Raw genomic sequence first — 72,089 nt, 5'->3', positions numbered from 1 at the left:
CTTTCTTTCTTTTTTTAAATTACACCCAAGCTGTATTTTGTAAATTGTAGCCCATAGGGCAGACAGTCGCACACAAGTTCCCATACAGTCACAGTGGCAGGCATTAGAATAGCAGCAGATAATGGCCCATTGTGGAAAACAGGAGAGGTGTGAGATAAAGATTTATAATTTTTTGTGGGGGTATGGGGGCAAATGGGATGACACAGAGGCAAAGCAACACAAATTCACTAAGGGTGTGTTGTAATGTGGGCAGACCCTGGCATGCTCACTTGGCACACTGGCCTGCCAAGTTGTAGGATTTACCTCGAAGCCTGAGGGTTTCAACATGAAAAGACTTTATCGGCTAGAGAGGGCCCTGTGGAATGCTCCAGAGAGGCTGGCATGGTTGTGGCAATGGAGAGGAGGAATTGCAGGATGAATGGGTGGGGGGGGGGGGGATAAGAGAGGAAGACAAAGAGAAAGGATGAGTGGTCCAAGAACCACAGCCAAATCGCTGAAACAGAAAGTGAAGGAAAGAATGGGAGGATCAGAACAATGATGTAAAACCATGGTGTGGAACAACTGCCTCTGGCAGTGGCGGCTGCAATGCAGTCACACTTGTGGAGAGGCAGCACACACACACATACACAAGGTTTCACAAAAGGAATAAGCCCACTGTGTCCTAGATGAATGCATTATTATTTCACCCCGTGTTTGTGAACGTCTTTCACTTACAGCTTCAAATTTGTCCCTTAATTTTAAACCCACGGCTGAGTGCGTGAATGCGGCGTGGGTGAGGTGTACACAGAGAAGGGGCGTGCGGATGATCCTGGCCGCCTCATCAGCGTGGGGCTGCAGGTGTACGTCTGCTCGCTGGAGAAGAGCTCATCTGCTGTACCAGGAGCACATGGTCAAGTGGTCAGCAAATTGAAAACGGAAAATTGCTGCCACTTGTTCTGGCCATTGAAATGTGTGTGTCAGTAGAAGTGGCTGGGTCACAATAGATGGGCCGTTTTTTTTTTTTTTTGGTTATTGAGAAATTTTCCCCCTTTATGTTACCAGCTTTCAAAACAGGTATAAACAAATATATTATGAAATCTGCTTCGTAACAACTGAAATATCTTAAAGATTTGAGTGAATAAAAAAAAAACTATGCAGGTTTAAATTGTATCTTAATCCAGTTTTCTGTTATACAAGATAAATATGTCAGCTATTTACTGACCTTTCCTAATAGCCAAAAAAACATTCATTTATGTCATGACATCCACGGAAAGACTTTCCTCATTATATTCAGATAATTTAAACCCAGTTTAAATCATACATTTTTTGTGGATACTTTTTCTGAATACTTTGATGAATACAATATAATATATATATTTGAAATATTTAAATATAAAAAAAAATTAACATTAGTGTTTTTCTGTGATTTTCGGTCAATTTAATGCATCCTACATTCATTTTAAATCTTACTCCAAACTTCTAAACAGTAATGTATCGCTGGTTAAAAAAAACAAAATCAAAAAACATTAAAAAATAAAGAAAAATAAAGCAGCATAGAACCATAAAGCAAATTGAAAACAGTTATTTATATAATAATATAGTATTTTTTCTGTGTTATTGGATGGAATAAATACAGCCTTGGTGAGCATTGAAGAATTCTTTCAAAATCATTTAAAATCTTAATTATTCTAAAAAAAAAATTCTCACTCGCGCTCTGTCTTTCTCTTTTTCTTTCTCGTTCTCTTTCTCTCTTTGTGTGTGTGTGTGTGTGTGTGTGTCTGAGAGTAATATATAATGTGGCATATATTACTGATCATTGGTCAACACTATTAACCATTACCATGCTTTTTAAATTCTGCATAGACAAATACAAAATCAGATACTTTATAAAGCACCGCATGTGAAAAAAAAGAAAGAAAAAAATATATACTTCAGTCTGAACTGCAGTGGTAATAGTGTGTGAAGCATATAGCACACTCATTTAACCTCCATACCTTTAATCACCAACATTTTCCAATTCATTTCCTTACCCTCTCACCCAAGCCACGCACAGCATGATAAACACTGAATATTTACTTAGACATGCAGCTAAAGCATATTAATATCACTTCCATCGGGAAAGGATGGAGATGTTCATATTCATGGTTTGTGCTACAATTTATGCATTTATGCATAGGCAAAAATGTTAGGCGTAATTCAAGCCATTTGAATTACAAATTATTTTGTCTGGATTTATGTCAACATTGATTTAATCCTTCAAATGTGGCAGCTCATAAGACTAAATTGTTATTATTGATGATAATAACAATAAAGAATTATGTAATTATGAAATGTATGTAATATTATTGCTATAATAATTAAAATAAAATATTATTTTATATGATTTTATTCTCATAAACTTTGTGTCTGTTTAATAAAATACTGTAAGGTTTTGAGAAGATGGGCGTGACTAGATAAGAAGTAAGAGGCATATGGAGAGTCAGGTCTTATGTCAGCATTTTGTTACAGGAACGGAAGGTGCCCCTCTCCACGGGGTGGCAATACAGTGATCCGTCTCTGACACTCCTGCTGTGAAACACACACCTCTCTCTATACCCCTTGACCAAATGTAGGACACAACAACACCATCTCTGAACCGAGGGCACTGATACTGCTGTTTGTTTCCATAATGCTATGATTGAAAATTGACATAAAACTTACAAAATTGAATGTTGCGGTTTTGTTTTATTGATTTTTTTTTGTAGAATTTTTTAGAAGTTTAATGATTTTGAAAGATTTTTTAAAAAATTAAGAAAACGTTTAAGATTCTGCACTATTTCTTGGTCACTAATGATATGTAATTAAAGCTAGGGTAGGCAATGTTTTGCACAAACATGTTTTGTTTTATTGGTTGAAAGTCTTTTCACAGACAGAGCTATTAATAATTAAAGTGTAATTATTTATCTTTAATTATTATCTTCTGTGAAAGTCTCTTGACCATAAAATGCTAATCCAATCATTGCATTTGGTCTGAATGCTAACAGGATGTCCTACCTTAGGGTGGCCATATGTGCCGTTCATACGGGACACGTCCCGGCCAGGATTTTAATATTGCCTAAAACATCGAGAGCAGTTTGACCAATAACATGCAATACAATTTTTGTAGTTCTGCTAGACGAAGTTAACTGCATACTGTTGATCCTGTGAACTTTTATTTCACAATATTCTCAATTCTGGAAAAAAAAAATTCTTCCCAGAATCTGTCAGAATTTTTAGATATGTATGAGAAAAAAAAGTCTAAACTGTGAGGTGTTAAATGGATCTTTAGCACATAAAATGTGAAAAATGAAGATTAAAAATGTGACTTAAAAAACAACGCCTAGAAATCCACCAGAAAAGGTATCTCTTGACTTCCTTCACTGTTTCAGTTTCATTTTAATTGAACAAGACTTTTCATTTTCATATCAGATAGTGTTCCATTTTTCTGTTTGTATTGCAGGTATTATAATTCTTCACAAATCTCAGAAATAGTCAAATCGACCAAATCGTCTGTTTTAATACAGACCATGAAGAAGAACTTCGAACAATATTATGTCTCACCCTGCTGTCCCTGTTTTCCTTCTTGCTGTCTTTGTCTTTAAGCACCTGCCATAAATAAGAATGAATTAAAAATGAGTACCATGCAGAATGAGACCCATTGATCTCACCGTACGGAGCCTGCACTTGCCTGTTTCCTTGATTGTCACACTTAGTGTGAATTATGTGGAACATGTGTTGAATTTATAAGATAACGGGCTGGAACCAGATTGCTCGCAACGCCATTATAAGTGAGTGTGATAGCCAGTTTGACTGACGGAATGAATGTTGCCCCCCTTCCATTTCTGTCTTGTGCTTTTGGCGGGATTGTGAGAATGAGATTATAGGAAATTTTAACATAAAGAGTTCATGCATACATTTTGTAAACATTTTATGCATACAAGAATAAATATATATATATATATATATATATATATATATATATATATATATATATATATATATATATATATATATATATATACACACACACACACACACACACACACACAGTGGTGGTCAGAATTGTAAAACCACCGGACAGATTTTAAAATATTGACCTTTTTTGCCTCCAAAACATGATTTAATTTCATAATGTTCATGAAACATGCAGATGATTGCTCTGAGCACAACAAATATCAGATGAAGTGAGTTTTACTTTTTTTTTTAATCCACTTTCAATTTTAATATTTGGTATGTCCACCTTTTGCAGCAATTACAGTAGCACATCTCACTGGCATAGTGTCAATATGTATCCTGAGAACTTCAACACTAATGTTATCCCATGCCTTGTACAACTCAAGCCTAAGGCTTTCCTTTGAATGTATGGTAGATCAGACCAGTTTATTTTCCAACTAGCCCCAAATTTGCTAGATGGTGTTGAGGTCTGGACTTCGAGGGGACCAATCCATCATTTTCAGTGTTCCAGCAGATTCATTCCATCGCAGGTAGTTCTGGAAATAGTTATTTTTATGAGTATTGTAATGGCCAGTTTGCCAAAAACAACTGAAAGTTCTTAAATATGCTAATAATGTGTGTGTGTGTGTGTGTGTGTATGTGTATATATATATATATATATATATATATGTAATTCACTTGAATGGACCTTTTTGCATAGGAAATTAGTTATTAATGGATGACTTTGAATAGCACGTTTCTACCAGGCCTGAAGAATATTGCTTTTGCATAATGCTGGATCCACACCACTAGGTGTCAGTGTACTGATCTGACAGTGAATAAACATATAAACAAAATACTGAGTGCATTAACTTTTGCCATTTCTTTGTGAACCATTTTAACCCCTTAATGAATCTGTTTGCTTCATGAGTACTGCAAAGTAAGTTCCCATAATATAGTTTTTTTTAGAATTGTCGATCTTTGTGGAGACATTTGATGTGTCAACAAAAATACCTGTTCACACATTTGCATAAATTGCTTAAAAAGGACTCTATTTCAGGCAGTAACGGTGGGCGTTTGGGAACAACATCTCTAAATGAAGCACGCAGCTATGGCGTGGAAAATGAGCAACGAATCTCCAGTGAGAAGTGAATGAGCTGTGTGTTTATGGTGCAAGTTTCATTGTGTTCTTCTCATTTATAGCATCTAAATATCTGAGAGAGAAAAACGGGATCTTCTCGGTCAAAGCTGATACGTGTTTGTAAGTTCACACTTCATTTGCATTTTACACATGACTGGCAGCGTTTTGTACGTGTTTGTGTTAGAAAGTTGCTTTGTGATACGAGAGCTTCAGCACACAGCTCTTTTGTCTAGTTTGAAGGTGGAATCATACATTTGTATTTGAATGTCTCCACGCCCTCTTTGCCTCCCCACCCGCTACTCCCCAAAAACACTATTACTGACTCAATCTTCCTATGGGAAAACAAACTTTATAAAATTCTCCATAACCCACCAAGCGGAACCTATTTTCCTCCCGATGCAATTAACTGCACCAACATTTACAATAATATGATTACAGCCACTTTAGAAAAAGTCAGAGAGGGTGGGAGAACGAATATTAGGTATCAGCAAGGGGTTGATCGTGATGGTCGTATTTTCAGGAGACTTGCATTTTCTTTGAGCAAATAAAGAGCCACTAAATTCTCCTTAGGCAGTAAAACCCAATGCAGTGGAACCACGATAACAAACACACCAGCCACTTTTCCTCTCTCACCAGTTTTTTCTTTTTTTTTCGTTGCTCTCGATCCAGGTTCTTCACTCTTCCTACCTCCCTCAATTAATTAAGCCTTTCACGGGCATGTAATTAGGAACATTACCAAGTCATAAAATTGCCACCAGCCTCTAAATTATGTGCAAGCCCACAGCAATTTGTTAGTAATTCCTTTCTTGAAGACATTGACACCGTGGGGTCCAAAACGTCTTTAGGTGTGCTCCTCAAGTATAGGTATATTATTAACTTAAAAAGGCAATGGCAATGTCAAGATCCTTATTCTGTATTATAGATAAGGAAAAGGCTCCAGCGGGTTAACGTTATTTTGGGTTTGTTTTAGTTGGCTTATCTAAGAAGTATATGGATCCAAGGAAAAATGTCATTACATTATCTCTAAATGGCATTTTAAGACGTTTTTAGCAGTCATCAAGTTCATCACAGTAGTGGAGATGGGGATTTGAACAAAATCTAAAGTAATTTTTTATCTGTACAGTGACTCTTCCAATTTCATGTCTCTGGTAAACAAACCTTTCCAATGAGGCTTGAGAACCGGAGGACAATGAGCAGCCCCATTGTGCCTGTGCTCATAAAGGATTACAGAGAGAAAAAAAAGTGACAAATCCAAGACTCATTCTTCGTCTGATGATCCCGCTTCCACCACATTGGACATAGACACTGAGGCAAGTGGGGGTCGAGTCGGGAGAAAAGGAACACTATTGAGTTTGTGTGAGCTGCACATGGCATGAAAAGGTTAAAGGCATCAGTAGAGTAAAGCGCTGTGGTGATTGTAACACAAGAACCTAATCATAGGCTCTATCAGCTGAGCCATCCCTGACCCTGTCATAACCATATTCCATTGTTTCTGTTTATGGGCCAGCAGTTGGAAGCAAGCGTAGAAAGAAACCCAAAGGCTGGCAATATTGATTCCTGTCCCCTCATATTGAAACCAGACATTGATTTTCTTTCTTTTTTTAAATAGGAAAAAGTGCATTGTTCAAATGAAAGAGATTTCTTTTGGGATTTGGCAGGAGAGGAGCTGAAATGAGCATCCTTTGGAACATAGTCTCTTGCGGATTTGGTACAGGAGCTGGTAATTGAATCCAGCAAATGGGCTCGTGGATTTGGTGTGAGAGTTTTTGGCCGGAGAAAGGGAAATACGCTTGCCTCTGACAAAGAGGATTTATTCTCGTTCCTTCCATCATATTTAGCCTTAATAGCTCTGATTTTTTTTTTCACTCAGTACTGTATTACTCAAGAATGATGAAGTAAATGATAGGACTCTGTAATAGTTATGACATCACAGTGTGTGTTACTCCGATCATGGTGGCTGCCTCCCATCACTGTCTCTTGATTAGCCCGCCGACGTTCGCCAGCATCTATTTCACATTCAGGGGGCGTTTGCGTGTCTCCCACTCAATTTGCAATTAAGACAAAATTTTGACCACTGAAGCCTGAAGGCAGGTGGGTGTCCTCAAAGCATGTTGCTTAGCAACTGTCATATAGCAGGGTCCGGCACCTGTGCAGCAGGGGGCAGCGTGGAGAAGAAGCGGGGGACGGGGTAAAGCCTCCAGCATGGATGTGTCTGAAAGGCTGAGATATAGGAGTCGGACTTAGGGTGCACAGGGGTGGGGGTGGAAGCTTATCTTAACCAGCCATGGTTCAGTGGTAGCAGACAGACAGAGCCCACGGCTGGAGCCTCGCCCCTCCTCTAGGCGGCTCGGGTTGGGGCCAAAGGGGACTATAGCCTGAGCCCCGACACGAGTCCGACACTGTTATTCCCCCGATCTCCTGGGAGCTGTATCAGTGTGAATGTGCAGTGTGCAGGGAAGGGGACAAGGGGCACTGATGCTATCGCTCTCTCTGAATCCAAATGTTGAGTCCTGGGGGACGGCCTGGTCGGGAGCTGATCAAACCCTCACAGGTCTCCGAAGAGAAATATTATGATTTGCTGACATTGGCCCCCATTGCCATGGGGCTTTTTGACTGATCGACTTGGAAAATCAGTTAAATTCACTAAAGTTACCACATATCAGCTATTAGGTTTCTAGAGTCCTTACAGAGTACTATAATTGTTTTTTTTTTTTTTTTTTTTTTTGTACTGTGTACAGTTTTGGAAATGTTACTTACAAAGGTAATATACTTTTTTTCTTTTTTCTCTTATTTTGGTTCAGTGGGTGAGTGAACAGGTGCATATCCCTGCAATTTGTTTGGCATCCAATGACTTACAGATAGCCTATAGCATGAAAAATTGTTTCCTGACTTTCATAAGCATATTTCTATAATATATTATATATAATATAATAATAATTATTAATAATAATACAAAATAATTATATAATTATTTTAAATGTTATTATAATTTTAATGTTAATATTATTTCAGAAATATTTGTATAATTATTACATATATTACGATTGCCTTTGAATGAACTTTACTGTTTAATGTTTTTATAAGCAATTTTGGGCTACAATCTGTACATTTATGTACTGGTCAAAGATTTTGAATTAAAACGTATCCTATAATCATCAAGGCTGAATTTGTTTGATGATAATAATAATAAAAAAGTAAATAAAAAAAGACAAATATATGTTTTAAATATTGATATTGTTGAATATTCTTAAACATTTAAACAACTTTTTTTTTTATTTGTATATATTTTACAATGTAATTTATTCCTGTGATGGCAAAGCTGAATTTTCAGCATCCATTACTCCAGACTTCAATGCCACATGATTTTTCGGAAATCATTTTATGCAAATTAGGTACTGAAAAAGTACTGGTAAAAGTGCACACACCCATAATTCTTACACATACTATACCAACCCCAGTATACCCATTTCACTCAATATTGGGAAGTTAGATACTGTTAATTGTATTTGTAAGTAAATAAAATAAATAAATAGAATGCATTTTATTAGAAAAAGTAATATGGTGTGAACATGTTACCCCAGACACTATTTATGAAGCACATTCTATAAAGTATTACATTTATGTATAAACTTGTAGCTGTTATTCATCCAATCCACTCCTTTATGAGTATGGTTTAGTTGTTGTTTATACTGTTGTCCTGTGGCGTTGTCTGGGACAACTGTAATTGGCACAGGAGATGAGTGCTGTGTTCCTCATGCCACGCTGTCCTGACAGGAAGGTTGACTCCAGGCCACTGGCCTTCATTTCCTTCATGTCTCTCTGCTTCGCTCCACTACCTGCCCACATTTCCGCTGTGGCCCAGGAGCGACACCTAGACAAAGAGGAAAAGAAAGAGACAATGAAAACTAAGATGGGCCATGGGTCTTGTAAAAGTCATTGTATAATGTAGATTACTCGAATGTGAACCTGGGTGAGTAAAGTCTAAGATGTTGATCGAGCACTTGTGATCATGATGCTCTGCATGTTACATGTAACAGCACAGTCAATGACAGGCAATTTCAAAACCCCTCCAGGTGGCATAGATCCTAATTTATACCTCATGCCTTTGCAGAGTCATTAGGTCACACTCCAGACAAGCTTTCCAGAATCTGCTTTTTATTGTAGCCCCTCAAAAACGGCACTGTTTGGAATAGTTTGCAAGCTGTTGTAACACAAACTGTTGTCGCCCGGCACACATCAGTCGATGTATTTGCATGTGCTTGGATGCTGAGAACAGCAAATTGACTGAGCAAATAGCCATATTACCACACAGTGGGGGGAGTCATGTTGTATTCCGCAAACAATGGAGAGCGCTCGCAATGGTCCTCATGTGGAGAGGCACATGCATTATGAACACTTGGAAATGTGAAAAGCAGAGATCCAGTAATAATATGCACTCATGACACAAATTGAAGAACAAATATCAATGGAGGACTCCGCTGCTGTCGAGTGGCTGTGCGAAGAACCATTATGAGGGAGTGGAACTGGTCAAGTAAAGACAGATATTTTAAATGAGGCTTGTGCCATGACGGTTCGGTGGGAGGGAAACACAGTGGAGTGCTGAGTAGTTCTGTGGACGTTGTGAGTAGGAGGGTTGGCCAAAATATACAAATCAATTGTAATTCAAATAGGCCACACCCCACATGAGGTTGAATCGGAATGACAGGAAGTAGAATCTATCGGTCTACAGTGCCATTGTGTTATGGGTAACCCGAGATTGAATCCCGGTGTTCTGTCGATTTGTGCTACCCTGTCAGATTCTGCTACCTCCTATTAAAACAGTGGGTGGTACAATTTGACAACGAAAAATGCTACCTGTAAAATTATGGTTTATTAACGTCTACACCTACCACAACCCTAAACCTACCCTTACAGTAATGCAAATACAGTAATGCTGTGTTATAATCACAGTTGTAGCTAGAAGGGATACAGTTACAGTTACAATAACAATAACAATAAATATTTTTTCCTACCTATTTGATTGTGTTTTATTAAAGTCTACACCTACCCAACCCTAAGCCTACCCTTACAGTAATGCAGATACCGTATTTTTCGGACTAAGTCGCACCTAAGTATAAGTCGCATCAGTCCAAAACTATGTCATGAAAAAAAACATATATAAGTCGCACTGGACTATAAGTCGCATTCATTTAGAACCAAGAGAAAGCATTACCGTCTACAGCCATGAGAGGGCGCTCTATGCTGCTCAGTGGTAGACTACAGGAGCACTGAACAGCATAGAGCGCCCTCTCGCGGCTGTAGACGGTAATCTTTTCTATAGTTTCATTTCTCTTGGTTCATGTCAAAGTAATTTTGATAAGTCGCACCTGACTATAAGTCGCAGGACCAGCCAAACTATGAAAAAAAGTGTGACTTATAGTCCGGAAAATACGGTACATTAAATGTTGTTTAGCATGAGAAAAAAAAGATGCAATATTGATGTGCACATGCTCAGTAAACCCTTGTAGGACAATTTGACGGGTAGGATAAAATGTCAGGACAACGGCTCGTGGACCTTTGCTTCCTGTCATTTCACTATCCTATCTAAATAAAGGCTACCATTGGAAATTAGCTGGGGACAATTTTCAGGTTCTGCATAATATCATTAGGCCTGCTTCACCTGTGCAGCAGCAGTACATCTTAAATACTCACAGCACCATATCGCCATATGCATTAGCAGTGGCAAGTTCCTATACTTGCTTGCAGTAGCAGCAATAATCTACAGCTGCAGCAATAACCAACAGCAGCAGCAATTCAGGAGCAGTGTAGCAGATCTTTTCCAACCAAATACATTAACATTGTCATATCAATCACCATGCTAAAATATTCTGAATATTCTGAAAGTTGTCATTATTGAAATATATATATATAGAGAGAGAGAGAGAGAGGGAGAGAGAGAGAGAGAGAGAGAGAGAGAGAGAGAGAGAGAGTGTGTAAATATATAGGGGGAGTGTATGTGCATTATTTAGATTTATTCATTGAGCTAACAAATCAAGTCACAAATTGTTATTATCTACAGTATCCATCTGCCTATCCTTCTGTCTATTATTTATATCTATTTAGAATTATGCAATATAATTATTACATTTTACGACCAGTTAATACAGAAAACCAACCAAATCCAATGGGATTACATACTTTTTCCAGGTACCCTGAATGGATTTAATTCACCTTTCATTAGTTTTCTGCATTACTGGTCATAAAATGTTATACAATAGATAGATAGATAGATAGATAGATATTTCTATCTTTTAAGAGACATTCTCAGTTTATTTCTGAATGGCGCTCAACCCTGGTGAGTAGGTTTACTGGTCCAGCAAGGCAGAGCATGCATGGCTGATATCTGTGAGTAATGCTGATTAAAGAACAATGACTTCATTTGATCGGTTTGATCAGTACACATCATTCACAAGATAGCGCATTTTAAAGGTTTGGGGACAGGCTCCAGTAAGCACCACCCATCCCTCTTATGCTCAGCTCTCCGTGTCTTAATGCACAGTGGCCGATATGCCCTGGTGTGGATGTCAATGCCATTGAAAGTCATAGTGGGAGAAGTCACTGTTGATTATGATATAATTCTGCTTGCCACAGTTTTATAAAGCCACCCCAGCAATGCCCTTCTAGCCGCAGGGGCCGAGCTGGGCCACGCAATGTGTATTAGAAAGTCCTCAATTTCACACATGCTTACTCTTGAGTGAGTTTCGCATAAAGGGATTAGGAGGGAGGAAGTGCAAGGGAAATGGGATGTTAGACACCCTGCTTAATGGACTGACGGGGCCCGGGCCAGTGTCCTTTCTATTTCCACCTCCCGCACCCCCTTCCGCATCTCTGCTCTAGTGCACTGACACTCTAATCCACGCTGCTCACTCTCCATGTACATCCTGGGAAGAGGGAGGAGGGAAGACAAGGGCGGAGGGGCAAAGATATTTGTTAAACTCTCCAAACACTGCCAGTGCCACATGGTTTATCCCTTTTTTAAGCCTCTGTGAATTTGAACAACCCAAGAACCTCCCTTCCCCCCATCACTTGGCTTATATATACATTTTGAAACTTGTTTTATTGCTGGTTATTGCTCTTGGATGTAGGCGTTGTCCATCCAGATCAATGGAGGACCCCTATCTCTTAAAAATAAACAAACTAACAAGTGAAAGAACTTTGGTGGCCACGTAAGGCTACGCTCGGATGACTGTTCATTCAGACGCCTGACGAGGGCTTTGATGAATGTGTTTTCCCCTGATAAAGAGGGCCAGTTCTGGGAACTTCATAGTCGGGAGGCCGCCTCAGCCGTGCTCATAGACTTCTCCCGTGCGGTGAGCTGTGGGATGTGTCCTGAGAAAGGATGCGGATGAGGAACTCTGAGGGATAAATGTGAGTGTGAGACGACCCGCTCAGAGTTACCGGGGCATCAACAGCGTGTCCTCCCGCTCCCCTCACCCCTCCCTGAATATTTCTCCTTGCTTGTCTCTCTTCCTCTCTCTTCACCTTTTTCTCATCTTCCTTCTCTGTCACTTCCATCTTCCTTTCCTCCTCTTCTTCCACTTTTCTCTGCTCTGATGTGGAGGGAAGTTAATCATGGCAAGGGGTCTTGACAAATTGTCTCCTCAGCCCAGTGGAGATTGAGCCACCTGTGTCCCTTTGTTTAAACCCACTGACATGAAAACACACAAACAAACACACGCATACGCAAAAGTTTCACAAAACAGTTTGACTTGCAAGACTGGTAATTATTGATTTTAATAATTCAGTAGTGTTTACTTTTAAATATTTACAGGTTTTTGGAAACACTATACAAAATGGTTCAGTTCTTTTAACTTTAGTTAGTGAATTAATTATTGTGAAGAACGTTTTTACAGCACTTTTTTATCTACATCGTTATTTGTGTATTTAAATCCATTCGTTAAACATAAATATACTATTGTTTATTGTTAATTCCTGTTTGCTCAAAATACATTAAATAAATTAAAAAAGTCATATTCTTAATTATGTTTACCAGAAGAATTTTACATGAATAAACAATGTTTATTTAAATTTGATTTTTTTTTATTAAGTTTTGTTTTTTAATGTTTTAGCCTAACAATGTAATGTTTTATCTTATAGTATTATAGAAAGTTACAAGTAATGAATCGCCATATGATCTGTAAAAGATGTTGTTTTTTTCACTCAGTGGGTTTTTCATGTAGATTTTATTGTATTTAATTATTATTTTTGCCCAATTAAAATAATCCTAAATAGACTTAATATGCAGTATTGTTTCTCATGTACATTTAGTTGATTTAAGGATTTTTAGATATTTATTTTTCACTGAAAATCGTGCTTAAAAAGACAAATTTTACAAGTTTGTTTTTGTAGTGAAATGTAAAATTATACCGTAAACATGTTAAACATGTATTGATATATGTCAAAAGAAGCATTAATCAGACTTAATACATTCTGATAAACTTAATGTTATTTCCTGTTAGCTATTGCTTTAATTAATGTTACCATGTTAGTTAATGGAGGAAAAGGGAAGGGCCAAAACTATAGTTTGTACTTGTAAATTACTGGGGGTCTTTTATAATGACTTGGCACATTTAGCTACAGTGCCCCTTATTATATTACAAGATTATTAAACAGTTAAAGTTCCATGGCATTTATATTAAACTTGTATCATAACCCCATTGCGATAGCCTGCATTAGATTCAGATGCCAAACAATCATCTATATTTAATTAAGGTCTTAATAATTGTCATCAAGCACTAGTTAACTTTTAATAAGACATGTCCTTAGAAAGATAATTCACTTGTAATTATCTTTTCCTGTTAAATCATACTGTAAGGGACCGAACAGTTATTTTTAAACAAATTGCACAATTTTTCATAAACTGTTTCACAATTTGGTAATTAATGTATCTTCTAATCAGATAAGTGTACACTTAATATAAAAATAATCTGTTAGCTTTATAAATGCCAATTAACACCAGGAGCAGCTGGGCCTTTAAAAGTTTATTGTTGATGCCTGGAATGTGATTGGTCTCTTCCTGAAGAGCCTTGAATTTCACGGGGAACATTCCTGAACGGTGGTGGCTCAGCATGTGCCTGTTTATAACGCGATATCTCCTGATATAGGAGATGGCACTGATAAGATAAGCCAGCTCTTTAATGTGATTTTTCATGCAGTAACGCCCTGTATTCAATTTAGATCTCCAGATTATGAGCTTATTTATTTATTTTTTAAAGAGGTTGATAATGCACATGCACAACTATTTTACATTACATCCCTTTGTATTCTATAACTATGTGACATGTTTTATAGGATGCACAGGGATCTGACATTGTGAATTGTGTTAGAATAAATGTGAGCATTTAGAAGAGGAATTTGTCACAGATTTGGTCTCACAATAATGCGATCGATTGTATAATGTACTCTCTAGGTCAGAAGGGTTTGTATTGGCACTAGTGAGAGCTCTGTTGTCAATGGCCAGTCCATTTCTATAGACCAGACCTGGCTGATGACGGCCCACCATGAAACACCCATCTATGAGTGTATTATGTGCACATTACTCAAATTGCTCACTGTTGAAATGCTGTGGCTACGTTCTTGATGCATTCTTATGTATTTACAAGAATAAACACAGTTTAGATGTCATGGTTTAGATTTTAGCATTATATAGAAAGTTACAAGTAATGTACTTTCTCTCATTTTGCGAAAATAATTAGATCAGTAAAATATGTATTTTTTCACTTTTTAAAAAGGTTTGTTTATAGTATAAAATCTGTCATTGCTAAATAAGTACATTTATCCAAAGTTTTCTGATTTTGAAGTAACTGAACACGTTACAAATGACATTTTGCTTTACACTATAAAGCAATGCATTTTAAAAGGCTTTGTTAATAGGCCAGGCTTGTAGCAGGTTTAGGTGTTGTTGTTGTAGAATATTTTTTATTTATTTATTTTTGCAGCATGTTTGTTGCAGTATGTCTGCCAGCCCTTCCTGCACATGGTATAGCTGGAGTAATGAAGAATTCCGGCTGCCAAGCAGAGCCGCACCGCTTGGACAGTGGGCATTTTTCATCCTGTAATGTGTGCATGGGTCATTAATTGCGGCTTGCCATGGGTCCAACGGGCTTGTCATTTGGGTATACCACATCTATACATCTGCTCTCACCCTACCCCATCACAACACACCTCCCCTGGGTCTGTTTGTGCTCCACTGTGGCCTACATCACCAACCATGTGGGTACATTATGCCCCCCCCCCCCCCCCCCAAAAAAATAAAAAAAATAAAACAGGAATGGCCTTACTTTAATGGTCGCCTTGTTCTGATTGGACAAAAATAAACCTGTAATTAAATATGCGAAGCGTTTTAAAAAGTTGAGCATTGTGCTACTGAAGAAAACTCTATGGATTTGATTAACTAATAAAATGCATTACTTTAAATGCAGTATTAATTCTTTGGATAATATATATATTTTTAACAAAAACACAAACGGAGATGTTTTGAAGAATGTTTTTCTTTTAGGGGCCAATATACAGGATTTGTTTTTAATCGGCCTATAACATCATATACTTAATTATTTAATCAGAACCAAATTGTTCTGGAACAGTAAAGGTTTTTTGTCAGGGAAAGAACAAAGTAGAGACAAATTTAAATATTTTAATAATAATATATATTTGAATACATGAACAAACAATGAGCAGTATATTTTTTCACCATTTTTTTACCTTTGTTCATTAAAATGCTTTATCGCAATGCTTTAATTTATGTTAACAGATACAAAGTTTGATTTAAAATATGTATTTGTAAATGTTGAGATTCGCTTAAATGCTGTAGAAGTATTGTTCATCGTTAGTTAATTGTTCATGTTAACTTATGTAGTTAACTAATATTATACATCAAAGTTTTTTATTTATTTTTTTACGTACAGTACTTCAAAATATCTTATTTTGAGTATCACAGTCACAGAAGGATGAAACCTGTACAGGTTTTGAATGATGTGAAAGTGAATAAGTGATGACTGAATTCTCTTTAATACTAGATCTGTCTGATTTTGTATATGTGTCATTTTATGCTTTAAAGTCACTTCAGAGTTCCAGTATTTTATATATTTGCACATGGGTTTAGAGTGTTTCATCAGTATATGCTTGTGAAGAATGGCCCACGGCTGCCCTGAGGCTCATGTTGCTTGCCTGAGGTGGGCTGCTCTCCCACCTTTATCAGTGTGCTGTATTGATTGGGGTGCATATGTGTGTGTGTGTGCGTGTGGATGTAGGTGGGAGACGCTGAAAAGAGTGGCTGCTCTCCTCTATCTTGGCTCTGAATGAGGCCCCACAGCGGGAGGGGAGGAGTCTCTATTGGTGTGATGTGTTTTGTCAGAAGCATCTGTTTGGTCACAGGACGTGGCATAATCCTCGACCTTGAGCGCACCAGCCGAGACTGAGCACAGTGCTCAGCTGTGGCCCTGCGTGGGCCCATTAACACCTCTCACACACAGGCTCGGGGCCCGCGCTGACATCAGAGCCCACACACCTCTCTCCACAGCGCCACAGGCCTCTTCACTTTTTAGACCACAGTTTGGCAGTGCTGTTCCTGTCTGCTTCAGCTTCATTTTGTACTCAGTTTTTCTGATTGTTTGAGGGAAACTAAATTCAGCATTTGTAAAATACATATGCTGTGCAGACGATTTAGGAAGTCGGGAGACTCGGGACATTAGATCTCACTTTCATCGAGAAGCATCCAGAGAAGAAGTTTAGAACAGCCTATTTGTGAACTACAGTATATACAGTAAATATAAATGGAACTGATATCCTCACTTTTAGTTATATTTTAATTCTTATGAAAAACATTTGGAAACATCTTGGGACCAATTCTCACTATTAACTAGTTGTTTGTTAGCATGCCTATTAATAACATATTGTCTGTTTATTAATTCTTATTACACATACACTTATTGCACATATTCTGCATGACCATATTCTACATCCCTAATCCTACCCAATACCTATACTTAAAAACTGCCTTACTAACTATTAATAAGCAACAATTATTATTTTTTTTTTTTGGTTTTGTTTTTTGAGGCAAAAGTCATTGTTTGTTAATGGTGAAAATTAGACCTTAAAATAAGTGTGAGCAAACATTTTTTTAGTATTATTATTTTTCAATATTTGAAAGTTTTTGTTTACATTAATATATGTGTGTTTGCTCGCTGTGTATATTTATTATGTATAAATAAAAACACACACATGTATATATTTCAGAAAAAATATTTTTTGTTTTTTATATTAAATAGATTTATATATAATATAAATTATATCAATTTAAATATGTACGTCAATATTTTCACAATATTTACTGTATATGTGTGTATTTATATATTTATACTAAATACACAGTACACAGACATATATTATGTAAACAAAAAACTTTTATTTTGGATGTGGATATATATATAGTTAGTTAGTTTGTTTTTGAAATAGAAATTACTATAAGTTAGTTTAAAGATATCCATAAAGTATAGATGTATAGACCATATAGTCTTTTTCTTTTGTGTAAAGGAGAAAAAATCTAATTATTATCATAGCTGCTTATTCAAAGCTGGGGAACAAGATTGTATGGAGAACTAATACTTAATTCTTTTATGCAAATGGCACATTCCCTCAAGCTATGTGTAGTAGATTTATCCAGTATTAGTTGATTTTTACAATCTGCATGCCTAATTTACAGTGCAACTGTAGAGATAATGTGCAGAACAAAGAGGCCTGTAATTAGTACCTTGCTAGCTTTAAGAGAAGCTTGCACACCAAATCTCCTGCTCCGTTGCTAATCGGAGAACGCCGAACACCAGTCTCCGTTATGCCCTTCCGAAGGTCAAAAATTCTCCTTCATAGTTTCTCTTTATTATTTATTTACATTTCAGTTTATTCGTTTCGCAGGCTTCTGCGGGTATAGTGGTGATAAGTGGTTCCGCGGGTGGCAGATTAGCGGGGGGGACGGCGGTGCTTAGATCACCGTTAAGGGAGACGCTACAAACATCTGCAGAGCCATCTTCTCAGGGTCATCTCACTCCAGCTCAACGAGCCCATCCCCACTGTGGCCAATTAAACAAATTGCTGCAAAAAGAGCATTTTATTAGTATTTACCCATTGCTCTCAGTCCATCGCCATAAATTCTCCTTGAGGCACGCTGGAAAACAAATTGGCACATTAACTTGTGAATGGCTAAAGAGGCACTCCGGCTGCGCCTCAGGGGCTGCTGGGTATCAAAGTGTCTGCCGTTCTGAGCAATCTGTCTGCTTTATCATTCAGTGTGACAGTGGGGCTGAGAGAGCCAGGCCTGCCGCAGGGACTGTGCATGAGGGAGAGCATTAGCTCTCTTTCCCTTGGCAGGCCCAAGCTGTTTGCCATTGTATCCCAGAGAGCCCTGTCTATTTATCTGTTATTACATTCGAATTGGCAGATCAAAAGCAGGGGGCCCTTCTGCCGCGACCACGTTGGCTGCGTTTCTCTTTCTCCCTTTCTTCATCTCTGTCATGCGCTTTTCTTTTCTGTACATCCAGCACCTGCTTTATTTCTGTCTCTCTTCTGCCCTCCTTCAGTCTCCCGCTCTCTCTTTTAATTCCTCACCATCCCGTTACAGTCATCGCCTCTGTAGATGAGCGGATGAGAGGGGTCTGATGCCTCCTGGCTGATGGGGACTGTTGTGTTTTGGCTGCTGTACTCGTAGCTCATCCTACAGGGGCATCAGTTGGATTGCATTGGTGGGGCTTTCCAAGTTTTAATGAGGATTACCATGTTTGTGTTTGTATGTGTGTCGTGATAATCCTTTTAGTAATAAGTCATTTCCAAGAGCAGTAAATAGGCTTGTCGTGGGCAACCTCACACGTGGAGCTCTGATGGGTGGTCTCGTTTATTGTGTTTTTAAATGGTGTGCTGTGTAGTGATCCTGTAGCCTTATTGCTTTAGGTAACAGTTAACACATAATACAAATATTTAGTACACAGTTTTCATTTACAGGTTATTTAATTAAACTTAAGAATCCATCTGTGACAAAACATAGGGGGCAGCTATATATATCAGTTATTATCATTAAATAAAACTAAATCATTTAGAAAAATTGATTAGCTGAAATAAACAGTTATATAATTTCTATAATTAAACATTTAGTATACATTTTATATTATTAACTAGATCACAGTTTTCTTCAAATGTCATCCAGGAACGGAACTAGACTCATTTGTATCTTTTGTTTGGAAAATAAATAAATAAAAAAGCACATGGTAGGCCTTCAGACTTGAATTGGTGTTATATTGCATGCAAACTAGCTTCAGATTATACTACTAAAATAGTAATGCATTATTACCTCGCAAGAAAATCTTAAACACCCTAAAATAACTTCTTAACAGTAAAATTTAATTGGGGATGACAATAGCTGTTTACAAGAATTACTACATTCCATAAGAAGGAGACAATACAGCCTGGACTCAGAACACAGCTCCCCTCTCTCTCTCTCTCTCTCTTTCTCTCTTTCTCTATACATGTAGTATGCAGTATGGCTGCTTCTTTTGCCAGCCCTGCCGGCCCATCAAAGGGTGATTTTCCACACCGGCAGGCCAGGATGCTCTGAGCTAAAAGAGAGAGAAGGGCCTGTCCTGTAGCCAGGGACAGGTGGAAGGCGGAGCCCTGGACACTAGAGTGCCAGAATCTCAACTCAGGGACAGTGAGTGAGCTCTGGTCATGGGCCAGTCGGTCACTGAACTGAAAATAGTCATGCCCTGACACCCTGACAGCGCTGGGCAAAGTGAGATAGACAGAGATACAGCCAATGTATGACTGTTTAAATTATTATGGCTCGTCTATATTTTGTTATAGGAGCTACATAAACAGTGTATGTTTTCCTTCTTTCTCTTGAACTACAAAAAAAAAAAAAAAAAAAAAAAAGTATACGAGAGTGGACACTAGTAACTTAAACTACATTTGTAGTAGCATGGTGGTAGTTAGCGAACAGTTAAAAAAAGTGGCACTTTCTCCTACAAGTAGAGTGATGCACTACAGTGCTGATTTTATTACAAGAAACTCATTTAACTAATTTAAGGAAATTTATTGTTATTACTTCTATTTAGTGTACATTAAAACTTAATTTAGAATTAATTTATTTTACATACATTTTTTTTTGCCAGAAGCATGCCACTTGAAAGAAAAGTGGCAAAATAGGTTTTAAATATAAAAGAAGAAAAAAAAAGAAAAGAAACTTCTTCATTAGATGGAAAAGCAACAGTGTATAAGATATGTATCTTTTATCTTAGAAAATTGTATACTGGTGCATTGTCTTTTTTCACTTGCTGTGATGTAATAAAAAAGTATAGGCCTAATTGTGTTAATGATTACATTTATGCATCATTGTTTCTCAAGTAAATTATCTTTTTTTCCCAGTAGATTTGTTTATATTTTTGATAGACAAAAAGTAAACAAAACATTAAAATTCATTTAAGAAAAGAATGAGGCAGTAAAGAAGTTGGCAATTTTTATACATTTTGACTGGAAAAAAAAATATTAATCACAAATAACAGTTTTCCAGTGCAGTTTTAAAGGGATGGTTCACCCCAAAAAAGACGATTCATTTACTCACCCTTATGTATGAATTTATTTTATAATAAAGATATTTTTTTATATTTAAAATTGAAAGTCCCAATTGCCCAAGCAAGATTTTGTTTACCATATTTGACGTGCTGTATGTATGTGTGTTGATCAATGTTAATAAGTAATAATTAAATTATAAAATTATTTTATACTCTTGTATTGTAGTGAGGCTAGTAATATATTGCCTATAGATTTACTTTAAATTACAAGTAGCTTGGGTTCCAGTTTCAAACAATCTACCCCAGTGCTGAAATAAACAGGCCAAATCTAAAGACTAGCATGCAGTGCTGATTCCAGCACTCATCTGCCCCACTGCAGGTTAAACAGCACCACTGTTACTGTCCTTCTCTGGGAGGGTCTCTCCCCTGCCATATTTCAAACTTCCTCTGGCCAACTCTTTTATTCAGGTTAAAATGAGATCCCACAAAATCTATATCACATCTTTAAAATGAAATAACTCTCCCTCTCTGCAGTGGCATTGACCTCGGTGGGGCAGTTCTGGTTCAGTGCACTGGGCCCTCCGGTGGTGACGAAGGGGGAGGCGATTTAAGGCCCCGAGCCACACCGGACCCCAGGTGCGCCAAGGCAAGCAGTTAAATTTCATCATTACCCTTTCTTCAGCGTGTTAGCTTTTTATAGGGCTTTTACAGCTAGAGAGGACGGTGCCGCACTGGTCCCAGTGGTACAGAGTGGAGAACAGAAAAGAACGGACAGAGATGTGGACAGAGGGTGGGGAGAAGGCGAAGGGAGGGAAAAAAGTGTGAAAAAGAGACTGGGACATCACTTGTCATGTTGACTACAGGATGATGTAAAAAACAGCGGTGAGGGCAGGGGATAAAAGCGATGATGAATGGGCTGTGGACGTTCATCCATCCAGTTGAAGGATTTGCGGCACAGGAATTGTGTACAGATGCTGACATCTGAAGGGGGTAGAGGCGGAAAGAAAGAAAAAAGGAATGCTATCTGAGAGTAAGACGGAGCACTGCTGATGCGGAGTGATGGGGAAGAAGGACACAGTACAATAAGATGCTCGCAGATCTAAAGTTGGTCATATGAACACAACAGTCAAAGCAGGTGTCACTCAAAAGGTCACTGTTGCAACAGAAAGAGAGCGACGGCTACTTCTGTTAGCAAAGAAAATACAATGCTACTGGGCTCCATTGCTTCGAATTTTGAAATGAGATTCCTATAGAGCAAATTTTCTAAACCTGTATTTAAAAAGCCTCTAATCTAAAATTCAATAATATATCAAGATTAAGATGTATAATTTTTTTTTTTTTCAGATTTAGAAGTGTCTGAATAAGGAGTGTACACATACTCACAACAAGACAAGACAAAATAAATAAATTTATTATAAATTAAAGATTAAATTAAAAAATAAAATATGAAAAAAAAAAAAAGAATAATCTAGAAATATTTACAGATTATTTACATATTTACAGTGTTATGGATAACAATAATATGAATAAACATGATTCATTTTTAAATGTTGGCTGTCATAAAAACCTCTTAATAGTTAGTAAGGTAGTTGTTAATCTTAGGCATCAGGTAGGATTAGGGATGTAGAATATGGTGATGCAGAATATGTGCTTTTATAAGTACTAATAAACAGCAAATATGTTAATAATAGGCATGCTAATAAACAACTAGTTAATAGTGAGAATTGGTCATAAAGTTTTGTAAATTAAATATTTCAAATATACAGGTGCTGGTCATATAATTGGAATATTGTCAAAAAGTTGATTTATTTCACTAATTTCATTCAAAAAGTGAAACTTATATGTTATATTAATTCATTACACACATACTGATATATTTCAAATGTTTATTTCTCTTAATTTTGATGATTAATAACTGACAACTAAGGAAAATCCCAAATTCGGTATCTCAGAAAATTTGAATATTGTGAAAAGGTTCAATATTGAAGACACCTGGTGCCACATTCTAAGCAGTTAATTAACTCAAAACACCTGCAAAGGCCTTTAAATGGTCTATCAGTCTAGTTCTGTGGGCTACATAATCATGGGGATGACTGCTGACTTGACAGTTGTCCAAAGGCGACCATTGACACATTGCACAAGGAGGGCAAGACACAAAAGGTCATTGCAAAATAGGCTGGCTGTTCACAGAGCTCTGTGTCCAAGCACATTAATAGAGAGGTGAAGGGAAGGAAAAGATGTGGTAGAAAAATGTACATGCAGTGGGGATAACCGCACTCTGGAAGGATTGTGAAACAAAACCCATTCAAAAATGTGGGGGAGGTTCACAAAGAGTGGACTGCAGCTGGAGTCAGTGCTTCAAGAACCACTACACACAGACATATGCAAGACATCGGTTTCAGCTGTTGCATTCCTTGTGTCAAGCCACTCTTGAACAACAGACAGCGTCAGAAGCATCTCTCTTCAAAAAGGACTGGACTGCTGCTGATTGGTCCAAAGTTATGTTCTCTGATTAAAGTAAATTGTGCATTTCCTTTGGAAATCAGGGTCCCAGAGTCTGGAGGAAGAGAGGCACACAATCTACGTTGCTTGAGGTCCAGTGTAAAGTTTCCAGTCAGTGATGGTTTGCAGTGCCATGTCATCTGCTGGAGTTGGTCCACTGTGTTTTCTGAGGTCCAAGGTCAATGTAGCCGTATACCAGGAAGTTTTATAGCACTTCATGCGATAACCCAGACCCAACAATGCAGAAGAGCTGAAGGCCACTATCAGAGCAACCTGGGCTCTCATAACACCTGAGCAGTGCCACAGACTGATCGACTCCATGCCACGCCGCATTGCTGCAGTAATTCAGGCAAAAGAAGCCCCAACTAAGTATTTAGTACTGTTCATACTTTTCATGTTCATACTTTTCAGTTGGCCAAGATTTCTAAAAATCCTTTCTTTGTATTGGTCTTAAGCAATATTCAAATTTTCTGAAATGCTGAATTTGGGATTTTCCTTAGTTGTCAGTTATAATCATCAAATTAACGAAAACATTTGAAAAATATCAGTCTGTGTGTAATGAATCAAAATAATATACAAGTTTCACTTTTTGAATGGAATTAGTGAAATAAATCAACTTTTTGATTATATTATATGCCCAGCACCTGTATATATATTTTTTCTTCACAATACTGCTTTGAAGTGCACCTTATTAAAGCTCACAACTCAAAAGTTATCATATATTGGTTTGATTTTTATAATTTACTGCCCACAGGTCTCGGTATAACCACTGCAATTTCCAGTCCTCAGGTTAACCTAGATTAATGTCCCAGCCATGAACAAGCTCTCATTGTCTCTCTAAATGTGATTAGCACAGGGTTAAGTACCTCTTCGCTTCGTTCGGTCCAATGGGGTTGTGTTTGAACAAGGGATAAGAAGGGAAAGAGGCGCACGGAGGGTGGCGTGCTGTACCTTTGCACCGTGCCAATGTCAGCAAGCTGTGCCAGTCTCACCGGGCGGCCGTCCACGTCCCAGGATCCGCCGCGCTACACAGAGACTCCACAAACTCACTGCATATGCTCCGTATGGCCCAGACAGTCCGTCCAATTTTCCACCATCTGCTGGGCCTGTACTTACGCACCACAGAAAGGTCACCGTCAGCTCTGCTTGACTCGTAAAAATTCAAATGACACTATGAGAAACCACCATGATTGTTGCCATCACCAACATCACCTGATGAGACCAGATCCTCCCAATGTGTGTGCGAAAATGGCATCCAGCCAGTTGGGTTAGTGCTGTATCATCTGATTCCACTGCACACGGGGATGATGCAAAAATACAGACAGGCCAAAAGAAGCCGAGACAAAGCCAGAACAGGACGTCTGGTGTCTGGTCCACTGTAACAAGAGGTTTTCAAACAGCTCTGACAGGGAAAGTGATACAATTGCTTTAGAGCTTGCGTATCTCTAAATAACATCAGTGGTCTGCAGATGGGTCCCTGCATCTCGCTACAATGGGATGGTTCAGCCTTGCCTTCCCTTCAACAACATGCTAGGGTTGTGATATGAGAAGATTAACACAGCTGCCTTCACCTGAACAATGCATTAATTAGCTTTCTTTCATGTCTTTCTATATAAAGACTTGTACCTTTATAAATAAATGAATAAATGTGTGTATGTATGTGTTTTTATATATATATATATATATATATATATATATATATATATATATATATATATATACACGTGTGTGTAAATATATTAATAATCCTTAACATTAATATGAAAAATGTTTTGTAGAGTATTCAAAATACAAACTACTAGCATTAATATGAAACATATTTGTACTGTGAGTTGAGCTAAAAAGAAGAAAAAGCAAAGCTTACGATACCATTGTTTATCAAATTTGATTGCTGATCTGAAATATTACTGAAAATAATTTTGCCAAACAAAATAGATTTAAGTTTTTCTATATTAAAATAAAGAGCTGTACTATGCAGTGTTTCATGATAATTTTGGTGTTATGTTCTGTAGATACTCTATACTATAATATTTATTAATATTTTGAATTAAGTTTTAATTTTATACTGTATGTTCAGTTTTCATTGTAATTATTGTTGTAATGATTGTTTAGTAATTTCAATTAGCTTTTGTTTTATTTATTTTATTTTGTCAATTTTAACTTAAAGTGGTCATATGATGTGATTTAATTCTCTTTGGATTGTTACAAGCTCTTGGTGCATAAAAAGAGATCTGTAAAGTTGCCAAGACTAAAGTCTCAAATCTAAAGAGATATTCTTTATACAAGTTAAGACTTGTCCACGTCTTCCTAAAATGCCTAATTTAAACACGCCCCCACATGTCTACATCACTGTGTAGGAAGATTTATTAGATTAACAAGGCAAAGAAAGAAAGCGTAGCTTTGTTAAAATTGTTTCAGAAAGTTTAAGAAAGGCAGGGCATAGAGGAGCAAAAATAATGTATATTATGTGGAAAATAATGTCTTTTTTTTTACCTTCAACCACATAAACACATTGCATTACACCAAATACACACATCATATGACCCCTTTAATGTAGTTAATTTTTTTTTTTTTTAACCTAACTAAAATAACCCAGTGCAGTTTAATTGAGATTAATCGAAATGCACAATGCTAAAACATGATTTTTGAAAAAGGTAAAAAATTGAGTCCGGTAATCTGTTTTTGCAAATGAACACCATATATGAACTGACTTGCCTTAAAACGGCTTTGGCCTACATGTTGCTGAGGTGAGCATTAGCAGTGCTGTCCTTGGTCCTAGATCACTCTGTTCCTAGTGAAAACTCCTAGAGACCCATGAATGACAGTTTTGTCAGTTATCATGTAATGATTTATTGTGTCTCTATTATCGTCATCAGTACATTAGCATGTCGGAGTAGTGTCTTTGTTTAAATGCACATATATGTTTATTTGTGTGTATCTAAAGGTGGGGGGAGCGTGTGTTTTTGTTAGTCTGTGTATTTGTAGGTGCGTATGTGTGTGCAAGCATTCGTGTGTGTACGTGTGTAAATGTGAGAGGAGACACAGGGGTGGGCGGGAAGGAAGGAGGGGTGGCTTGTTCTAACGGTTCTTTGAAAGAGATAAATGGCTTACAGATGGCCCAATCAATATATTCAAATGAGACATGTAAAGTAGCCGGGCAATCGTCGGAGATCAGGCTTGGGCTAGCTGAAAGGAAAACAGCCAAGGAGACCCAAGACTGTCTCTCTCTCTCATTCTACCTCATGCACGAACACAGACGCAGACTTCACCTGCCCTTTGCCCTGGCCTAACCGCTTTTAACAGCCGTTGATGTTCTCAACGTTAAATTAATTTGGAGTTGTTTTATAGACATTTGAATGTTATATAGATACGTTTACATGTGGTTTACACATTAATAAATCAGCTTTCATATCAACCAATCGTGACCTTGAGAATAAAATCAGAGAAAGCTGATTGGTAGATAAAAATAACAAGATAGCAATTACAAATAAATAAATAGATAAACATATTTTAGATATTTTTATTTATTTATGCCATTCATTTGGATTTCACAAATATATTCAATGAATTTATGCTACTTGTATGCCATTCATTTGTTTTCACGAATAGTGGCTGTATATGTTGAGTAATGCACAGAGAGATTAGTTCTGTGTCTGTGGGTGAGCAGGGAAAGGCTATGGCCCCAGGGCAGCCTCCGGGGGAAAAATGTTCCCCTGACACAGATAACATCCAATTCCTCCCCTGTGAAATGCAAAAATCCACCCCGACATCAGCCAAGTGTTTTATCATCCTGTATCAGATGCTGCCTCTCTTATCATTTTGTTACACACACTTACACGCAAAAGTCCATTTCCTCGAAATCAAATTTGTGTAAAAAAAAAAAAAGAGGAAGATCCTGGCAACTGTTCATGTTTTTTCACACATAAACATATAGGAGACACTGAACAGCATCACAGAGACAAGTGTTGCACTGCTTTTGTTTAGTTGTCATGATATAATAATGCCTTATGGACACTGATACAGAAAAATGAATGCTAGTTTGGTGGCGTTCTTGAGTAACTTGAGTTGATTCTGGCTGATACTGAATAATGTACCTAGATATGGATAAAAAAATTTTTTAAGTGACATGTTGCCTTTTTTAACATCTTTTTATTGTGTCCACTGTGACACTGCAGTTAAATCTGAAAGATTTACTGTAGTTTGCTTCATATTATGAGAAAAGAGACTCAAAACAAAGTATAAGATAGCATTAAAGGGATAAATATGGGTTTGAGTATCGATTTGATAAAAGTATAACTAATAAAGCAATCAGAGCAAGCAGAAATTAGAAAGCTCCACAGTTTTTAATAAAATTGTTAATTGCTAACAAGGGCCTTCAGAAAATTGTCTCAATATATATTTTTGGGATACATGGATGGATAAATTGTCGAGCTGCTTGTTTCATTGCTTGCAAATGATTAAAAACATTTGCAGATGCCCCTTCATAAACTTATACACTTAGACATAAAGCATGTTCTTGCAAATACTTAAATGTTCCACAGAATTTCACATTCTTCATATATGTGAAAATGTTCACAGATGCTGTCTTGACCTTTTTATCACTATCATTTGGTGCAGTATGAATCCATAACCGACCATCTGTACATGAAAACACTAACTGATGGATACATTATTAGCTTCAAACTGAACGTGTTAACCTCTATGCATTCTGCAGTGCTGATGGGATACTGTAGGAAGTCTTGGCTCCTGTATGAGAGATTCTCGCCTTGCCCTCTGTCAGCTAACCCAGTAAAAGGGTCCTTGGCCTATTAATTGCCTTGACAGTGATAAAGGAAACAGAGGGGGATGCTATTTGTCTTTAATGCAATACCTCGCATATTACCCAGAGACAAATTGAAAGTGTTTCCTAACATGAGCTGCTCTCATTTTTCTCCTAGGTTTTGAGAAGGTGAAAGAGGTAGGTCATGGATAGAGGCTTGAGGGTGTTTGGGGCCACGACGGAAGGTTTTCGCACCTCATTCTTTCTCGTGTCAGACCTGAATATGTGCGTGTTGTACGTACGTGAGGCCAACACCTGTGAGCAGTCAGGGGTCAGATGTCAAGGAGAGGGCAGCCCTAAGTGGCTACAGGATGTTGTGGGGGTTCGAGAAAAATGGAGGAGAGAAAGGGCTGTTCCTATGTGAAATGACCATTGTTAATCCTTCCAGGGACACGTGGCCTCTTGTCCAGTCCGCTGTTTCATGAGTCCGCCTACTCACAAAGATGCTTCACTCAGCTGCTGACCTTGGCTTGCCCTGCCTTACAAAAGCAACAAAGATGAATGCTTATTTGGTGAGCCACTCGCACCATTATCTTCCACACATGTCATTTCCTTGAGTGGCTGATCCTAACATGACCTGCACTGAGTCAGGTCTGCTCTTTCTCTTTATGCATAATGTTCACATCTATAAACTCATTCTGCTATAGAATTGGGCTCGGTTTTACTGGGGTGTTTGATGGTTTTAAGTTCATCAAGTATGTAAAAATGTTTCTTTTTTGCATTACATCCATATTCACTTTTAAATTAGGCCTCAAAATGGCTCCTTTCTTCCTCTTTGAAGTCTTTGCAGTCCTTTATTTTTCTTTAAACCTTTTATGTTAGTTGTAACACCCACCCCAAAAGCTGTATGAGAAAATCTGTCTTCAATTGTTCAGTCATTTTCGTGGGTTTATATTCACTGTTATAGCAAATTGCCATAATAGTCATGCTGTCCTAGAATAATTTATATAGTATTGACTTTATAGAACTGAAGTTAAAGTGATTTGTTTTTGTGTGTGTTTCTTTCTCAGTGATTTTTGTTCTGAAACCCATGATTAATTATTATTATTATTAATTTTTTTTTTTTTTACTTCAATCACTTAATTTGAATTTTGAAGGAGGGGTTGTGTGAAAAACAGGGGGGAAACTGTTTTTGTAGATTCAATTTTATTTCTGTTTTAGTGGTCTGACCAATGAGTCCCATGCCTATAGCTCACAAGACTTTATCACATTTGAAAGAGTTTGAAATTCAATCAGTGCAGAATGAATTTCCCAAGGTAAGACTATCTTCTCTAGTTCTCACATTCCAAATTATGCAGCGATGAGGATGGTATTAGTATGCTATGATAATTTGACAGGATATACTTACACACCGATTAGCATATCAGCAAGACCAGACAAAGATAGAAAGGTAGTAACTGAGAAATGAAAGGGGAACATTGAAAGATAAGAGGCTTCCCAGTTCTTCCACATGGATACACACACTCACACACACACACACACACACACCATAAATGTATATCAAAAGCAGGGATACAGGGGGGTTGTGTACGTAACATGCCACACACTATGTGTTTCCTGACATTTTATTATATTTTATTTTATTAAAAATAAAAACAAATTGTTTTTAGTGACAACATCTATTGTCTGTAGAACTATTTCAGGCATTTAATCATAAGCCTTTAGTTCATGAGAAACAAATGCAGTTTAGTACATCCAAACGTTTGACTGCAGTGAACCAGCTGGATGCTAAACTTGCCCTATACAGAGAGGGCCATCTCTTGTTGATGTAGTATAAAATTTACAGGAGTGCAGGATTCAGTTCGGCTTTTGTCATTTAAAGGGACTTGTAGATAAAGTGCTGACTGTCTTTGCTGGGCATTTGAGATCTCTGTATCTCCATGTTGTTCTGTGTATAGCAATACGTCTATCTGTCCTCACGCGTGTTGTATTGGCTCCCTGCTGTCGATACCCACAGTGTGGTGTCGTCCTGACTAATGCACTTCTGGTTAGTGCATATATCATTGCCAATTGCAATTGCCGAATTGATTATCATCATCACAGGAATCTTAAATCACATAGACTAATATCAGAGGAGAGATGTTGCAACTGGTCGGGCTCTGTGTGTGTCCCTACAAATACAGAAAATATTATTTTATTGCACTTAAATTTAGCTTTTATTATAATTTTTTGCCATTTCAGTATTTTTCAATTAATTCATGTTTTAAGCATTAATGCTTAAATAAAAGATTCCAAAGTATAAAAAAAGGCACAATGTACTATATTAATATGAAGGAATTTTCTGTATAGATTTTTTAAAGGTGTTTTGCCCATATTTAGATATTTGCATTGTGTTGTGTTTTAGAATTGAAGGAATAGTTCACCTCAAAATTATATATATATATATATTTACTTATCCTCAAGCCATCTAAGTGTAGATGAATTTATTCATTGCAACAGATTTGGAAAAATGTAAGTTACTAGTGGATCCTCTGAAGTGAATGTGTGCCGTCAGAATAAGAGCCAGAACAGCTGATAAAAACATCACAATAATTAAGTAATCCACACAACTCCAGTCCATTAATTCATGTCTTAAAGTGAAAAGCTGCATGCTTGTAATAAGCAAATCCATCAATAAACCATTTTCCAAGTTCAAAAAGTTACTTCTGGCTAAAATATGAGTCCTCCACCTATAATATTTCTTTCTCCAATCAAAATGTAGTCTTATCTGGAACAGATGAGAAATATGCACAGATCAAGCTCCGTTTATTAGAGAAAACGGTTCTAAACAGTTCTAAACAAATATGTAGGTGGATTTTGATGTGAGAGGACTACGGGAAATTGTTTCCAGTTTTCCAGTTCCAGTTTTCTCCAGTTTTTTTCACTGGAGAAAGCATAATTATAGATTATAGACCTTTACTTTGGCTAGAAGGGACAACTAAAAGTTAAAGCGCCTTAATGATGGATTTGTTTCTTTCAAACGTGGTGGCTTTTCATTTCACAAGACATTAATTGATGGGTTATTGTGATGTTTTTATCAGCTGTTTGGACTCTCATTCTGACAGCACCCATTCACTGGAAAAGACTCATCTTCATCTTGGATGTCCTGAGGGTGAGAAAAGTACTACATATTTTAATAGAATAATTTTTAAGTTAAGTTCAGTTCTGCATTTTGTTAACTTGTCACACGAATAAATATAATTCATTTTCTCAGTTTTGACAGTTTTGAAGATGAAGCCCCCTATAGAGCGATACAGCTTTCATTGTGCACTGTGAGTTCTTCCGCCATTAAGGAGTTACTTGGCAATACACAAATCTATAGAGGCTATGCGATTTTGTCAACTGTGACATCCAGCTCGAATGCAAGCTCTGATGCGGCCCCAGAGGATATCAAGCCTCTGACACATGAGTCTGTAATTTTCTGCTTCCACGTGCAGGATGCCATAATAATCAAACTAAAATGACTTTGTAACTACCCGATCTCTTTTGTACGGCTTCACTCATGCCCACTGCCCTAATTGAATCACCACCGAGTCACTGTATCAATTCTAACTTTGGTATTAGGGTTTAATCAGGCATGCCGGGGACCAGCTTGGTGAGGTGAAGGGGGTCCTTTGTGTGGCGCCCATCTGTTTGTGACACAAGGCCCAGTTGGGACCCAAAGGGTGCAGCCAAGACAAAAAAACAACAACAAAAAAACAAAAACACAGATAGACACCCTCCTAAATGTCTCAAAGTAGGTGATAGAACCTCCACCTTCCCCAAATATTCTTCATATATTTCTCATCCAGCCAGACAATCCGAATCTCTTTTGTGTAATTTGTGTATTGCCTGATTTTTTCCCCCTCTGCTGGCTCCCTGCCTAATATTTTCACATGGCAGCTCATTGGGTCGGTGATGTAGACATTGCAGTGACTGCTATTGCAGACAAGTTGGGGAGGGCTGCTTTATTTGTCCCTTCAGTTTCAATTGATTGTGACAGCGGTGTTGCCCCCTGCCCCGCCTGTGTGGGAGGAAAAGGATGGGGATTGAAGGAGGGGGTGCCATTTAGGTTGGCTCCAATTTGACTCTCCCATCACTCAGCCAGGGTCGCGACCCCACTGTAAACGAGGCTGAATGCTCAGGGTGCACTGTTGATACCTGATTGTGTGGTGAACTAGACTGATCAGCTGTGTAGGAAACCATCTCTCACTTGCACTGGGATGCTGAGGACATTAGCTATTTTTCCATGAGGGAGTGCTGAGCGGTGCTCCCCGCAGAGAGAACCTGTCCTGGCTCAGCAGGTGTACCTGATCACCGCACACGGCCGGCACTCAGAGCGCAAGACTGGAAGAGCACAACCACGACGCAAACAAATGGTGGTACAGGCTGTCAACACACTCTCCCATATGGATATGGACACTTTATTCATACTAATGTGACCTTCAGTAGTTTATTTGGTTTTTTAAACTTGCCAATTGTGTTTAGTTGTTGGGATTTGGTTAAGTTGTTAAACTTATATGATACAAATAAATAAATGATAACAAATAAAAAAAAATTGTATTGTCATATTTTACAGGTTCAACTTATGGTAACACTTTATTTTAAGGACCTATTCTCACTAATAACTAGTTTAGCATGCATATTACTATGGTTTTGCTGCTTATATATTTTTTACAATATGTATGTATGTATAATGCTATACAATTATTTATTGTTCATGATTCCTAATGCATTAACTAATGTCAACAAATGTAACATTATTGTTAAGTTTCTCTACTTTGAGCATCAAAATGGTTTTAAAAACGCACATCTCATCTGTCTGGCAGCGTAAAGTTGGTGGAGATCGTTAATCTAAATTGTAGAGTACTGAGCAATCAGTCAGTAGGATGTTTACCCTGGCAAGTCTCGTTCTCATGTTTACACATTCTCTCAAGGCAAAAGGCTCTTACCACAGACTGCTGGTAGTTAGTCACAGCTTACTGCCAAGTCCATCGAGGGGTGTGTGGAAAGGTTGGAAATGGTTAGTATGGTGCTTTCCTTTTGAGAAGCACTGGCATGGATTGCCTTGCAGATGGACTGCCTTGCAGATGGAGGGGATGGGTGGCTGTCACGGCCCCACTCGAGCAGGGGGTGATGTGACTATGGCTGTGTGCTTGTGTATGTGTGTGTGTTTGTGGGTATCTATGTACGAAGTGGTGAAAGTGTACTAGAGTGAATCTGGACGGCCCTCTGCAGTCTCCTCCTCAGCCGGGCCCCATATGCCGGCCCACGTTGCCCTCCCGGATCTCCTCCTCCTCCTGGCCTGCCCACCCTGTCTACACTGGCTGCACAAATTAGCACAATGTGCAGGCAGGGCTCCTCAGCTGGCCTCCACACCCCACTTGACACGGGCCTGACCTCTCCAGTGTGTGCTTCTCTTGCCCGGCTGGGCCCTCTCCGGCTGCCTGTCACTCCCACAGCCCACCCTGGTTTTGCCAGCTAAGGGGGCGTGGTGAAGGCGGGACTCAGACTGCCAAGTCTGGGTGAGGAAGTGTGGATAGATGGGAATGAGCAGGGGTGGTGGACTTTCGAGGTAGCCTCTGGGGTTGCCTGGTCAATTAAATTCACATTGTGGATAAATGATTTGCAAATGATATACAAACAAGTAAGTGTCTTCGAGAGCTCTTTTCTCATGGCCTATTAAAAAGTGAACTAAAAGCAGGGCTCATCTGTCAATGCACTGTAGATAGACACTTACCTCTACAGGATACTGATAAACCAGATTGTCTGTGATGTTTAAAGCATCCCCATCTCTCATTGTTTGGATAAACAGCTTATCTTAGTCAATCTGAAATATGTTCTGTAATATTCTTTTTTATCTAATCTAATATAATGTTATATCTATCTATCTATCTATCTATCTATCTATCTATCTATCTATCTATCTATCTATCTATCTATCTATCTATCTATCTATCTATCTATCTATCTATCTATCTATCTATCCAGCTATTGTATATCTATCTGTCTGTCTATACTTACTCACTTATAGCCACCTCTGCCTGTATTTTAACATAAAAAAACCTTACAAATGCAATATACTTCAATAATTCAAACATGACAAAGTCAGCCAGTCTGAATCGTGCTGATAAAATGTTAGTAGCTTGCGTATTTTTATGTGATGCTGTATCTCTATGATCTTAGAAGCAGCTGGAGACACATGCACACACATGGACACACACATGGAAACATTCATCAAGCAGACACGCTCCAGTCTTGAGGGCATATGCAGGAGGTTGAGTGTGTGTGTCTGTTTGTGCGCATTCATGTGCTTGAGTGAAAGGCGTGTAACAGTCCCTCTGCCTGCTCCCTGAGGAGTAGATGATACTAAAGACACTAAACGTAACCCCGGCGGTGAGAGGAGGGAGGAGGGGTGGGGAGCAGCCTTAGCCTTGTGCCATTCTGCTCCTTTACAACTTTACAAAATAGGCTTTTAATTTTGCTGAGCGGCTGGGGTGTGTGTGTCCTGCCTGTATCAATCATCATCATGGGGCTGCAGGCGCAGGGCTGCTCCCTTGGGTCTGGTCTCCTTCTGTAGCCTGGAGCTTGCAACACACACTCTTTCTCTTTATTCCTCCTGCTCCATGGCCTCGACTGCCCACAGCGCCGCTCTGTGTTGTACCGTGGTGGATTCAGCTCCTGCAGGTGAAACAGACTGAGTGTGGTCATCTAGAATGCAGGACGGAAGAGGTGGCTTCCTTTGTAGAACATCTGCATCCAGCAGATGCCCTGTCTGAGACTCATTCAGTGCTTCACTCCCTCTTTCATGATTAGAAATGTTAAGGTTGAGGAAAACGAAGTACAATGTGCCCAATAGGGAAAATCTGTCAACATCCATTTATGCAGTACTTTATCCAAATGTGAGAATTGAATTATTTCTTACACTAATGAGATCTACACCTATGCTGCTTATATATGTGAGACACACACACACACACACACAGTACTATATATATATATATATATATATATATATATATATATATATATATATATATATATATATATATATATATAGTAAAGTCATTGATTTTTTTTTTTTAAGAATTATACTTACAAGTCTGTCAGTGAAGCTAAAAAAAAACTTACACCAGTCTAAGGACTGTCCTGGTGGCTGGTGTTAGAGGGGTTTTTGGCAACTGGCGAGGCTAGCAGTATCTGAAGACCAGTTTGACCAGCCTGGAAGATCTTATTAAACCAGCAAACCAATTTAGGCTAGTTTAAGCATTTATTTTTTAGTTTTTAGAAAGGTTATTCACTAATAATGTTGTTACCCAAAACTCATGTCTAGACCAAGTTCAGAATTTAAAAACACATGCATTAATCAATTCTGTTTTGGCATTAATAACATAGACATGCTATTTTGCTTTTTGACAATACTTCCTAGATAGATAGATAGATAGATAGATAGATAGATAGATAGCTTATACATGAACTGTAATAGTACAGCCAAATATGTGACAATATTTGCTATCAAACAGCATGATAAATGATAAAAAAATTTCACATCCAAGAAAATAAAGAAAAGTTGCACTACATTTGTGCAGTAAGACTTACCTGTATTTTCACCGCATGCTATATAATTCAGTGTCATTGCGGCCTCGCTGTGGCCTCTGGGTGTCAGGGTGACATGAACTGTGCTGCTCTCAAAGGGCAGATGGAGTGGCAGAGGGCACACACCTCAGGGCATGACCGATCTAGGACCCTGGTGAGTAAACACTTCTGTTAGCAAACATAGCCAAAATCACAAAGACACACGTAGTCTGACAAGCTCCATGGCATCATTCACACGTTTCACAAAACGAGACAAGCATAAATGAGAAACAATCTACAGTTATTGTGCTGTTCTCTTCACAACCCCATAAGCAGAATGATTACACAACAGTCTCCGTTTGACACCAAAACAAACACATGTGAAAATGGGTCGGTGGAGAGCCAAGGATGTAAATCTGTTTAAGTACATCAAATGATCCGTGATGAATCTGTAGGCGTTCGTACACAACATACGGCGGTACCAGGCAGCGGCTCTAAAGCGAGGGTTTAGTATTAGCTTATATGCAAAAATGGGATGTAGCATCTTTCAATAAGCGAGCTAAACACGGAAGGAACTTGGCACAAGCGTAGAACTGATATGATGCCTAATTAGGTTATGAGACTAATCTGTGTAGATTATTTTGAAGCTGTGATTAGCAAACGTATACCCATATGTTTAGATGCCTGAGGATGAAGTAATGTAAATGATTAGCTGACAGATTCCAATCAAGACAAATGGAAATGCTGTGGCACGGGCGACTCCTCCTTCATTTGGACTGGTAACAGTAATTCAGTAACAGCATGAGGTGAATGTCTGATTGCTAGACAATCAGAGCAGTGAAGTGTGTTACTGGTCATGTTACACATCTCAACTGTACTCACGCTTGACAAGGAACAGAGTGTGTCTCTCTTTCCCGTTCCCTGTCTCTTCTTCTCCTTGTTTCTTTTCTTTGACTTTCCTCCAACCCCCCCATCACCCTCCAAACCCACTTTCTCTCTCTCTGTCTCTTCTCGTTTCGACTGCCGGGGGCTCTAATCTGATAAAGTGAGCCGAGAGGTGTGATAAGGGCGAGCCGGGAGCAGCAGGCCCCCCTCGCCAGGCCGTTTAGTATGCATAGACTTCAGCTATCTGCTCTGCTGCACCTTGACTCCCACTGATCAGCCTCCCTGACAACAACCCCCCTTTCACTCCGCCCCATCCTGCACATACCCCTAACAGCACCCTCTTGCCCTAGGGGAGAGAGAAAGGGGAGGGCTGGGACACAGGTGGAGGGAGGAGACCCGGTCTGTAGTGGTCCATAACTCAGAAATACCCCTCTTCCACTCAAATGTTGCTGGAACCAATACCCCATCATGTCCACCAAAGAATAAAAAGGGACTGGACCTTCATGATAATTGATATACGATGGTGAAATCTTATTAGATAATACAAAAACATACAACTTTTAGAAAGGGATCAGACTTGGGTATACTGATTATATATATATATATATATATATATACAGTATATATATATATATATATATACAGTATATATATATAATTCATCAGTTTAGACTTTGACAAATTTTTTTATTTGTATTTGTACAATGTAGGTTTAGATTATACATTTCTGTACTTATGTTACTCATAATTCTTCCAGCTATTTAAGATTTCTTAAAAATTAAGACTTTGAGATTGTGATCAATTCGTAATAAAAGTTTGGGAAATTAAGGGTGTCTTCACCAATCACAATAGTGTCAATATTCAGCTTGAATCAGCTGATTCAAATTCAGTTCAGTAGCAGTGCCAGTGTTAAATGAATGTATTTTATTTGTAAAAATGATTGATTTCTATTTTCTATTCTTTTTTTAATATATTTAAATAACCAATGTTACATAGCTTGAGAGGAATACAGTGATTACAATAGACCCTAAACTAAGTTACACTAATAATTACAATATAGAAAATCCTATTCTTAACGGTTGGTCTATTTATTTTAATGTTAAAATGTCTAAGAAAATAAAATGCGTGTGTGTGTGTATATATAGATGTATGTGTATATATATATATATATATATATATATATATATATATATATATATATATATATGCACAATGTTATGTATGTTATGTAGTAATATCGTCTGTTTTGATGCACTATTTTGTTGTAACATAATCTGTTGCATCTTTTTTTGTTTATGAAGTCAGTGAAAATGTGGCCAGTCCATACTGACCTGCTAAAATTGCATCTCTGTCTCAGTATATCTGTAACACATCAGCATTTTGCATCCTTGTTATCCTCTCTCTCTCTCTCTTATTAATTGATTGCTCTACTTTTGTATGTTTTTTAGATGTTGGCACAGTTTCCAATCATTTTTCTTTTTCTCTGTTTCTCTTTCTCCGCTCCTTCCTGTCTCGTCTTCCTCCCGCTAGTCCCTGTGCTGCCACTCACCTGGGAGGCGTGCTGCTCAGTGATAATGGCAGTGGGAGAGCCAGAAGCAGCTATCCGCCTCTGGTAATGCTGAAAAGGGATTTGGCCTGAGTTTGAGTGGAGGAGGTTATTACGGATCAGGGGGGCCTGGTTTTGAAGCGGAGAGATGAACTGGGCCACGGTATGACTAGAACCGCTGGGATGTCAGTCAGCTTTCTTCTCTAACAATGGCAGATAAGACAAAAGTGGTTGTTTGCCGTCTCTCTCTTACACACTGGCCCATTAAAGGTGTGCTGTTATCTGATAAGCCGTGAGAGGTGTGATCACCTACACACACAAACACACAAATACACACCTCCAGTCCCTCATTCAGTGCTCACTTATGACCTCGAACCCGTCTCACTCGGTCCTCGGTGTCCGTATGCTGAAAGAGATGGAGAAAGTGTTATGTGGCTCTGTGCTTTTTCTGTTGTTTTGTTCCCGTTCAAGTTCTCTCCTAGCTTATTTTCCTTTATTCTTATCGTTCCATCTGGCTGCTAGTCACACATTAATCTAAATTCCAAACAGGGTTTCTCCAGTGGCGTTATCAACTCGCCGTTGATGTGAGCGTTGGCCCAGGAGAGGGGAGGCTGGCAAAGGGGGAAAAAACAACACACAGCACAACAAATTGATGTGGATGGGGGAGTGAGTGAGTGAGTGAGTGAGTGAGTGAGTGAGAGAGAGACAGAGAGAGCCGGAGTGCTTGCTTGCTTGCATGCTTGACAATTGCGCCAAGCTTCATCATGACTTCAGTACAGGTGTGAGACTTAATCACAGGTATAAAAATTCACTCAGAAGACTGTCTCTGTATATTTGTTTTAAATGTAATTTGCAGTGCTGTGTAGCCCACTGCAGGTTTTTCTATTAATACATTTCACTGCTGTCCACTTTATTGTGATGGGGCAATATCACCAAGTGATATATAAACAGGTATTTTCTGAAAAGTTATATCTCAATTCTGATTGGTTGATTGGTATGTTGTTCCAGGATCAACAAGGATGTTGATCCAGGAACATGTTGTTCTTGGTGAAATCACGCTCACTAATACACTGAGCAAGGGCACTCACGCTGGGCCGGGGCTAAGCCCCCTGTCTTGTCCTGACAAACTGGGCTGATAAAGTCTTCCTGGAGCTGCGTCACATCCTTAAATTAGTCCAGACAAATGCTTTTCTCCCCTCAGGTTCTGGCTCAGGTAGACTCCCAGTGCACTGCCAGAGGGAAGTTCACGGTAATCTACAGATTTAGCAGCAGGGTGCCACACATTCCTCTGCCAGTGCCGTCCTGAGTTGAATAGGATCTCCTCCTTTTCCCTGCATACTGCAGCCCTGTGTGTCTGATGTTTCATTTCACACTTGTTTTGCGAAGACAAAACCAATGATTTGACAATTACGTCTATAGAATTAACCCCATTGTTACCACGTCATGTTTGGCTATAAATGTTTGTTTGTTTGAATTCTTTTCATTCATTCTGTAACCATTTAGGTCAGAGCTGGAATAATTAGGGCTGTACTGAAAACTAATAATGTTATGGATTAATGTGGGAGAACTTGACAGAAGCACATCATTTAGTGGGAGAAATCCATGATATAAATTGGCAGACAAAGCACAAGGCAGTCAATACGGATTACAGCTAAGCCTCTCTTCTTTGCCGGCGTTTGGACTGGCATTGATAGGCTCTCACAGGTCTGCAAGCCCACACTCTGCTGGACGGGGAACGTGGAGGATCGGGCATGCTGCCATGTCACTCTGAACACCCCCTGCCTCCACCCTCCGGTTCCGCCTCATCCCCTCGCCCCCCACCACAAACCCTAAAGCCTGTACCCCAGGCACTGTGCTGGCACAACCTTGGCACGCCGATGCCAGCTGGGCAAACACTCAAGTCATTGACAAAATAAACACCTTTCAAATAGAGGCAAAACAAGACGACAGTCTGATACAAACAACAGACTAAATAAATCATAAGTGTGATGCTGGGAAGGGAGGAGAAAAACAGGAGGAGAAGATCTCTTTAGAGACGGATATGTATCTTGCAATGTGCAATGACAATCTGAAACTAAACTTAACAAAAACTGTACGAGGATTTCATTTTATTTTTGGACTTTATTATTAGTTGTATGTCTGTTTGTGCTAATCAAGAGTTTTTAAACTTTTTGATGCCCAAGACCCCCAAATATTGTCTTGCGAGTTATATTTTTTCCCCAAATAATTGTCTTCTGTTGCTGTTTATACTAAAGCAAATAATTTCAATATTATCTGGAATTTTTTTATAATTTAAAAAATATTTTAATATATATTATTATTATTTCTCTACATAAAAATAAATAAATCATACATAATACATAAATACATAAAATACATAAATCTTAAAATGTTAAATGTAAAAATATTTAACATTTGTAATAAATTTTAAAATGCCCTATATATATATATATATATATGTATATATATATATATATATATATATATATATATATATATATATATATATATATATATATATATATATATATATATTCTTAAATTTGAAAACCCCTGTTTTAATATCCATAATCATTCCTAAGGGGAGAGGTTTGGGATGACCCGATTAAAATTATGCTGCATGCAGGACAGACAAATCAATTTTCAATCAATTTCTCTTTAAGGGTGAACTTATTTCTTTCAATGTCATTTTTTTTCTTGTTCCTGTCCCATCTTAATATGCACAGACAACTGTAAGTAGATATTTTGGAGACTGATGTCCTTAAAAAGTGTAATACTGTTACTCTTTTGTACTATCAGAACATATCTTTTTGTTCCCAACCAGCAAAATTGGCTCAACCAATAGCATGTTTAATTTAAGACTACCCGTTTAGCCTTCCAATGGAAGACTGATTTCATTAATCTATTATTTAATTAATTTATTGTTATTTACATTTTATTTATGTGATTATTTTTTAAATTCCACTTAGAAATCTTAAAGGGTTAGTTCATCGAAAAATGTAAATTATGTCATTAATAACTCACCCTCATGTCGTTCCGAATCCGTAAGACCTCCGTTCATCTTCGGAACACAGTTTGAGATATTTTAGATTTAGTCCGAGAGCTCTCAGTCCCTCCATTGAAACTGTGTGTACGGTCTACTGTCCATGTCCAGAAAGGTAAGAAAAACATCTTTGAAGTAATCCATGTGACATCAGAGGGTCAGTTAGAATTTTTTGAAGCATCGTAAATACATTTTGGTCCAAAAATAGCAAAAACTATGACTTTATTCAGCATTGTCTTCTCTTCCGTGTCTGTTGTGAGCGAGTTCAAAACACTGCAGTTTAGTGATATCCGGTTCGCATAAGAATCACTCGATGTAACCGGATCTTCTTGAACCAGTTCACCAAATCGAACTGAATCGTTTGAAACTTTTCGTGTCTCCAATAAGAATTAATCCACAAATGACTTAAGCTGTTAACTTTTTTTAAAGTGGCTGACACTCCCTCGGAGTTCAAACAAACCAATGTCCCAGAGTAATTCATGTACTCAAACAGTACACTGACTGAACTGCTGTGAAGAGAGAACTGAAGATGAACACCGAGCCGAGCCAGATAACGAACAACAGATTGACTCGTTCTTGAGTCAAGAACCGTTTCTGTCAGACGTGTCCGATTAGAGAACCGAGGAGCTGATGATACTGCGCATGTGTGATACAGTGTGAAGCAGACTGAGACACAGCTCGTCTGAACCGAACTGATTCTTTTGATGATTGATTCTGAAATGATTCTGTGCTAGTGTTATGAACGTAGGTAAACTTCCCATCGAACTTCCCATCACGAGTGGTGATCCGATGCAACCGGTTCTTGACTCAAGAATGACTCAATCGTTCGTTCGTTTTCTGGCTCGGCTCTGTGTTCATCTTCAGTTCTCTCTTCACAGCAGTTTAGTCAGTGTACTGTTTGAGTTACACTGAGCATGAATTACTCCAGGATATTGTTTTGTTTGAATTCAGAGGGAGTGTCAGCCACATTAAAAAAGTTAACAGCTTAAGTCATTTGTGGATTAATGCTTATTGGAGAAGAAAACCATTTCAAATGATTCAGTTCGATTTGGTGAACTGGTTCAAGAAGATCCGGTTACATCGAGTGATTCGTTCGCGAACCGGATATCATTGAACTGTTGTGTTTTGAACTCACTCACAACAGACACAGAAGAGAAGACAATTCTGAATAAAGTCGTAGTTTTTGCTCTTTTTGGACCCAAATGTATTTTCGATGCTTTAAAAAATTCTAACTGACCCTCTGATGTCACATGGACTACTTCAAATATGTTTTTATTACCTTTGTGGACATGACTGTGTACACACAGCTTCAATGGAGGGACCGAGAGCTCTCGGACTAAATCTAAAATATCTTAAACTGTGTTCCGAAGATGAACGGAGGTCTTACGGGTTTGGAACGACATTAGAGGGTGAGTCATTAATGACATATTTTCATTTTTGGGTGAACTATCCCTTTAACCTCGAAATTTAAAAAATATTACTGTCAAGTGCCACACAATCCATTGCCTCTCCTGTCTGCCCATGTTAGCAGTAAACACGTTTACAGCAAATAAAGGCAATTAATCCAATAATGAAAGAATGCAGCAATCCTTTTGTGGGATGAGAAAGGAGGGGGGAAATGATTTGAGTCAAGGCGGGTGGAGATTTTTATTCATTTTATTCATCCCTCATTCATTCAAGCTTGTTTTATAATTCTTTAATTTTTATGTTAATGGCCATCAGTAGCTGAATGAGACCATTTTGATGACATATCTCCAGTCTCGATCCATGGCCAGCTTAGCAGCTGACGAAAATAGCGGCGAAATCCAGAGAATAATGGGGCTCGGGAGGATTTTGTGCAGCTGAGGCTTTGCATTCAAATGGGTGGCCATCTCAGCAGAGGCCCTGCGCCGCTTTATCATGTCTTTACAGCCAGCAGCTTGTTTATGAATAAAAAATGTGGCATGAAACCAGAGGAGTGAGTTGTCTTTGTTTTGTCAAGTGTGCTGAGACAAAATGCTTCTCGCTCTCCTTGCTCTCTCCGTTTTCTCTCTCTCCATCTCGAGGGACCTGCAGGGGCAGCTGAACCCCTAGCCCCCTACCTGACGAACTGTTGCCATGGGAATTGCTGTCCCTTGGTGATCGTTTGATGCTGCCCACCCTACCCCAATCTCGCAAACAAAACACACTGCACACTCCGAACAAGGGTGCGCTGATCGCAGCCCAGACGCCACACACAAGCAGACACAATCCCTAAGCTCACCCACCCTAGCATTTTCTGCTCACTCCAACAAGTTCTGTTAAATATTAATGATGTGTGACTACAGGAGGGTTTGGCCCCCACCCACGTCCCTTACACCCCCTCTGTCTCCCTGAGCCTTTGTTTTGGGACTTCTGCCCTTCTGCCCAGCCTTTAAAGTAAAAGCAGGGCTGAGATGACAGGCGGATGGTTTTGATGGATTTATTAGACCTCAGCAGTTGTCTTTAAAGTCAGCAGTGAAGGGAGCACAGAACACTGGTTTTAACTCAACTCTATAACATTGTGTGTGTGTACATATATATATTTCATTTATGTAACCGTTCTGACTGATATTTTAAATGTATTAAAATATATGTCTGTGTGTATGTATGCATGTTACCAGATATTTCAAAATTTGTATTTACAATTTTTTATAAAGTAGTTTTTTCTTAATGTTAGATGTTTAAACTTAAAATATACTGTTCAAAAATAATGAAAACAAATTTATTAAAAATTGTCACTTTGACAGAAATATATATATATATATTGTCAAAATGAATAAAATCTAAAAAAGTTTTTTGAAATGTATTTGTATGTGCTTAATACTTACAGTATATATAAAATTTGTTAAAATCATATATATATTATATAAATATTATAAATGTTATATTTAGGGTGTGTGTGTGTGTGTGTGTCTGTCTGTATATATATATATATATATATATATATATATATATATATATATATATGGGTCACGGGTGTATTAGCGTATTATTTCCCATTACAGGCACGGTTAGTTCCACACAGAAGGCCATGTGTGTGTCTGGGGCTAAGATGATTAGCAGGCTCAGTGATTCAGGCAGGCTGGTATGTAAGATGCTGCCCCAGGGCATGCAGGGAAGCTGAGGGGCAGGTGGGTGGCTGGCTGTCTGTCTTGGTGTTACCTGGGTGGAGCAGCATGTGGGCTGGGCTAAGCCCCAGCTCTCCTTGCTTGAGTGGACCGCTATAGCTGTGCCAGTCTTACTACCCTATTCGATGCCAGCCTGCCCACTGTACCATCTGACACACATTCACACCTTTCCCTACTGGGCACCGTCGGCCTCTGCCACCATGCCTCAGCACTTGAGGCTGCAAGTGCACGCGCCGCTGTGTGAGCATGTACACCACATAGCTGTCTATCTGAGCATCTTTCTGTCTTCTTGAGGCAAGTGTGCTTGTCAAAAGGCAAGGTTATTCAGAAGATGACACTGTGCATTGCTTGTTGTTGCTTGTCTTGTGCCCTACACTTTAGACACTGAAGGAGAAAGGAATGGAGAGTGTTGCTGATGCCAGTGTGTGCCCAGACACCTGCCAGGCACCTGTTTTCATGTGTTTGTGTCAATGTCAGCTCAGGACTCCAGGTCTCTGACACAGGTTACGGGCCCAGCAGGACAAGCGTCTCTTCTCGCTCGATCTCTCGCCGACTGGGAATCACCTGCCCTTGCCAGCCAAATCACTGACGTATAAAAACCCTCCAACAGTCTGCCTGTCCATATGTCCATATAAACTCAAACATTCAGTCTGAAAGCACCAGAATAAGCTACTTCAGGCATCGTTTGGAGGTTTGAACTGAATTGACTCAACACTAAACTGACTTGAGCTGAATAGTGACCAGATTGTTGAATAGTCTTATATTTTAGGTTGATTCTGTTGTCTGTTGTTGATTCTGATACTTTCTTGTTTATAATTCTGAAGCTGCTCTGTAACAACCTGTAGGTCACAGATAGTTTGTGTTCTGCATTCCACTGAATTTAGGAGTATTTGGATTTTTTTTTATATAATCCTGGGTATTCTTCCTGTTAATTTATTCCCTTGGGTATTCATGATGTTCAACTGTTCCTTGTTTAGTTGGTCATTTAGTCTGTATAGCCCTCTTTTTCATTGTTATTTGTCCATTCCGGTCAATATAAAGTTTGTAAAGCTGTTCTCCTGTGCACCCACGTTATTGTTTTTTTTTTTTTTTTAAAAAAAAAAGAAAAAATGTTCACCCACAAATAAATTTTATGTCAACATTTAGAATTTATGATTATCATTCAGAACATTTATTTTGAAGAGTGTTGGTAACCAAATAGTTGATAGTAGCCATTTAGTAGTTTTCTCCTAACTACTAACTAGCATTCTTTAAAATATATATTTTTAGTGTTCAACAGCTGAAAGAAACTCATACTGTTTTGACATTTTGAAGAATGTTGGTAACAGTTAAAAGTAGCCAATGACTTCCATAGTATTGTTCTCCTTACTATAGAAGTCAGTGGGTACCATCAAATGTTTGGCTACCAAAATCCTTCACAAACTCTTTTTTTTGTTCTACAGCTAAAGGAAAGTTATTCTGGTTTGGTACAACATCAGAATGAGTAAATGATGACAGAATTTTCATTTTGGGTGAACTGTCCCTTTAATAAATATAACACTTGCGAATGGATCCTTCCATCATCTCTCCTTGGCTGTACCAAATCGTGACACTGTAGTGAATAAGGATGCAAATTTGCAGGGTTGCAAATGTCTTAAATGTCTGATCCTTGCATGAGTATCAACACACATTACTCTCTCATAGCTCAGACTTTGTTCTAGGCCTTCCAAAAAATAAATTTGCTATCACTAAGGATACACTTTCTACTTATTTCTTCTCTCTCAACATGTTATATTCATTCCAACTCTCACTGTCCAAACATATAGTGGCTCGCAACTCCACCCCTCTCTCTCTCTCTCTTTCTCTTTCTGTCTCTGTCCCCTCCCTATCTGCCGGACTCAGCAGCAGCTCCTATAATCTCTTGTGCTCCGGCGGTGCAGCACACGCTGGCCCCTCATGGGCCTACAGATGCCCTCTGTCCATGGGAGCACTTCCTGCGCAGGTGTGCCATGGGGCAGGGGCGGCACTAAACAACACGCATCCGTGCCAGTCTGAGCACCCCCATTCGTCACCCAGAGTCACCCAAACAGCACTGGTCCAGATGCCGTTTCGTCTGCGCGCCATCTAGTCCTGAACCACGTATCTGACTCGAACGTATTTTGATAGTTGTACTTCTTCTCGTGGCTGGCATCTCTTAATCAATGTTAATTGGCTCCAATTAACATATGTTAATTAATGATATTTACCTCAAATTAAAGGTATGAAAGGTCCCAGAGGGTTTCCTGTTCATCCAATTAGAACCAATTAGCTGCAATTAACACGTGTAAATGAGATGCTATTGAGTCCAAAACAAACAGTGTGTAGTCTGCGCGATTCCCATGCAGTTTAACCTGAGCTGTGTGTGTGTATGTATCTCATCACAGACACACACATACAAACTCTGTTGAACACACACATATACAAGCTCTGTGGGGCAATTTGGCAGGTCCATGGCCAGGATTTCAAGCTTAGCCATCTGACACTTCTAAGCAGATTGCATTTATAAGCATGTCATGCAAGGTGGTGATATTTAAAATACTGTAATAAAAAAAAAATAGTTCAACCAAAAGTATAAAGAATTCTGAAAATTAACCATCAGGCCACCCAGGATGTAAGGGAGTTACATCCTTAGCATTACATCACTTTCTCACCAATGGATCCTCTGCAGTGAATGGAAGTTGTCAGAATGAGAGTGCAAACAGCTGATAAAAACAGCACAATAATCCATCAGTTAATGTCTTGTGAAATGAAAAGCTGTGTGTTCGTAAGAAACAAATCCATTATTAAGGGATTAAAACCTTCAAAAAACGTAAAACCTTTGCTTCTGGCATAGAATCCGTCCCCTGTTGTCCTTTCATATCAAAATCAACTGACATATTTGTTTAGAACTCTTTTGTTTTAGAAACGGTGCTTGATCTGTGCACATTTCTCTCCTGATTCAAACAAGATGACATTTTCACTGTAGAAAGCAATATTTCAGATAGAGGGCTCATATTTTGTTCATAAGCACCATATTTTGGTCTTAAATAAAAAATGCTTCACAAGACATTCATTGATGGACTGGAGTCATTTTGATTACTTGTGTATAATTGTGATGGTTTTATCAGCTGTTTGAACTGCAGAGGATCCACTGGTATATATAAGAATCAGGAGCTTTTGTTAATAGAAGAATTTCTTTTTGTGTAAAAAGAGGTTGTTTTTAGATAGCTATTGATTCAACAAGAGAAAATAGTGTGTGAAATACATTAGGATTTTAATGTGGTGTAAACAGGCAGCAATAGCCAAATGAACATAATACAGAGCAGCAGTAATGTAGCTGTGTATTATGAAAATATCCCACCACTTCTACAACAAAAACACTTCTTTTATGGCAAAATAAATGTGCTGTGGGTATTCCAGACTGGGCTCTTTTAGCCAGCTATACCATTTAGTTTAGAAAATTACATATTTTCCAAAACCAAACACTGAATTCTTTACCTGGGTATTAAGACTCAAGGGAAGCCATTTTTCATGCCTCTTTTCAGTTCAATTATACCAGCAGCAGAACCAAGGTAGCAATAAGCATGCAAAGTTGACATCAATAACTTCCATACACCCGCTCTATATCTGAATAGATGCAGATTATTTCACGTTGGTCTTGAATAAGCGCGCAAGCCTTTTGAAATCGACGTCGAGAGCAGACTGTAATCTGAGTTAGCAGTTTTTGGAGAGTGTTGACAGCAATCTCCCCCAGCGTGGTGTGGTTGCGTTGCATTAGTCTCCAGGTTTTACAGTGGAAATGGAGAACAGTTCCGATACTTACCATTGTAACAATCGGGGGTTTCTGAGCTTTGCGATGGGGGGAAGAAGCCGCTTTGTTCGGTGATAAGAGCAGAGGGGAAATATGAGGAGAAAAGGCAATCCAAAGGGCTGAACAAATCTGGGAGCAGTATTATGGGATGGTAAACACGTCTGCTGCTAAGAGGGAGCGGATTTGCTGTTTCTTATTTTGGGGACGTGCTGTATTTGGAAAGAAGCACAAAGGGTGGAAGGGCATCAAGGGTGGGGGGGGGGGGGGATCAGGGGGTGTGTCTTGTTGGAAAACATGCAAAAAAAAACAAAGTGGTATAGCAAGAATCAAAGAACAAGAGAGCAAAATGTTCCACTGTAATTACATGCAAACAAAACAACTTATCGGTGTTCACTGTCTTTACACTGTCCACATGACCTTTCCCATTGAATTCCCTGTTCTATTGGCAGAGTTCATGCACAGAACCAGTGTCTGGTGTGGATTGATATAACTCATTTTGCATTGGAAATTATATTATTATTATATAAAGCCTAAAAGGGTTAGTTCACCCAAAATTTAAAATTATACTGTTTTACTTACCCTCGAAGCATCCTATGTATACATGACTCTCTTCTTTCAGACAAATCCAGTCGGAGTTATAAAAAATTGTCCTGGCTATTCCAAGCTCTATCATTGCAGTCAGCAGGTGTTGCAGTAGAACAGTTCACAAGTCATCAAATAAAGCGCTGCATTCATAATAAAACTTTCACATGGCTCCGGGAGTGAATAAAGGCCTCCTGTAATGAATGCATGCGTTTTTGTAAGAAAAATATCCAGATTTCAAACATAATAAACACTTTTCTCCCACTTCCGGTATCTGTCATATGCGGAAGCTGTTTTTGGGTGAACTAACCCTTTGAAGCATGCTCACACCAAGAACAATAACTATAAAGATAACTATAACAACTAGTTTGACCATGCTATATTTATTATAAGGATGGAGTTGTCAATTGCCACTTTAAATGTTCAAGAGAGCAAGTTGAATTCTGACTGTCAAAATTGTTGGCATTATCAGCTGGGGGAAAAATCGGAGTTTCCAGTGATATTGTACCTCTTTGCTGTTATAGTTGTGGTGCTATTTTTTGCACAAATATATTTTGAACATTATCATTATCGTTCTTAGAGGGAATGAGCGTTTAATGCCAGTTTTAATGTACTAAAAATAAAATAGTTTTCAAAACAAATTGTACTAAAAATAAATACTTTTTTGATGTTTTTTGTGTGTAAACAAAAAATTCAATTTTAATTTAGTACAATTTATTTGTGAAATAAAAAACCTATGAGTAAACACACAGTTGGAAAAAAAACACACTAAAATCAATTATTTGTGACAAATATTTATTGAAATTTGCATAGTCAAATAATTGTACAATTGAAACTTAAATGCATGTGGATGCGCCATTTTGTCCGTTTTTGCTCTGTAACAACATCTGTGCACAGCACCATAAATCCACATCTACTTTTCTCTCTTTACATTGTTCAATTCTGCCAGCTCTCTGGTAATGATTAAAACCATGCAAGTCAATCCGCTCACACTGTTTATTTACAGTCAAATCCATTTCTATCCCTGATCCATGGAAGATCCAAGGAGAAGTATATAAGCTGGTTAAATGGGGAAGATCTTGGAAACATTGTACAATATCAGATTGGTGCTCACATGTTTTTTGTGCAGCATTAATTCTGCTCTCCATCTCTAACTCTGAGCAGTGAAGGTCTACGGAGGCTTTTCTGTGTGTGCAAAGCTGTCCCAGCGTTAATATTTTCAGTGTCTCAAGCTTACAGAGAGTGAACTCTCACCCCTCCCCACTGCTGCTGCACAGAGATAAAACTTTCCGTTTCCCTTTTTTTCAGCAGAGAATTACAAGAAGAAGTCGATAACACCGCCACAATCAGCTTTAACACAGAGGATTGGGCTCAGGTGAATAGCATGGGACTTCTCTCTAGGCTGACAAACAGACAGGACCATACAGCACACCTGTGGGACTCGGGAAGACCACTTCATCCCATTGTGAACATGACCAATGAAAAGAAATATCCTATCAAGCAGGCTTTTGTCTGTGCGATGCTATAGGAGAGTGGTATTTGTCTGGCTCTCTCATCGCAGTGAAGCTAGCTCAATTACATTATCTTGTGCTAAAGGTATAGTTCCAGGGCATTCTGTTGGCAATCAATCAATTAATCAATCTTTCAGTGTTCATCTTGATGTTCTTTCCCAGGTCTGGAATCTCTGAAAGCACAGAATGCCATACCCAATCCCCAATCTGTTCCTGTGCATGGACAAGAGTAGGACATTGAAGTACTTGCAAACATAGGAAAGTTACAAGTTCTTGAAATCAGATTAAACATCCAATTAAAAAGTTGATTTACAAATGTAAAAGTTGATTTGATTTTATAAATAATAATGAAATAAAATAATACAAACAATGCAATTATTTTAATTAAATTGATAAAGCATTCAATTGAGCATTTAATTCCATTTTTTTTCTTTTATTATTATTATTATTTTAAAATCTAGCCAGTAAATCTGAAGCGCTACTATACTACAAAACCATTATAAATTAATTTTAAAACAACATGTTATGAATATAGGAATTCTTTCTTCTTTCATTTAGTTATTTTTCCCCTAAAAATCTGCAATAGGGTCCCAGCTGGTCTAGGAAACAATACAAAATAACCACAATTAATTTGTGCCTCAGTGTGTTGGACAGAGCTTGATTCATTGAGCCCCCTTTTGTCGAGACACCCTTAAAACTCCGCAACCTTCTGTCTATCTATTCTTTAACAGATATATAGTTATCTAGATATAGAGTGTGTATAGGTGAGATTTATGTTCAGCCTAATGCATACATTTGCTGGTCAGCCTAATCGGCATTTCGTGTGGCCGGTCGGGAAATGGGAGAAACGGTAAACCTGTGATGCTCTGATAGGGGATTCCTGCAGGCCTGATTAGATCTAGGGCATGTTTGTCTTCCAGTAACAGGAATTACATGATTTGTAAGTGGGCCTGGCTTCCAGCAGCTTTTGAGTATTAATTCCCACCCACAGCCTGAGGAGAAAGCATTAAAGAGCCGGGAACTTATAAATAGCAGTCAGTAAGACACCATATACTTTGAGGGTTTGATGCCTGATGCATAGATCTCTAGAAGGTGAATGGGGAAATGCTGAGCATGGCTAACATAGTTTCTCAAATGTGTAGTCAATTATTCCAGATCTTTCCTGTCAGATTTAAATTGTGCATTTATTTTTTATAAAATGTTTGTACACAGGGCATTGACTTAATACATTTAATAAATATAATGTATATACACAATGTGGGTGCGTGGGTGTGTACATATATATATGTGGATCTCAGAAAAGATGGATTTCAAAGTCATACAGTCACTGCTGGAAAGGTTACAAATATGCAAAAGATGCTGGAAATTCAAACAATATTTTTAGTCTATACATATATCTGCCATTTTTAATATATGTTGATATCATCCTATTTGATATTCTATAATGCTTCATTTTGTATATATCTATTAGGTTTTATATATAAACAAAATCTCCAGAGGACTGTAATTTGTAATTTATGTGAAGCCTATTTATCAAGTTATGTATAGATCAAATTTAGATACAGCTTCATTAATGGGGAGAGTTACAGTCTGTTCAGACACAGTGTGATTAGGATGCCTTAAGGGTGTGTGCTCTTTTAGATGGTATTTTCAAACTAAGGTCTGCTCCAGCGGTCCCTGCCATCTGGACCCGGCAGACCCGCAAACAGGTCAAGGTGGGTGCCATTCCCATGGCCCTGACTGCCTGTCACTATGCCAGTGTGCTAATTTACAGCCAGCAACCCCCCTATCCCGTCCTGCCATGCCAGCCAGCAACTCAAGGGTGTGAAGATGCCAAGAGCATGCTCCGCTGAAGACAAATCAGCTTCAGTCTCTCATAAAACACCCAGAGGTCATGACCTCTTCACCTTTTCAACTCATCACACCCCGTTCCTACAGCCCTGCCTCCCGCCATGCCTACCTGATGGCCCACTCAGGCACAAACATACAAGGGGAAAATCAGGTCCAAACAAGGTAACAGTCTCATCTGAGCTCACCACACAGAGAAAACTATTTGCATGCCCACCCTCTGTTTCAGCTCTCCAGACACAGCAGGAGGAATATGAAAGTCTGTAGTCTGTGAGTAAAGCAGCCAGGATATCTCACCAAACGTACAGTGAGGAACCACTGGAGTACAGTGGAGCAGCACCTCATTCAACTAATGGCCCTGGAACAACAGGAGGGCCTGTAGCAAAAATGGGTTTGTCTCAAATTCGCCATTCTAACCAGTTTCTTGGCTTTTGTTGTCTGCTGAAAATGAGAATACTTTCTTTTTGGTGCAGCATGCAGTATTTTTTTTTCTCCGTGTGAGCAGTTCAGTTCAACTTTTGTCCCTTTCAAATGGGAATGATTTTGAAAGAGGATTTTGAGAGGCCATGTCATCATCTAACAATATTTTCTTTATCATTGCACAGTACTAGTTTGGTTTATACTGTTTCAAAGCCAAGATGAGTAAAACATACTAGAAATCCAGAAAGCTCTTCTTTTTTGGGCTCTGCATTTGCTAAAAGGTTCACAAAATATGTCTTGAACTGATACCTGACAGAACATGAGTAGATAGACACAGAAATGATGGTGGATACACAATAAACTCACTGTTTGTGATGGAAATAGCCACAGCCAATGCATATAATCCACTCCCTGAAATAAACTGCCCAATTAAAATAAAATGTGTCCCATATTACGAATTGAAAGCGCTGCATAATTTGAAGGGGATCCCTAGTAGGATAAGAGGCTGGTGCAAAATGAGATTATTAGCAGTGAGATATAATTGATTCACAATCTCATAAGACAAAGCATCCTCAGTGAAACTCAAAAGCATGCTTATTGTTTACATCCAAGTCCTAACAATAAATTACTATCTAATATTTCTATTTAAAATTACCCGGTATAATGAAAATGTGTATTAGTAGCAGGAGTTTCTGTTTCAATTTGGTGTAGGCTATAGCTATGTATACGCAGAAATGGATTTTGGCGTGCATATGATGCGTAATGGGTAGGATTAGGGTTTTGGGGTAGATGCGTATCATATGTACGCAAAAAACTGCATATATATGCATGCCAACAAATTGCTTGTGATATGCAAGCGAAAACTGTGTTTTATAGCTACGTCAAAAAAGTGCGAATAATATACACGCCAAAGTCAATTTCTGCGTATCAGTAGCACGATTTTCTGTTTGTTTTTGGCGTACTATTTATACAATTATCATAAGACCAGGCTCATTTAAAACCAGCGTTGTTGTGGTAGTAATGACTAACAGTGAGGAGATTCGGAATCCATTTATAAATCTCCTTAACTATTACTATAACTATCATTGGTCGTATATGTTTAAAAAATGGCACTGTAGGCACATGTATCTGGACTAGTCGAGAGCATCACGTATTTATATGTTCGTGCTCAGTCGCGCGCTCGGCTTTCACCGGCCCTAAATCCCGACAGCTCCTGCTGACGTGAGGCATGCTGGGGTGAGTGCGTTTTGCCTATGCATTAGCCATTCATTTCGTCTGTCTGACACCTCTCCAACATAAAACCGTACGGCGGAGGTAAAATATCTCTCTCCTGGCGAAAATAAAGCTTTGTCTCCCTCCTGATCTATAGGATATAAAATAAAGCCATGGCTTTGATGGTGGCTTTACCTTATGCAGGGCTTGCTTTTTGTGCACACAAAAGCAATGAAGATGAATGAGGAGGGATTGCCGGGGCCTTGTCTCCCGTGGTCCTTTAGGATCGCCCCCCTTTTCCTGTGTTCACTGCAGACTCTCGGAGAAGTTAGTCAGGCAGCTTTATTATTGATCCGTGGCAGTGGATTGCCATGAGAAGGGATGCGTCTGGTCTGCTCGAATTTTTTTTCTTTTCTTTTTTGGTTTCTGAGCTTAGATCAGACTTCATCGATTAGCACCGTTTACATTTTTTTTTTGTCAATTTAAAGGCTATAGCTAGGCCTATTCTTTGCGTTTCAAGTAGTTTGTTATATTTTCTGCAAGACACAATAAGTTCTTCATCTCTTCTGCACGTATTCCTAAAAACATATTGGTATATAAAGTGAAACGTAGACAAACGAGCGCTTCAGATCACAAGTAGGCTATCTAAATCTAATATGTGTAGGCTATAGTTTAAACGGATCTTTACTCTTGCTTTCACAGTTTAGCAGATGCAAAGCAGCACTTTATATGTTATAAATTCACGTTGATTATTGCAAATTTTGATATGTGGCTGCCATTGTAATGCTCTTCTGTTTGCATCTGTTACGTTTTGTACTGTAGCCTATAGGCGAAGTAAGATCAACATCTCGTGCACTAACATTAAACTCACATTAAACAGAATCATTTTGTTGCACCGGTTCTACAAACAAGCAGTCTGGTTTGGAAAAAGGCCCTCCAAAATTAACGTAGGATGCTAGTTAAGATTATTTTACAGCTTGTAAAGATGAGCCAACTTCGTTTGTGCATTAATGAGATGGAAATAACGCATCTTAAATAATCACACGGAGGGAAAAAAAATCATTTGTAGCCAATATTAAAGGGCAGCTACTTACCGGATAGTCCTTTGCTTTTTTGTGCTTTTTTAAGGGGGAAAATCATTCTTGGCTTACAAAAAATACAAATAGAATGTTTTAATTCAGCCCCTGGCTGTTGATATCAGCAGTAGACAGGACTGTAGCCTACTCGTGCATGCTCTTGGAGCTTCAGTGCAGAAATTTGCTCCTGTTTAGTAGCTATCTGCTGATTTTCAGCCTCGCAGCCCGTCCCCTGAGCATTGCCCACTGCACGATAATATCTCAAAGGGAGTGGTTATCACCACACATTATATTATAATCATTAGTGATCCTGGCCCTTTCACCCGCACTGCAGAATAAGCGCGGGGAACCATTAATCTAAACTAGAGCGACCACTCTCAAAGACTGCTCGTTTCAATTCGGGCCCAGCGGGGAATAATATAATAATTTCTTGCCACTGCTCTTTGGTTGGCTGTCGCTAATGAGATAATGAGGTAGATTTTCTCAGGGTTTTTGTGAATGTTTACCTGCATCAAGAACGGTTCTCTATTTTTTTTCCATAAAATATCAAATTACTATCTATAGTATATGGGGTTCCATATGGGGGGGGGGGGGATTGCATCATAGTGGTGAGTCATCATCGCGGTAAGTAGCTAATTTTTCATCCATCTTGTAAACAAATTGTTAAGACTTAATGTGCCAGATATATCTGATTCATTAATAATCGAATTTGTGAAAGCAATTTTATAAATTAATGCTTATTCTGATTTAGTCGTCTGGTAGCCTATAGTTAAATTTGAATATAAAAGACTGTTAATCCTTGGTCAGGGATGCGAGGCCTAAGCGGTCTCCTTGTCTGTGTTTGATTATCGGGTTTAGGGGAGAAATAACAGCTGTTCCAGTGATGGGACTACGAGATCTATAACCTCAATCGAATTTCTTTTGCCAGACTTCCGCAGAGTTGGAAAATCAGGAAAATTGTTTATGTTGAGTTGTTGGTCAATATTGAAGCTACCAGATTATGCCTACCCCCTTTTTCCTTTTTTTTTTTTTTTTTCTCACAGGAGCATTTCGTTTGACGTTGTTGCACTGCTACTGATCATTATTCCTGAACACTTCATTTACCCACAAGTCAACAGTTTTAGATTCGTTGAGTTAGTAGGCCTACATATTATATATTTTTGGTTGGAAACTACTGTAAGGAATATAATTGCAGAGGTCTTGCTTGAGTCGTCCCTGACCCCTAATCGGTTTGGACATGCTGTGGGTCCGGGACGGGTTTGGTCGCTGCACATCACCTCACTGCACCGCAGAGCCGAATAGATTGATAGAACGCGGTCCTGGAGTGCCACATGCCTATTGTCCACACTGCGAAGATAAAGACATTCTCTTGAAAGAAAAGCAAAACATATGCTTCGCTGCAGTCATATTTAAATTGTCCCCGCCCACCTCAGACACCCCCCCCCCCAACATGATTCAGTATGCTTGCCATGTCAGACCTTATGATATTTTTTTACTGTTTGTAAACTGTTTAAAATTATTTAAATAATGGAATGCTACGAGTAAAAATGGAGGGATGACTTTACAAAGAAAAAAATATATAAGAAAAAAGGCATGAAAAATAAAAAAAATACGATTTCATAGATTGGGAATAAAAAATTAGGCTTTTTTATATACTAGGCTATATCTTACTTTTGTCGCTAACCCATGCACTACCCTACCCTACCTTTTTTTTTTTTTTTTTTTTTTTTACTACAGAGCATGTTAGTAACAGTCATTCCACATATCATGAATAAAACCTGTAAACAAACAGGCAGCGGTGCAGAGCGATATGAAGAGGGGCCCGAGGCACAGAGCCCCCCTTTACTCGGGCTGAGTAAGGGGTAATATTTCTCACTTTATTACCGGAGTCACATCGTGTCTGTTCGGCCGGCGATCACACACTGCTCTGCCCACACTACTCAGTTAATGTATCGCTATATAGGATGACTAGGCCTACATGCGAAAAATATATAGCTACTAAAACACACTCTCTTAATATCAAAACAAGGCACTTGCTTCAAGGTGAAATTTTCAAATTGCATTTACGTTTTGTACCATTTTCTGTTTGCAGTCAAATTTTAAAACGAATAAGCCTATTTAACGACTTTTAAAAGAAAAAAATACAAACGTTTTAAATTGATTAGACAAAAACGTAAATAAGTCAAAAAAATAAAGCTAAAGCGCATAAAAAATTAGTAGGCTACTTTATTTATTTATTTTTATTTATTATTTTAGATATATTTAATGACATAGCCTATCAGATGCACTCAGAACTGTGTACTTATTTTAATAAATGCATTGTTCATGACGTGAACAACAGGAATTTTTGTCAAAACTATTGCCTTTTAAGAAATTGCAAATGAGTCATATGTTTAAGCACTTGGCTGAGTTTTGATCTGCAACAAAGTTGTCATGATATATTTCAGAGAATGTTCACCATTATCTATTAACCACTAAGACACATGAACCGGTTGATTCAGTCGCTCGCTTTTAACGTTTTGCTTATTCGAAAACTATTCCGCGCTAAGAGCATGCGTAATGCAGCGAGTGACAGGCATCTGGTCTCCAAGCGCTGAGAATTTTGCGATCGATAGCTCCCTCTAGCACTGCACCATCTCCAGACTCGCCGTTTCTTTTCCCCGATTCGGTCAGTCCACCTGACAATGCCACTAACTGAAAACTTTATTCCCATCACGGATGAGTCAGCATGTCAAATATCAGTCTGCAGACGAAATGGATACATTTGCAATTATGAGCCTTTATCCAAATATTAATGAAACTTCTCTCGTAGGTTGTTGTTTCAGAAGTACATTGTAAACGAACGATGGTCACTTTTAGATTATTAAAAAGTTCCAAAAATATCTTTATGGAGTTAAAAGTAAACGTATTTGCAAATGATTTTTTAACTGTTAACATATAATGTCATAATGTTAATCAGTGTGAGAAAATTATTATTACTACTATTACTATTATAAGCTATGCAATAATATAAATTAGTTTTCGTTTTTAATTAACTCTTTAACTCTCACTATTTCTGCATTCGAAACATCCCGTGGATTTGCATGCTCTACAAACGGGGAGAAAAGACTAGTTCAAAGGAGAGACAGGGGAGGGGTGGTGGTCGCATAGGCGAGTGCAAAAGATGGAGTGTGTTCATCTTTTATCTGTTATTCTTCGTGAAACAGCACATGTCATCCAAGGGACCCACAAGCAAAGAGGAGCGCTCCCTTGACGCTCATCGGCAGCTGTTTCTGTGTGCTGTGTAAGGAAGGCCCTTTTCTGCCTTGGCGTGGACCAGCCCCATGCCGTTTTAGAAGTGGCTCATATGCACAACGTTGCGTGGTATTGATTCCAGATTCCAGACTGGAACGTTTGCACAATATACGCTGACAGAATGTAAATAGCTGAGATTGTGAGGTTGAGGGTCGCGTGTGTGTGTGTATGCATGAGTTGGAATGACCGAGTCAGTTTATGGTCGTGAATGGTGTCAGTGTCACACATGAAGGAAAGGTTCAAGAGGTTTGAAATGAGATTAGGAATCGGTACGTGTCCTTTAATGTTATCGAATTATTACAGTGATACATATATTCGCTGTGAACAATTCAGATGAAGTTAATGTGCATACAACAAAAATGAAACATTTCATATTCGTTAAATAATGATTGTACAAAAAAAAAAAAATCAATAATTACATATTACACACTGAACATATTTTATTATTATAAAACATTAAAAATAAGAGTTATCGAAATTGTCCATACAGGGAAAACAAACATACAATTTGAAACTGCTTTAAATTCAGTACCCGTTATCTACTTTTTATTTGTAATGAAATGTAACTAGCCATATATACTTGAAGAACACGATGTATATTGCTTAAAATCAGAAGAACGGACTTAACAGATCTTACAAAACACTATAAGGTGTTTGGGCCATTAGAGGCTGCTGAAGTGATCTAACATCCTGTAAAGTTTAGAGCCCTCTTGTCTTTCACTTTCTCTCGTTTAACAAAAGACCAAAGGAGGATGTAGTTCTTAAGTGTCTTTTCGTTGACTGAGTGACGTATAAAAGGTAACACAAATTGTCTGCGTAAATTACTTAAACGGAATATAAGGAATATAGTCTTAAAAGTTAGTTTTTTTTTAACATGCGTAAAAATTGCATTATTGTCTCTAACTGTACTAGGAAATAGAATGGATATAAATTAGACTTAATGTCAGGGAAGAAGAAATGAACTATTAAAGTTCTCGCCATAGACATACAAACGTTATTTTATTTCATAATTTTATGGCATTATTCATGAATGTTTCAGGAAACAAATTGTGTTGTCTTGATCGTTACATGTCAGATACAATACAAATCTTATCATGCTTGGGCTGCTATTTGATATATAAAATAATAAAGAAAAAAAAAGATATTCTGCATATTCCAGAATAAGCATCTTTACGCCAGATTTCTTATTAAGAAATAAACACAACCACAACACAACAGCTTTCACAGCATGACGCATCTCAAAGTAGGCTACTGACACATAATCTACATATACAAAAACTATGTTTAAATTATCAGATATGTACCTTATAAAATGCTTCTCTCGTTCCTCGGTTCCACCAGAATGGACGAATATTGGAAAATGACGAGAAAAAAAAAAATCAAATTTAAGAAGACTTTCGAATAGCATGTTCTGTTTTCTGACTCTCCACATTAACTAAGATATGACAGTTTCTGGGATTTTTGACAATTGGTGTCTTCTGTTCCCTATAAATAGCGCAGAGTGTGCCGGTAAAGCGGTGAGGGGATAGCTAATGGTTACTTGAACGGAAAGCCGCTGATTGGCCTCGTCCCGGAGTGACGTCAGGAGGCTGTGAATAAGGCTGGCTCGCGTGCTTTCAGGAACATGCAGAACACCGGAGGCTGTTCGGGGATCGTCATCAGTCCTGCAACGAGATGTCACGCGCATTCTGTTCACACTAGCATCTTTCACCTCTTGTCTTACCGAGGAAACAGCACACGTTACAGAGGGAGACGCACTTTGCAAAGCGTTTGGCCATTGCATCTTTCAGAGGGACGTAAAAACAGTGGATACGTTGACATGGTAAAGTGCACTCCAGTGTCTCTGGGCTCGCATTTCTCGTGTGTTAGTTCCGTCCAAGACCGGCTGTATTAGATGCTTGTTTATGAAAGACTTTAATGCACATCATCACAAATGCTTCACATTGTTGTTGAGAACGGCGACGTGCTTTTCCCCCGCAATGATGTCCTTGTCTTTGTAGCCAACGAGCAGTTGGTGTTTTGAAAGGTTTCTCTATGCTGGTTTCATTTATGCATCTCAACATTTGTCAAGGAAGAAGATGAGAAATAATGACTGACAACTGAAGCACTACCTCATGAGAAGATCTTCTTTTATTATCCAGATTTTGGACCTCTACAGGTCCGTCCAAATAAACAGAAGTGGTGAATATAACTAAAACTTCTTGATCTTTTCCTTTCGAACCTGTTCGCAAAAACTGACTTGGAGCATCTTTCATCATTGCGTCCCTTTCAATTCTCTCTCTGGAAAGAGAGAAAACAGGAGCAGACTCTCAGGTTGTGGACACCACGGCAGTAACTGTGGGAGCACATCCAAAGACAATGGTCCACTGTGCGGGCTGCGAGAGGCCTATATTGGACAGGTTTCTCCTTAATGTTCTGGACAGAGCCTGGCACATCAAGTGCGTACAATGCTGCGAGTGCAAATGTAACCTAACAGAAAAATGCTTCTCTCGAGAAGGAAAACTGTATTGCAAAAACGACTTCTTTAGGTAAGTTCCTTAATACATACAAAAAAAAGGTTGTTTTTTTCTGGTTTGATTCTATTACTATTATCTATTACTGTGATTCATGGAAATATAGTAGTTATTTAATAGCAGGCGCTTCAGAGGTAGCCTATTTGTATACAAGAACAATAAAATAAGTTAGCTATATATATATATATATATATATATATATATATATATATATATATATATATATATATATATATATATATATATATATAAATCAACATAACTGGTTCTTAAAGAATAAAAAAAAACTGTGTAATTTAGATTATACATAAAACCAACATATCATACTTAAATGATTTTCACTTTTTAACAGGTTCCAAGTATTTGGTAAGTAGCTTAAACACCATCATGCCTCAAATTTAATAAATCAATCATTTTTTCCATCACTCAAAATATTTACAGTGCTACTGTAATTTACAGAATTTTATTTTTTATTAAACAGAAGGACAATTCAAAATCCTTCTTTACACAGTCCTGTTTACAGCTTTACACATTGCATACGCGTATCCAATTTTGCATGATTTCATTAGAATTTAGGACGTGCATTCACACTTAAATGAAGTGTGATCCTAAGTACTGTCAACACGACCGACTTGTTTGATTCTTTGATTAGGACGCCCGTTAATTAAATGCTTGTTAATTTGAATTGTCATGCAAAATGGCGAGCAGATACACTAATAGACTGTGTACTCGTCCGCAGCAAGGTTTTAAAGGAAATCACACTTTGTTTACAGCGAATGGCAGCCAGGGAAGCCGCGGGGATCAATGCTTTGCCAGGGCAGTTGAAAGTGTAACGCGGCCCAGTGCACAGCCCCGCATGTGTTTGCAGTGGTTTGAGTTAAGATGTGATAAGTGGATTTGAATAATAAACGACTTTGAGCTGGAAACCCTCAGACAATGTAATCACAGACTCAGAATCAACAATATGTAGAGAACCACAATACACATTATTGGTCACAATATTAAGTGGTGAATATTTACTGCAATGGTGTTTGTATTGAAAGAATGTTAGTAGTACATGTCCTTTTGTTAAGGGTGATTGTAAATTAGGCATTAATACAAATTAAGATGCATGCAAAATACATCCAAATAATGCAATAATTTTATTTAGGCCTGCAACTGTGTTTATTTACACAAAATAAATAAAATAGATAAGAATACATTTCTAAATGTTTCATTTCAATTTCCTTTAACAGTGCATAAACAATAACAACTGAACAAACAATAATTGTCATATATTTTTCCCAAAATAACTGATAATATAAACATTAACGAAGACTCATTTTATGTAAACTCAAATATAAACTATGCTATTCCATCACCTTGGTCTCAGCTGATGATAACAGATTCTTTTATAATTGATCGACTGTTTTACTGTGTTTTAGTGACCTTTATTCTTGGTCTGTTCATTTGCAGGCGCTTTGGAACGAAATGCGCGGGTTGTGCTCAGGGGATCTCGCCGAATGACTTGGTCCGGAGGGCACGGAGCAAAGTGTTTCATCTGAACTGCTTCACATGCATGATGTGTAACAAGCAACTATCCACGGGGGAGGAATTGTACATCATAGACGAAAATAAATTTGTCTGTAAAGACGATTATTTAAGCAGCACGAACGGAAAAGACACCAATCTCCTTTCAGGTGAGTAAAATGAATTAAAAGATATGAGAACTGGGGAAAATGCAAACAGCACGCGCTATTATCTCGCTTTATCAGTATAATACTTAGGCTAATATAGTATATTCAGTACTTTAGATTGATAAGGTGACGTTTGATCTAAAAACAATATGAAAATATTTGACGAATACAAACTGGGCTTCGAAGTCCTTTATTCAATATAATGTTTTCCCCCACAAATTTAAAATAAACCTTTAGACGGTGTCATACAATATATTCTGAAAAGCATTTTATTTATTTTTTATCCAATTTCCATGTGAAGTGAAATACAGATTTTGTGCATTCATTTTGTGGCCTATTTCTAGCCAGTTTGTTTTCTAATAATCTTTTTCACTGCTGTTGACTAGTGCATTGTGACAGTTCTTTCAGCTCTAAATACCGGTGTTTCTTTGTTCTTTCTTTGTTTATTCGTTTATTTTGTTTATTAAATCTTCTGTTCGTTTTTTTTCTTTCTCTGTGTTTATTTATTTACTTTACATTCCATTGTTTAGTGTCTAACACTCCTCTGGTCCCCATGTCTAATTCTGAGGTTTTTATTTCGACCTCCTTTTTCCGACGGCCCTTCTTTCCCCATTCAGTTACAGCGTGCAGTGATCCTAGTTTATCGCCAGATTCGCAAGACCAGCTGCAGGACGATGTTAAGGATGGGGAAATTGCGAACTTATCGGACAAAGAAACGGGTAACAATGAAAACGATGACCAGAACCTCGGAGGCAAACGGAGAGGACCGCGTACCACCATTAAAGCAAAGCAACTGGAGACACTGAAAGCGGCGTTCGCGGCGACCCCCAAACCAACCAGACACATCAGGGAACAACTGGCACAGGAAACGGGGCTCAACATGCGAGTTATTCAGGTAAACCTAGCCTACACACTATTACAGAAAAGTAAATATGCATACAGATATACACCAATACTAACAAACTGTATTTACTCTTAACTTATCATTGCTATGTATGCTGCTAGTAATTTTCAGGACAAATACAATAATATAGACCTATGACGAGAATTTATAGTGTGTGATTGTTAAGATAAGACATCCTGTGGTACAAATTTGGGACAAACAGGGAAGAGCCTGGATGAAATAGAAAAAAAAGCACACGCGCGCCTTCCTTGTGCCTCTTCTTTCCAATCCTTGAGGCAAGACTATTTGAATAGAAACGAGGACACTTCTTTGCTGGCACCTGTAAATATTTGGAAGTAACATTTATATGGTTAGCCTTTTTATACTTGACTCGAGAGATGGAGAGGGCACGCCAGCTGGCATCAGACTGGTGGGAACGATGGGAGTCTTGGCAATGCAGCGCCATCACGTTTTGCGACCACATTTAGACATGCTGTGACGGTTCCCAGTCAAGTGGAAACGCAGAAATCTGTCCCTGTGTCTGTCAAAGTACCTCATACTAGGTGGTTTTCAGTGAGAAATTGAGAATCGATCCTTGCTTTTTTTGTCGAGTGAAGTGCGGAACAATGAGAGTCCAGCCAATGTGCGCAGTACCCCCTTATTTACGCACGCTCTATGGGATTATAGTCAGCATCGTTTTAAAGAGCCTCATCTTGGTCATTTTTTCGAATACAGATAAAGCATCGTCGTTAAAAGTGTCCTAATAGATTGGTGCTATGGGGATAAAGCCTTAAAATGAGACTGAACTTAAGATCAAGTGCAGGGAAAGGGGTTAAGATTAATAGAGTGGCGAGGTTGGATATTTAAGACCGTCAGAGTAAACTATAATTAGCAAAAGGAATTCAAGGGTGGGTGTATAGATTACGAAATAATAACTGCATAGAGCCGGTTAATATATCAGTAACCACCCTCCTATTAAGTATTAATTAGAGATTTAAAAAGTCCCCGCTGCTGCCCCTTCAATCGGAGTAAATGGAGGGTTAAAAGATCATTAAAGTGAGGTTAGATCCGACTCTCTAACAGTGACGATAATTACAAGTAATCTTGTCACCACAATACGAATGTATTATGTCACTTCAGAGCCCTACCTCGGTAGACTGTGAAAACACTGCTCTCAACCAATGAAAATGGGTAAACTTGACATGTAAACATTAGGCCATAGTGTCAGACTGTTAGGTCTGAGGTTGTCTTATTTCAATGCACTACTCTTAAATGATTTTTTTTCGATGCATAATAATAGAATACAAAAGAAAAGTTCAATTGCTGCCTTAAATGTCAAAATGGTGCCAAAGGCCTGCAAGTATTTGAAATTTTGTTCACTTTTGAATTTTACTTGATATAAATAAAACCGAGTTGACCCTCTGAAAAACTAAAATTAAGCAGAAATGGCAGAAATTACTGTGACAAATTAAATGGGTAGAAACAGGTGTTATATTCCGACACAATTTAAACAGTGCAGATCATAAAATGTAAAAGTCACATACAAAAAGAGGTTAATAAAACGTATTATAATAATATAATAATTATTATTATTACTGCTAGGTGATAATATGCTTTCTGATTTTTCTTCACATTTACTGTGTATTTTTTATAACTAAGCAACGAATCGCAATTAATTAATAGGCTACTTATGCAATTATTTCTTGAAGCGCCACATAGCCTACGATGCACGCTATTATTGTTTTTATCATTGTAATTAATTACTGGGACGTGCTCCTCTGTCACTCTGACACTCTTCTGTAAAGTGTCACCGATTTAAAAAAAAAAAAAAATTAATAGCAATTTAATAGGTTTCTATTGCTATTTGTCCATGTGCACTAGGTGTGGTTTCAGAACCGGCGGTCCAAAGAGCGGCGCATGAAACAGCTGAGCGCGCTCGGCGCGAGGAGACACGCGTTCTTCCGGAGCCCGAGAAGAATGCGAACGCTAGTGGACAGACTCGAGCCTGGAGAATTAATTCCAAACGGCCCTTTTTCATATTACGGAGGTAAGATAAAATTGCGTATTGTAGACTTATCTTTCTCAAACATTTGTCTGAAATATGGTTTTATTTTTCGCGCTGGTTTCAATCGTGACGCATCAGTAGTGAAAATGGTTGAGTTAACCGACAAATACGAGGTCAAGAGGTTTTTTATTCGCCTGTTTGTGTTTTAAATAGTTAAATGGTCTGCAAATATAATTTTTGTTTTGTAATTAGGGGCTTCTGTTCTGAACGTGGGAAATTAAACTAGCTAGACTACTGGCTAAATTGTCATGTTATCCATGTTTTTGAGGCTTAAATGTTTTGATATAGTCAAACGATTGATATTTGTTGAGTTGCTCCTTGAACTTTTGACAGCTGCAAGCCGTTTTGTCGATTTCCTTTTGTTTTAACCCACAATGCCGTGCATATTACGCCATTGTACATATTTCGACATTGTATGTGTTTTATTCAGTCTAGTTTAGTTATATCTCACTTTACATTTGACCTAGTTTATATGTATATATATAAATGGCATATTCATTACATATTAATGACAGTATGCATATAGGGAAGACATGAGGACTGTATCTTGAATCAAAAGTTGTATTACATCTGTAATTTAATAATCAGTGGATACAAATGTTGCTTTAAAAAACCTAGCCTCTTAAATTAGTATAAAATTCCTTTTTGTGAATTTTGTGAATCCAATTAAAATCCCAATATCACAAACAAAGTGTAAACAAGTGGCAATAACAAAAAACACAGTATGAAATTGTCAACAAACCCCATTTTCGCTATATTTTCATGATCTGCTAGGTTTTTGTCCAGATACATGAAAGCAAGGCAGTTATTGTTATATATACACTATCATATCAATAACAGCTTTGTTTTATAAGTTTTCAGCTATTCAAAGCCTTCCTCACTGTAATTAGCAAAGCTTTGTTCTCCCCACACAGCTACATTTGTGATTTCAGTGTAACATGTTCTGTGACTAATGTGGCATATTGAGATTTGTTCCAAAGCACGACACATTACATATTCAATGGATTTTTAAACAAGGAGTTTCTCCTGCTCTTTGTTTCTATATCACCACAATTCTTGTATCCTTTGTGTATCTGCAGATTATCAAAGCGAGTACTACGGTCCGGGAGGGAATTACGACTTCTTTCCCCAAGGTCCCCCATCTTCACAGGCCCAGACTCCTGTAGATCTCCCTTTTGTTCCATCGTCAGGACCCACCGGTACCCCGCTAGGGGGCATGGACCATCCTATCCCAGGCCACCATCCATCCAGTGAAGTACAGCGCTTTTCAGACATCATGTCTCACCACCCAGGAGACTCACCCAGTCCAGAGCCAGGGATACCTGGACCCCTGCACAGTATGTCCACAGATGTTTTTGGACCCAGTCCGTCCTTTACATCCCTCTCCCTCAACGGCAGCGGATACAGCAACCACCTCTCCCACCCTCCGTCAGAAATGAATGAGGGCACGGTCTGGTAGCTTCTGTGAATGGACATTTCGGCAGAGAGAAATGATGATAAACAGAGGAAGGAGGGAGGGTGGGAACAGGGACACTGGCCACACATTCTGGTTCTTATTTCCCGTTTTTTCACGTCATAAATGTGGTGGGACAGCTCACAGAGAGAGCAGCAGAGGGCAGCATGGGCATTGACATTTACCTTCTTGAACTCGTTGTATTGATGTTCCGTTTCCTTCTTTCTTTCTTCATCCCAAGTCCGAACTCAAGAAGAGAAAGAACTGATACTGTTGACCTGTGTGCTGTATGAACTCAGCTATGAGGCCCAGCTTTGCTGCGTCCCTCCAGAAGCTCAACGCTTGTACCACCGGTTAAACCGCGGCTCTAAAAACAGCGATTGCGACACATTAATAGCATCAGCTACCGTCAAAGACTTGTCAGCTTTACAAAGAAACACCCAAGGCGGCTGATCTAACACTAACCTGCAATGTTGACTCCAGGAAAGATCTAAGCCGTCAGACTAATTTATTTATTTGAAAACTCCTCAGACCTCCTTGCCTTTCAAGGCTCTGCCATACTGACACTTAAACAACCTTTTCAACACTAAATATGTTTCTGAAGGCCAGGGAGAAAAAGCTTTTTTTCTCTCATTCTGGACATATCCTGTTATTTCTATTTTTTTTTTTTTTGTTTGTTTTTGTTTCATTTTTCAAGAATTCCACCAAATCTGAAGACGTTAGCCTTCAAAAGGCAAAGTGTTAAAATGTGTATGGCTGGTGAACCCTTTATTTAATGGAAGAGAACTTGAAATGTTGATAAATGAAGTCTACCTTCTAAAATTATTTTAACAAGGGTCTGAAAGGGACAAAGAACAGTCAACTGTTTACGTAATATATTTAATTCAGGAGTTAAAAGTATCAACCATGATTTAGAACCTCTTGATCCAGAAAAAAATGTTCCAAGCAACCAACCAAACTTTTGTATTGATTTTATTTATATTGTATGATGAAAACAAGTTTGCTGGGGTTGTGGTTCACTGTGCTAGTTTGTACAAAATGTTGTTTACAAAAAAAAAAAAACTGAAAAAAAAAAAAAAAATCAAGTAGACAGTTGCCAAATAAAAACATAGCACAAATACTGTAAAAGTGCTTTGCACCATTATCTGCAGAACGTGTTGAAACAAAGTGTAAGTGTTTAAAAAACAATGAGAAGTATTGACTTCTTAATTTTTTTAGTCTGCTGAAAAAAAAAAACATTCATAAATTGTTAATATAACATACTTAGACCTACAAGTTTTATTTTTGTGTCTTTAAAGGAAAATCCAAACTATTGAAATTGATGGTCAAATGTGCAGCAAGCAGCTGCTACTTTCTTTAAATATCAAATTCTCATGGTATGTCTTTTATTGTTCTAATAAACCTAAGCTTACGTGACCTCCAGTGCATATTAGACCATTCACTGTATAAATACAACATGTTGAACAAATTTGTGAGTTTTTAATAAAATTAGAAAATATGAAATTCAGATGATAGGTGCTTTTCCTTGGAATAGCTGAGCATCAAAGACAAGCAAACAAAGGGATTGTCCCTGTCTTGAGATGCTCGCTTTAGTATTTAGAGGCTGGTTTCTGAGAATTATGGATTCTGAAGAATATTCCTGTGTGTGGCAGTCTAGCTGAAAATAGCACTGTGAGACATTTGCATCTCTCAGGATGAACTTGACATGGTGGAGGACACCACATAACCCTCACAAGGTTGTCTTGCCTGCTATATGAGCAAAAGTCTTGTGATGTCCTTTCATGATACAGCATATTCACAAAGCATCATTTACTCATCGATTAAATCAGCTAAATTAAATGTTTTGTATATGATGCCTTGTGATTATGGTTGTACCATTTCCACATTGAGATACACTGTGAATGGAAATGTATTTGTCATATCCTTGCTCAAAAGAGTGAGGTTTGCTTTCAGTGCAAGCAGGGTTAAAGGGCATGTAGTCACAAGCTGAGAAAATCTAAACTGATCATATTCTTTTTCTGATTCTTTTATCTCTTAATTTTTATAGCACCTAGTTGACAGTAACTATATTACAGTACTTCTATACTATATGACAGAAGTTGACAGTACTTTTGTGTTATACAAGTGTATTCATTATTTATATTTTGTATGCCAGCATCATAAATGAATTCATCTTAGTTTTTAGTTGTTTTTTTTTTTTGGCTATGCTACCAAGTTTTACTGGTTCTGCTAAGTTCTACTAAGGCCTACTGACAGAGAATCAATGTGAAAAATCTTAAAAGGTGGCATTAGACATGCAGAGGAACACCTACATCTACGACAATAGATATACGGAGAAACAAAAAAGCGACAAACTCATCGCTGAACTCATCTCATTTCATATTTCAATTCATAGTCGGGGAAAAACAAAAGAGTCAGATGAGATTCAGTGATTTGACTCTCAGTGGGGAGCGTATGTGGGGGGAATCCTTCACAGGTACGGAGGCAAGGAAGACGGGCATCAAATTGAGCCTGCTATCTGGGGGAAAAGCCTTTATCTCATTGCAGTGTGTGGTTTTAGTGTGAAGGAGCCCAGCGGTGCCCCTGCTGCACCCAGCACATAATCCACTATGAATTAATCATGGTCCTGAGAGTTAAACAGGCCTTCAGGCCCTCATGAGCCCAGGGCTTAACCACACCGCTGACTCCATGCTCTGTCACCCGGGAGGCCAAAGCTCTTTAAATTCAAATCTCATATTGATTGAACATCGACTATTGGTTCGGCCTGACCTTGTCGACACATTAAATATAAACGTTTGGAGTGTTTTTTTAAATCTTGAGAGCAGGATATGAATTCAGACATGCATCGCACTAATGTGATAATTTTGATGTGATGGTGATGGTCAGTTGGAGGTGACGGGTTTATGTTGCATAATATGTCATGCATAGTTAATTAACTGAGGGATTTATCTCTGTGCTGTTGTTATTGATTCCAAAGCTTATCAACATATACTTTACATTTAAATTAAATATGGTCATGTGAAAAGGTTATGTTTAAAAAAAAAAAAAAATTATATTTCACTTATCCAGTTCTTACTATCACAAATCTAGTGATATACAATGAGCAATTTAGCTCATTTTCAGTCTAGCAAAGATGTATAAAGAAACAACAGAATCAGTGTAGTGTGATTATCCATCTATAGCCAGGATTTTTATCCCTAACAAACAAGGATTTCTCCAACATAAGCTCACTGGGAATGTATTTTTTTTTCTTGCAAAACTCCTAAAATATACCTATACATGCAATTTACTGCAGTTTCCACCTGAAATGAACACTAATGGTAGTAAAACATAAACATATTTTATAATATTTAGCCAATAAGTCTTTCGGTTAGTACATAGAACTCCCGATTGATTTAAACACTGTACTTTGCATCAGAAAGATAGACAAATAAGTCTAGAGGACATTTGAATATCTGTAAGGAAATAAGGAATTCAAATGTCAGATTTCCAAATATCAGGTCAGGTTAAAAATGTGCTATTAGTAAGAATTTAATTAAATTTCTTTATGAGTTTAAAAAGAAATGACAATTGATGTACGTCACTTATTCTAGAATCAAACATAAACATTATGATATAACGTGTAACCCATTCCATTTAAAGTGTTTATTTTTTTGCCTATCAGAAAATTAATGATGCAATCTAAAAGATAATGATCAGAATGAAGAATAAATCAGACATCTTTTTGCCCTTTTGCGATATAATTTTTCCATATCAAATGAGTGAGAAAAGATAAACTAATCAGATTACAAAGATTTTTATAATTTTAGTGTGTTAAAGTGTGGCAAATCATATTTGTTAGGCTACACTATGCTAGGCCTGTAAGTTATACTGCACAGATAATTAATTATATTTTCTATTGACCCCTAAATATATTTTCATGAGGAAAACTTGTACATTAATAAGGACAGTAAAGCAAACAGCACCATCACTTTCATTGTAATTTGTCAGGCCTCACGATCAAGATCTCATTAAATCTAGTTTCAAAATAAATCAAATTTTGATTTCAGTGTGACAATCTAATATATTTTAAACTCAAAACCAGATGACATGGAGACAGAATCTGCAAACCATACTCAGTAATGAGTCACTCGATTGTCTTATTTTTCAATGTGGCCTTTTTAAAACAGTATAATGCATCGCTCTTTATATGTGATTGTCCTATTTTTTAAATGTGAGTAGGCGTTTAGCTAATTGTTGATCAGCAAATTACTAGTTTGATCAGTGTTAATGATTAATTGTTTGATGGCTGAATACAATAACTCACCAAATTCCAGATTTCCGGTGCAAAATTAGCAGCGGGTCTATAGTCAGATGTGTTTCTAGAACTTCTTGAAGGGGTCTTTGAAATGGGCAGAAGTCACCCAAAACAAATGTGGCCTTTTCTCTGGAAAACCACCAGCATGGATATTTTTCACATTTTTAGACATTCATTCCAATTAAAGCGGCCTTGTGCGAGTGCAGCCATGCGGCGCTGTTATTCAATTCCATTAAAATGAATGAAGCAGTGGCATGCAACCATGCAGTTAACAGGAATTAAAACTACAGGCAAGATGACAGATTACAGAGGAAATTGAGTGGTGTATGCTGAATGTGTGCGTCTTTTTTGTTGTACTTTACCTGTGTGTGGTAAGAAATGTGCATGCATGAATTTCAACATCTGTTCAGATCCATACAGCCCTATTGTACCTCAAGGGGACCTTACGGCCATTAATAGTGATGGTTAGAACATATTTATTGACATTTTGTGTAACAATTCTTTGTGAACTTTTATATGCAAATACTAATTCATGCATGGTCAAAATATTTAGATCTAAATCCAAGTGCTTCATTTGTATGGGAAGCACAGGATGTGACACAATGTTCAGACTTAAACGCCATCCACACGTTTCACCTCGGCTCTGACTGAACTTCCAGTAGACAGAGTAGCCATGCAATTAATTAAAAACAAAAGCTGGAAACAATTCGTCAGCTTGGAATCCCCTCTTCTTTATAGACCTTATTATGAGGACGACTGGATAAGAGAGATCTCTGAAATGTAATTTATGAACAGTGAAGATGCAGAAGCCAGAAAGATGACTGTTTTACTCGAATGATTCCTGGTTTTTGCTGAGCTACTAAGAAGGAAAACTCCTAAAGCAGTGGGAGATGTGACGGAAAGTGGTTTGTCTGCCATTCATGCCCTGAGCTCTTCTGTCCATGTGTGCTACTCAAGGTCACCACACAATGGCACTGTCCACACCTCTGTTCAGGGAACAATACAGTTAAACCACAGCTCATAAACAAAGAACCTTTTAAAATTTCACTGATTAGATGAGATTGAATAAAACTGAGATTATTTTTGACAATACATGTGATAATCATCAGCCTTAAATTGAAATAATCTTATTTTGCATACCATGTTTGTTTATTTAAATTACAGACGTTAGGCGAGAGACGGCCACTCCAGCATGCAATCACATGGACTTACGTGCCATTATTTGTGCTCTGATTAGCTCTAAGTGGCTGAGGAGAGCTCTGTGAGAAGCACTTGGATGCTTCTATTGGTCTGTAGGGGAAAACATCATGTTCTTGATTTGTGTCAAGCAGAGG

The 72,089-nt window shown here is 38.1% G+C and overlaps 1 protein-coding gene and 1 long non-coding RNA gene across 2 annotated transcripts; one reads left to right on the top strand and one right to left on the bottom strand.

Annotated features, from left to right (window-relative positions):
- Positions 1-33,944: 33,944 nt before the first annotated feature.
- Positions 33,945-59,336, bottom strand: LOC113114904 (uncharacterized). The gene is made up of 4 exons (XR_003293805.1): positions 59,173-59,336; positions 38,284-38,352; positions 35,540-35,687; positions 33,945-34,621 (listed from the first exon to the last, which is right to left on the bottom strand). It is a non-coding gene; the product is annotated as an uncharacterized LOC113114904 (long non-coding RNA).
- A 156-nt stretch (positions 59,337-59,492) lies between these two features.
- LOC113114903 (LIM/homeobox protein Lhx1) lies at positions 59,493-67,965 on the top strand. The gene is made up of 5 exons (XM_026281999.1): positions 59,493-60,396; positions 61,837-62,060; positions 62,675-62,952; positions 64,822-64,987; positions 66,085-67,965. The coding sequence occupies exons 1-5, from the start codon at positions 60,227-60,229 to the stop codon at positions 66,462-66,464; spliced, it is 1,218 nt and encodes a 405-aa protein (XP_026137784.1). The 5' UTR covers positions 59,493-60,226; the 3' UTR covers positions 66,465-67,965.
- Positions 67,966-72,089: the final 4,124 nt, after the last annotated feature.

The sequence above is a fragment of the Carassius auratus genome, chromosome 15 (genome assembly GCF_003368295.1).
Source record: "Carassius auratus strain Wakin chromosome 15, ASM336829v1, whole genome shotgun sequence".
NCBI lineage: Eukaryota > Metazoa > Chordata > Actinopteri > Cypriniformes > Cyprinidae > Carassius > Carassius auratus.
The sequence above is the reverse complement of the archived record's forward strand: the minus strand, read 5'-3'. Positions and strand labels throughout refer to the sequence as shown.

What these genes read in the sequence shown, in the direction of transcription:
- LOC113114903 (XM_026281999.1), top strand. Translation starts at nt 60,227, where the DNA reads ATGGTCCACTGTGCGGGCTGCGAGAGGCCTATATTGGACAGGTTTCTC. An exon ending in AGACACCAATCTCCTTTCAG is followed by an intron (nt 62,061 to 62,674) that starts GTGAGTAAAATG and finishes TTCCCCATTCAG; the next exon opens with TTACAGCGTGCAGTGATCCT. An exon ending in CCCTTTTTCATATTACGGAG is followed by an intron (nt 64,988 to 66,084) that starts GTAAGATAAAAT and finishes GTGTATCTGCAG; the next exon opens with ATTATCAAAGCGAGTACTAC.